The sequence below is a fragment of the Lepisosteus platostomus genome, chromosome 9 (assembly GCF_059453375.1).
Source record: "Lepisosteus platostomus isolate fLepPlt1 chromosome 9, fLepPlt1.hap1, whole genome shotgun sequence".
NCBI classification, from domain to species: Eukaryota; Metazoa; Chordata; class Actinopteri; order Semionotiformes; family Lepisosteidae; genus Lepisosteus; species Lepisosteus platostomus.
The window spans coordinates 46492149-46549846 of record NC_142619.1 but is presented as its reverse complement, the minus strand read 5'-3'; the positions used below and the strand labels follow the sequence as shown (position 1 = coordinate 46549846).

At 38.6% G+C, this 57698-nt stretch overlaps 4 protein-coding genes and 1 non-coding gene across 6 annotated transcripts; 2 read left to right on the top strand and 3 right to left on the bottom strand.

Annotated features, from left to right (window-relative positions):
- Positions 1 to 6438: 6438 nt before the first annotated feature.
- Positions 6439 to 19176, top strand: hal (histidine ammonia-lyase). The gene is made up of 20 exons (XM_088645273.1): positions 6439 to 6765; positions 7103 to 7163; positions 7283 to 7310; positions 7425 to 7499; positions 7801 to 7873; positions 7977 to 8043; positions 9114 to 9151; positions 9271 to 9396; positions 10469 to 10608; positions 11149 to 11196; positions 11428 to 11575; positions 11905 to 12000; positions 12088 to 12146; positions 12288 to 12368; positions 13317 to 13382; positions 13809 to 13974; positions 14808 to 14942; positions 17102 to 17210; positions 17316 to 17385; positions 17886 to 19176. The coding sequence occupies exons 1-20, from the start codon at positions 6519 to 6521 to the stop codon at positions 18024 to 18026; spliced, it is 1974 nt and encodes a 657-aa protein (XP_088501399.1). The 5' UTR covers positions 6439 to 6518; the 3' UTR covers positions 18027 to 19176.
- A 1918-nt stretch (positions 19177 to 21094) lies between these two features.
- Positions 21095 to 30108, bottom strand: amdhd1 (amidohydrolase domain containing 1). The gene is made up of 9 exons (XM_088645276.1): positions 29803 to 30108; positions 28727 to 28833; positions 28507 to 28571; positions 26799 to 27076; positions 25389 to 25614; positions 24864 to 24988; positions 22894 to 22987; positions 22342 to 22502; positions 21095 to 21261 (listed from the first exon to the last, which is right to left on the bottom strand). Exons 1-9 carry the CDS (start codon positions 29937 to 29939, stop codon positions 21156 to 21158), a joined length of 1299 nt encoding a protein of 432 aa, XP_088501402.1. The 5' UTR covers positions 29940 to 30108; the 3' UTR covers positions 21095 to 21155.
- A 297-nt stretch (positions 30109 to 30405) lies between these two features.
- Positions 30406 to 40235, top strand: LOC148655106 (cilia- and flagella-associated protein 100-like). 2 transcript variants are annotated; one of them, XM_088645274.1, is made up of 16 exons: positions 30407 to 30530; positions 30849 to 30929; positions 31024 to 31101; positions 31466 to 31560; positions 32241 to 32409; positions 33187 to 33254; positions 33568 to 33731; positions 33809 to 33889; positions 35408 to 35595; positions 36151 to 36244; positions 36596 to 36668; positions 37338 to 37489; positions 37820 to 37955; positions 38085 to 38287; positions 38902 to 38995; positions 39988 to 40235. In XM_088645274.1, exons 2-16 carry the CDS (start codon positions 30869 to 30871, stop codon positions 40096 to 40098), a joined length of 1767 nt encoding a protein of 588 aa, XP_088501400.1. In that variant the 5' UTR covers positions 30407 to 30530; positions 30849 to 30868; the 3' UTR covers positions 40099 to 40235. The 2 variants fall into 2 exon arrangements, with proteins under 2 accessions (XP_088501401.1, XP_088501400.1); XM_088645275.1 differs by lacking the exons at positions 32241 to 32409; positions 33187 to 33254 and having other exon boundaries at positions 30406 to 30530.
- trnay-gua (transfer RNA tyrosine (anticodon GUA)) lies at positions 34044 to 34136 on the bottom strand. The gene is made up of 2 exons: positions 34100 to 34136; positions 34044 to 34079 (listed from the first exon to the last, which is right to left on the bottom strand). It is a non-coding gene; the product is annotated as a tRNA-Tyr (tRNA).
- Positions 40236 to 40806: 571 nt separating the features above from the next.
- snrpf (small nuclear ribonucleoprotein polypeptide F) lies at positions 40807 to 43820 on the bottom strand. Its single transcript, XM_088645277.1, has 4 exons — positions 43685 to 43820; positions 42149 to 42274; positions 41701 to 41765; positions 40807 to 41138 (listed from the first exon to the last, which is right to left on the bottom strand). The coding sequence occupies exons 1-4, from the start codon at positions 43685 to 43687 to the stop codon at positions 41072 to 41074; spliced, it is 261 nt and encodes an 86-aa protein (XP_088501403.1). The 5' UTR covers positions 43688 to 43820; the 3' UTR covers positions 40807 to 41071.
- Between the last annotated feature and the right edge of the window lie 13878 nt (positions 43821 to 57698).

The following is a 57698-nucleotide window of genomic DNA, read 5'->3' as shown; positions in this document are numbered from 1 at the left end:
CATTTTCAATGCACTTTATACAGCTATACTATATTCCGGGGGTTTTCAGAATTCTTTAAACCTAAAAATTCCTTACCACGCTAACAGCCAGGCGAGAGAAATCCTGCATCCTAACAAAAGGGTCCTACCCTGGACTAAGTCTCCCTCTCTAAAATGTGGATTCCAACAAGTGAATGGGAACCAACTTCTCTTCCATAGAAATACATCACTAAAACAGGAGATACATTTGTAGCCTGAGGATTCCTCAATATAGGAAATCAGAACTTCCTAAAATAAGACGGCAAGCTCTCTTGTAGTAATGCTCAGTATTGGGTACTCTTTATAGTGCTGAAATTACTGGAACACAACTTGGTTCTAAAATTGATTGGACACAGGAGCTCTCCTAAGTATTTTGATTATCTAAATCTTGTGCTGGGTAGGCAAACATGTTGGAACCAAAAGTCTTTTGACCAGAGTTTTATTGCTTGAGTTGGCTGTTCACAAAGAAAATTTAAAATGTTCATATGGAAAAAGTGAGGTGCTGCAAATCATAGCAAAGAGAGGTTACAGAGCAGTATGATGCTTATGTACATGCAGGAACAAGAAGCTATTTTATACTTCTAAAAAAATCCGAAATAATATTGACAAAGCCATTGTAAATACTGTATTATTATTAGATTACATTTCAAAATTATGTCTGTTGTCCTTGAGTTTCATGGTCTTCATATTTTTTATATCTTATTTGAGACGTTCTACAGTATTTGCATTGTATTTCTTAAACTTTAGGTGATTTATTCTCTCTATGTTCTGCATCGATGTCTTGGCAGGAAAGAAAAATGCATTATTCCAACCCCTCTTAGAATAAATTTTCTCTCTAAAATGTTACACTGTTTCTGCTATAACAGTGGAAATTCTGTTTGCCTTCTTTGAAACTAAACTGTTGCGGTAGTTAGTATTACATAACTTCAACAGGCACTACACAACTGAAGGTACGCAGTAGTTTTCATCCTACTGTAGCTTCAATTAATTTTTGTAGCACAGCGGCCTTATTTCCTGCAGGGCTACAAGCACAGACCCCAAGGAAGTCGGGCACTTTGTGATCGACAAGTGGCTCACACTCCGTGTATCAGTATCACTCACAATAAAATTGTATTGCACCCGTTATGCGTTATTAGTGACGGCAAAATTCACTTTGTTGGCCGACATCCACACAGACAAATAGTTAAAGGAATAGATGGTCTGCTTAATAAGTGAATTTCACCAGCTTTTATAGAAAAATACTGTATCATTCCATCCGTGTTCTAACTGCTACATCAAAGTGAACGGGGCGGGGTACATCCCGGGCAGGACACCAGTCCACTGCAGGGCACACACAGATACAGACACTGCACACTCACATCAGGGCCAATTTTCCCAGAAGCCAATTAACCTAGCAGTATATCTTTGGACTGTGGGAGGAAACCAGAGCAGCCAGAGGAAAGCCACACAAACACAGGGAGGGCATGCAAACTCCACAAGGCAGCAAGACTAATTACTGCACCCCTAAATTCGATGAAGAGGTTAGTAAATGGGGGTGGAAGACCTGTTCCTAATGTTTGGTGAATTTGGCTTCAATCACAGAGGGTTCTTACACAATAAGGTACAGTACACTGTTTCCAAGCCGGTGGACAAGGATTACTCTATCAAATTAGAATATTGTGTGAATGAGGTTGATTATTTCTTGCAAAAAACATAATGCTGTTTTTTTTTCTCTGTCAACCAAATCCTATGTAGATTAACATAATAGGGCAGTGAAATTAACAGCAAGACACAAATCAGAGGGCATGTGGAAGTGCATTCAAAACCAGAAACAGATACTTCTTTATCCAAAGGGTTGTGGGAGTAAGGACCAAGCTACCTAGCTGTATTGTTGAAGCCGATACCCTGGTTTCTTTCAAGAAATGGCCGGATATGATCCTTGGATCAATTAACTACGACCAGATGAGTAGTCAGTTCTTCCAAGTATCTTCTAGTCTGTAACCTTTCCTCCTGTTTTCTTATATTGTCATTTTTAGTGCTTTCCAAGGAGCAACATCTGGATCAAAATGGACATAAAAATGAAATCAACGTATAACATCACCTTCATGAAGCAGTTTCACATGATCAAAAACGATCTTCCAATTGGCTTTTTCCTAATCTTTTAACTGTATTTTGCCACTAGAGGGCACCCACACCCCTTTAATAAGTGAATGATGAGCGAATGTGTTCTCTGCCTATGTAAGTTGCAAGTCTAAAGGAACTTCACTTTCAGTAGTAGAACAGGAAGGCTTCTCTAATATGAATGAAGAGCAGAGTATTAGATTAATAGTACTATAAGTACTATAATATTAATTGGGTATCCCAGAGTATTATAGTGATTGAAGGTGTCTAGGCTAGGCTTCCTCAATCTCTCACACCTAAATGTTTTTTTTTTATATATTGCAAGGTCTAGATATCCCTGTGGACTTCTAGACTGCTAGGGCTGCTCATCCCTGGTGAGGCTCTCAAACCCTATCCCAGCAGCACCCAGGATGCAGGGCAGGGCTACACAATGGGATGGGATACTAACCAGCATTTCTTTGGAAGCTGGAAGGAAACTAAAGCTCAGTGTGGACCAGTTTAGAGAAAAAGATTTCCTGGTTTTAATGAATATTTTTCTGTATGAGATACATTAAAGCAGACAAATAACCTTTAGCCTCAATACATTTTAAAGATAGCTAATACTACAGAATGTTGCTATGCAACCTTTTATTGCTTATCTCTCTTCAGAAACATTTCATAGTTTTTGCACCTAAAGATTCATAAGAAGCATGGATCACTTTACAGTGCAGTACAGTATGACTACAATCCATCCCTGATTTTTTCATACCGCCGATGAAACAAACAAATATGGGATACAATAAAATGAGTTATGGACTGAACCAAATTTTGGTCCCTAAACGATTCTAAAATTTTAATAGCATTGCTCAGAGCAGAGTCAAGGGCAACATAAACATAAGTGAAGGCAAACATTAATTTAACAGTAGGAGATCTCCAATACAAACTGGCATCTTCAGCATACAAAATGCTGAAAGCTGCCATTCAACATTGCTTGCATTAATCTGACGAACTGGCAAAGAAAAACCTCCTCTAAACAGCAAACTATAATTAAAAAGTTGCTCAAATTTGACTTGAACTTCATCTGAATGACAATTGCAACCTTGTCTTATGGTTAGATGAAATGAAATGTGAGCTTTTTGGACATCATCAAGTATTACGTTTGGGGTAAAAAGGGCAGGGCTCATGTTAAGAAAACGGTCATGCCCACTGTGAAATCTTTCATGAATTTATCATGCTCTGGTTTTGTATTGAATCTACAGTTCCTGGAACACTTGGTGAGATAGATGAAGTCAGGAACGCCAACATGGAACATGTCATCCTGGCTGGTCACCTGGTTCCCTCTGTCAGAAAACTCAAGCTGATCCTAAAATGCACATCCTAGCATAATCCAAAACAAATTAACAAAGAATGAGTCAACTGCATACAAAATAATTGTTCTCCATTGGCCATCGCATACCATGCATCTCTATACATCAATCCAATCAGACATTAGTGCTTTGAACTCCAGATGACAGCTCATAAACAGAAGCCAAAGAGTCAAAGAGTCTAGGCAGTGATTCTGCCTAGAGGAACGGTCACATATCTTCTCCTCCGAAGCGTTCAAACGTGATGACACACTACAGGAGGTGTCATGTCAGTGTAATCCCTGCTGGCGGAGGAGTTGCCAAATACTACCTTCAGAGGTAGAGAGGGTAGGTAAAAGAGTTTACTGCTACATGTCCATATACATTGGAATTCGTATTTGCGCTATTCTTTAAGGATAAGCACAGCGCAGTGCAACAGACAACACCATAGTACATAATAAATAGTGATAGAATGTACAGTCAATAAACAACCAGAACAGGAAATATATGGTAGTGAACATAAATACATGGCAGTTCAAGTCAAAAGTGCATAGTGTAGAGACGCATTGAGTTCTGAGGCTTGGGCAGTTACAGTATCTGTTTATGATGCGCACCATACAGTACTGTATGTGACTCCATTCTAACTGAGGAGATCATCTTGTTGTGCCAGCTCTTGAAACAGAGAACAAGAACATATTTTGTTGGCCACAACCATTCTGAACTTCAGTGCTGATTGCCCTTCCTTTGCTAGTCCGGATGTTGCCTCTGAACAACCAAAGAGTGCTAATTCAGGATCAGAGGGAATATTCATCCTCAACACTTTCGGGCACCACCGGACTATTTCTATCCACAAGGCATACAATTTAAGACGTAGTCAGATGAGATGTGTGAGTGTACCACCAGAGACCCTGCACCTGTCCCTTACAGGAGACACTGAAGGGATGTATCGTGTTCAGTTTAGTTTTAGAGTGATGAAGTCAATGCAAGACCTTGTATTGTATGACTTGATGTCTAGCATTATAATCGAGCACCCGTGAGAGCATTGCTTAAGCCCTTCACCCAACCTGCATTCAAAAATTCTATACGGAGCTCCTTGCACTGAGCATATTTCAGGTGACAAATAGACAGTTTAATGTGCTTGGGAAAAAAAACACCAGCTGTGAGTTAGAAGCTCATTGCACGAGATCAAAGAACAGACTAGCTGTAGGCAAACTGAGGCACATTTTGCTTAACAAAGTGTCTAAAATGTAAAAGATTTAAAAAGTACGTTTGTGTAAGGCTTAATTAATATCTTAACTGACAAAATATACACGATATAGTTAAGGTGGGTAGCTGCGTCAGCATGCGTAGGCTGCAAAGGAACAAGTAATAGGTGTCACACCTGAAGAAGGCTCCACGGACGAAATGTTGTGTTTTTTCTCTCTTCTTTTTCTCAGCATGGAATAAACCTATTACTTGTTCCTATACACTATATATACTAATACACAATGTAAAGTTGTATAACCTACTGTATAAGATAACTTTAGTGGCCCTCTACAATTTCTTGCATGAGGAATTCATCTTTTTGCATACCCCAGCTTGCTCTCCATAAGACATGGACACAGAGAGAAGTTAGGGGTCAGAGTGCAGGGTCAGCCATTGTATAGCACCCCTGGAGCAGCTGGGGTTAAGGGCCTTGCTCAGGGGCCAGATGGAGTAGGATTCCTCTGCCTGCTGCAGGACTTGAACTGGCAACCTTCCAGACACCACTGCACCCCAAAGTTTTAAAAGTAATCAGTCTTCTTCCTTACATTTTGTAATCACTTCATAATTTTGTGAAGGAGTACAGGCAATTTTGAAAAACATTGAAGCACAACCTGATGTTTTGGGTATTGTGTCCAAATTTGTAATCTGATTTAGTACTCTCAGGGTGTTCCTCAGAATAATACTTGTCCCTGTCATCTTATTGAGAGATTACAATTTAGAAAAGGGCTCAGCTGGGAGAGAGGTTTTGGTGTTGACTAATGCTTCCATATGTAACCACACAGGAGTATTTGTGTTCTTTACTAGATTTTCAGGGAATGCCATTTTGCCTGTATGCCAAGACCCTTGTGTTTGCTGCTGTCAGTCTTATAGTTCTAGACGAATGGTGTAATTATTGGATCTCACTTCCTGACAAATAAGGAAGTAAGGAACACAGGAAATTTCTGGAAAAGACGCAGGAAACCATCTTCATGGCAAACCCCTCCAACTACAGTGTCAACAAGTTACACAATTCTTCAATATGCAGATTAGATTTAAGGATGGTGATATTCTATGTAAAATATAACTGCTGCAGTACATTTGGCTATGAGCCTGTGCGTTTTATTACTTAATTTACTCGTGCATAGCGTGCATAGCTGTGACGTATTTACACAATTATAATGTAATCACTTGAGTACAATGTTTTAAATTGCTTACCTTGTGAAATAAAAACTTCCTAATGAAATAGCAGTGCCACAATTATTAGAGGATACTAGTGTATATTTCTTATTATTACAAATGCGTTTACATTTTAAGCAAATATCATTGGGAATTTAACTACATTGAGAGAATAATACCAATGTTTAAAGGTATATTTATATATAACGATATATTTTAATACATATTAGTTCTACTACATATACTACTGTATATACAGTACTGTCTATTGTTTGCTGTTAATTAGTAGAGAGTCAAATGTGCCGAATAACCTCATCTTGCTTGCAAACTTCTTAAAAAACTCTACTTCAACACCACAATAAGTAATTGGCTTATCCCATAAAGTAGAAATACAGTAGATTACTGAATAGTTGGATATCAAAGGCAGTGGACGCATTTTTGCTTCACGTGAAAAGTGTGGACATATAATAGTATGTGCGGTTTCTACTGTAAGCTTTTCAAATATGAGAGGCCAACAAACAAAACGCACGTCCATTTAACTTTGAATCAGGAGGTGTTTCTCCAGCTACATGTGATTGGTGCCGCCCCTGCCATGGGCGGGCAGGTACGAGCAGGTACAGGGAGCTATGAACAGCGAAGTAGGAGAGTTAGTCCAGGGTATCCCCCGCCAGCAGCGCGATGCCTCGTTTCACGGTGCACGTCAGGGACGAGTGGCTGACCGTGCCCTGCAAGGACGTGTCTAACACGGTGCAGTGGCTGGGCGTCGAGGCGCTCCGACGGTACACGAAGAACAAGCCCGACAATGGGGGCATCAGCTCGGTGAAAGATGTGCGTTTCTATGTGAGGCGATGTCAGGGACACGGGCTGCTGGACGCGGACGATGTGATAGAAGACGTTTTGGAAGACAACGATTTCGTTGAAATCGGTAATTTTTAAAGAACGGGTTGTTGTGTTTTTTTTTACATATTTGCGTTATTATTTATTTAATTTTTCGTTTTTAATTGTAAATATAATTAAACCGTTTGGCTTATACTTTCTAACGTTAATAATATTTAGATTGGGTTAACCGACTCACAAATTCCATTCACAGCACATATTTCCGTAAATTGTTTCTCATTTCTTTTATCTAAGTGATTAAGTTTATTCGTTTTTATTAGTGGTTGGACCCTAAGATAAAATAAAAAAAAGTTTACGTGAAATTGCTTTACTCACATAAGCTCAGTTCTTTAACATGTCTATTAAAATATATCTTTACATTTCAGTTATCGAAGGAGACACAAAATCTCCGGATTTTATTCCGTCCCAGCCGGGAGAGCCTCACCTGTATCCTTTTTTTTTAAAAAAAAGAGAGGGGATAGTATTTGGTGGTGTGGGAGGTGTAAACTCTCGTGAGTTGATGAATTGGTTTTGATGCACTGGCTTCTTTAACCGCTCATCTCCAGCAATACTACATACCGAGAGCCTGATGAAGTGAGTATGTTTGAAATGATAACCATCTGTTCTCTTTGCTACTGTTACTGTAAAAGTTGTAATAACATTATTGATAGACCCGTCAGTGTCTTGTGTTGTCTTACTTTTTCATAGTACATTCTTTTGGATGGCAACAGTCTAACAACCACAGATCTGGTCAAGTTAGGAAAAGGACTCTACAGGATTAAGGTAAAGATTATTAACAAGATAATCAAAATAATTTGCTGTTTTAGTTATTTTTAATATAACATTATTTTATATAGTACCCCTTTAGGACACATCGTCTCAAGATTCTTTACACTAAAACGATGAAAAGCAAAGACTCTAGAAGCACCTTAACATTAAATTGAACAGTATTTAAAAGCCGTATAAAATTAAGATTAAGATTAAGACACTGAACTACATGCACAAATTTGGATTGATAGAGCAGAAACTATGGTCTCCCAGAGTACGAAGTTTTGGAAAATGAGAGAAGTTTTTATTTTTTTAGCTTACCCCAGAAGCAGAAGACAGAGTTGGACATTCAAGAGAACTCCTCGAAAACATTGTAAAGGAAAATAAAGGTAGTTTTGAAAAATACATGTGTTTACAATTTAAAAATCTAACACAAAGATATATGACCTAAAGCTGTCCAAAACTGGTACAATAACCTTTGTTTTCTTCTAGTTGTTTATGGAATCACAACGGGTTTTGGAAAATTTGCTCGAACAGTTATACCAAAGAGTAAGCTGAAGTAAGTTTTTCTGAAGTTTCTCTTATATTCCATGAGGTATTTTGGAATTTTTCAGCTATCAAGTTGACATTTCTTAAAGAATGAAAGTGTTAAAAAAGAAGGTTTAACCCATTTACTTTATAAAGGTTCAATAGTGTCATTAGTATGCGGTTGCCTCTCACCTCTTAGGCCCTGGGTTCGACTCAGGAGTGGTGTTGCTTCTTATTTGAGTTTGGATGTTCTTCTCATTCATACTGGGATTTCACCCACCTGGTGCTACTAAATAGTGTGTATCCATGCCTTCTGATAGGCTGACGTCCTGTCCAGGGTGTAGTGCTTCCGACATGAGCTCTGAATTCTCATGACCTTTACAAGGAATAAGTGACTTTCAGATAAGAGATGGAACTGGTTTTTCTATGTCCCAATTAGACCTTTTAGAAACTGTTTTATCATTAGTTTTCAGTATTAGTATTTATATATGAAAATCATAAACTCTGGACCTGTTATCGTTAAATTAAAATGAAATATGCTCTAATTACATAGAGATTTGAGGTTCTTATTACAATTTTCCACCAAGGAACACTTACTTCTGACCAGAGAAGCAAAGAGGCTGTTTATGTTTTACTAATATCTGACTATGATAGCCATCATATAGATAGAATACAATGAAAACTGATTATTGTACTCTAATAAACTTCTTAGTCCAAATTGCCAAAAAGTTCAAATTTAGCTGTTTATTCTGTGGGAATGCAGTTATAATTCTGATTAAATCTATAACTTTTATGGGCACTTTTAATTTAATGCATTTATATCCAGTGAATACTGGAAGTTAAGGGGACAAAGATTTGTAATGAATTGTGTTTTTTAGACAAGCCTATAGAATCCCCGGGTAAATTAATTCAAAACGCTACTAGGTTTCATGTTGTATTTCTTGAAAGAAATGAGAATTTGAGATTCTGTTTATATTGAATTAGTGCTAAAACTTAGTGGAGGTCTTCACCCAGCCATAATGTAGGATTTATGGAATACATCACGTGAGATACTGAAACCAATATGCTTTTTGTTTTGCTTTTCTTCTTTTTTGGCTTTAGGGAATTGCAAGAAAACCTGGTTCGGTCTCACTCAGCTGGTGAGTCCCAGATTCCTTCAGCATCCGAGCAGTGCAGAGGAGGAGCCTGAAAGTGAATCAGTATCAGGTTATTGAATTTGTTTGCTGGTGGCTCACGTTTGTTTGTTTTTCGCTTGTAGGTCTAGGCAAGCCATTGAGTCCTGAACGCTCACGAATGCTACTGGCTCTTAGGATCAATGTCCTGGCCAAAGGGTACAGTGGCATCTCTCTGGACACCCTCCATCAGATGATAGAGGCCTTCAATGGTAACCTTGAGCTTGTTTTATAGGAATCAGTGGTGTGCAATAAGTAGCGACCCATTTGTTCCATGACTTGCACAATTAAGTACTAGTAAAGGTTTAGAAATATATTCATAAAAAACGTGGTGAAGGAATCCAACCCTGTTATCCATTCTGGATGTCCTCAGCAGGGTGCAAAGCTAGGGACCTGCCTGTCAGCTAGTACTAAAAAACTCCTTGTCTCTGTTTTAACCAATACTTAACACTGCAGTTACAAAACAGAGGCCCTACACGCAGAATCTTCTATTCTTACAGTAACATTCTCACAGTGAGCCAAAACTGGGACCTGTTAATGTACAACTAGTGCTTTTATGTGTGTAGTTTCTGCATTGCTTGTGTATATTATGATTGGTCTGGAGCAGCAACTTAGGTGTGACTCTTTCTTGATAGTAACTTTGTTTTTTTTAAAGAAAATTTAAAATTTTTCATTTATTTTTAATGTAGAGGTTTTTTTCTATTTTAAATGTAAAGGTCTCCCAGTGTTTCATTAATTTCTTTTGGTAATGCATTATCATCTGTTTTGGAATACATCCGGCATTTAATTATATTGTTCTTTTTTTTTTAAATCTACATGGGTCGGCCTCTGCGCCATCACATAGCATAAGAAATAAGAAAAGAACGGAAACTGTGGCAATTAAATGTGAGGTCCGGGAAATCAGCAGTAGGGGGTCAATCATGTGGCAGGGTCAGGCGAGGACTAGTCCAAAATGCATTACAAATGTTTAATTTAATTGACCTGTTCCATTGTAATTGCTGTTTTATTATTATTAGTAGTAGTATTTCTATTATTAGGGGTGATGTTTATAATAATATGTTCGTGTGTAAACCGACCGCATATTTACACGAGCGAGGCCAAGCGCGTGAACCTTATTTTAAAAAAAGATACATTCTAACAAAAACGGTTGCACCGTGGTGAACCGCAGAAACACAAGCCGTTATTCTTTGTAAATGTACTTAAACCCGAAATAAACGTGTTTCATATGCATGGATACTTCATTTCATTCTCGGACTGCAACGTGTGCGACGGGTGTCTCTGCAGCCTCCTGCCTGTCTTATGTCCCAGAGAAGGGGACGGTCGGGGCCAGCGGAGACCTCGCGCCCCTGGCTCACCTGGCGCTGGGGCTCACGGGAGAGGGCAAGATGTGGTCGCCGAAGAGCGGCTGGGCCGACGCCAAATACGTGAGCGTTCATTTATTACGTTCCCCGTAGTATACATCCCTATAAAACATCCCTTCAGAGGGAGCGATGGCAGACGGTCACTGATTTAAAATGCATTGGAAGTCCATCGAAAATGTGGGCAACCCTAAGTAACTAGCACTGTCAAGAGCACTGGGATCTGTTTATTTTATAAGTGAGAGAGTGCCTTTTTATAGCACTTGTTTAATATATGTTATTATATAAGTTATGTTATTAGATATCCTAACATCTTACAGCAAAAAACAGCTCAACTTTCATTCTAATAATGTTCTAACTTTGAATACCAGCCTTTAACAGTTAATAACAACATGAATTTGTTGTTAATAGATTGTTTATAGCTGCTTATCGTAGAGCCCTAAGGTGTGACCAAAATGAGTATGTCATTGTATAATTTCAATTAAATTTGCATAAAATGCAAAAACGAAGCCCTTCAGCATGAATAGTTTGGTATTTGCCTTTGATGGGCTTTTAATAAAAACTTTTGATTGCTTCTGTTCCTATCCCCTCAACCCCATTGCACAGGTGCTGGAGGCCCATGGTCTGACTCCCATATCCCTGAAGCCAAAGGAGGTACTGTTTCTAAATGTATTCAGGGCACATATACTACAAATATATAGTACAAAAGGAATGATCAGTAGCTTATACAAGTTTTCTGATGACATAAACCTTGAAGTACGAATTATAATGAAAAGTTATGGCTGAATTCTTACTTGCCAGTGTGTTTGCTACCATATAAAGTACGGGTGAAACCCACCTGACTTGCTTGGTGGATGTCAATGGCTCCGTGTGTTTGGCCCCCAGGGGCTGGCCCTCATCAATGGGACCCAGATGATCACGTCTCTGGGTGCAGAGGCAGTGGAGAGGGCTCAGGCCATTGCCAGGCAGGCTGACATCATCGCCGCGTTAACCCTGGAGGTGCTCAAGGGAACCACAAGGGCCTTTGACAGTGGTGAGATAGACGCTGGAAGCAGGGAGCAGTGGGCTGGATGTTTTTAACGTGTTTAAAGTTAATAGGAAAATATTAGAAAAAAAATGTTAGACAGAACACAAGATACATCATTATTCTTGTTTACTGTCTGCATGTTTCTTTAGCATTTTAAAAATTCTTACTCTTTACCCATTTATATTTGACAGAGGAGGGTTGTTAAATCTTTACTGTTAAGGGCTGTTAATCTTACCGGATCGGATTTTACCCTGGTTGCTGTAGTGGTGAAGTCTGCCTAGAAGTCAAGGCAAGAATGTAGAAATCATGTCGCCACACTTCCCCCTGTCCCCTAGGTATCCATGAGCTGCGTCCTCACCCTGGACAGAAGGAAGTGGCCTTCAGGTTTCGATCTCTGCTGGATTCTGATCATCATCCTTCGGAAATAGCAGGTGCAGATCCATTTCAGCCAGCACTTCGTTTCTTTCCAGATTTTGCTCTGCCTGATGTCTGTTTCTGATTCTAAATCTGTCTGACAGAAAGCCACAGGTTTTGCGACCGAGTTCAAGATGCGTACACCCTGCGCTGCTGTCCTCAGGTATGTTAAACTGGTGGTGTTTGAGTTTCCTATGTTAAATTCAGTCTGTTAGTTTACTATTTACCATTTTACCACGGTAAATGTGTAAGGGGTTTCGTTGGTTAATCAGATTTGTTAACTGCAATTCATTTCGATATCCAGGTGCATGGAGTGGTGAATGACACTATTGAGTTTGTCAAGAACATCATCAACACAGAAATCAACAGCGCCACAGACAACCCTGTATCCTTTCTCACTTCCACCTAGTCTGAAAACAGTTAAGCCACCTTTTTTTTTTCCAATTAATCAAGTGCTTGGATTTGCATTGCAAACTCAGAAGGTAATTTCTTTTTAAAAGAAACAATTGCTGAAGATTTTCTTTGTAGGGAAATACCTCAAATACCTCATTTTCAGTTGCCTGTGAGGGGTGGATTCTGAGGATTTTTTTTTATTCCTAGCTGCTTCCCTGGTAACATTGGTAATTGGTCATATTTATTTTCAAATAACACTGAAAGTTTTTTTAAAATATCTGGGCATTTTGGACATGGCTATCCATTAAGGGAGATAAGCATGATAATATATAGTTTGTGAACAATAAAAAAGTCACATTTCTATTTAAATAATAATAATAATAATAATAATTGCTTACACTTATATAGCGCTTTTTCTGGACACTCCACTCAAAGCGCTTTACAGGTAATGGGGACTCCCCTCCACCACCACCAATGTGCAGCATCCACCTGGATGATGCGACGGCAGCCATAGTGCGCCAGAACGCTCACCACACATCAGCTATCAGTGGGGAGGAGAGCAGAGTAATGTAGCCAATTTATAGAAGGGGATTATTAGGAGGCCATGATTGGTAAGGGCCAATTGGAAATTTGGCCAGGACACCGGGGTTACACCCCTACTCTTTTCGAGAAACGCCCTGGGATTTTTAATGACCACAGAGAGTCAGGACCTCGGTTTTACGTCTCATCCGAAGGACGGATGAGACGAAATGGTACTTAGTGAATTAAAAGAAGGCTATAGGCAAACCTCCAAACAGCCCGAATTATTTTCTGCTGCAGAAAATTTAAGCGCCCCTGAGAGAATGGATGTCTCTGTCACAGTCTAATTTTTTTTTACTATCACACCTGTTACATGTGTTTCGTGTTGTTTACGGCAGTTTGAACTTAACAGACATTAAAGATGGTCTTTGCTGAAAGGGGAGAGACCATTTCTGGTGGGAATTTTCATGGTGAATACCCTGCTAAAGTAAGTGAATGGAAAAACCTGTATAGATTTGTTGCAAACATGATGTTAGGCTGTAATAAATAACCAAGTACAAGTAATAAATAAGGAACAATTGTAGATGTGAAGAACTTGAACTCACACCCGAAGGAGGCTTACTAGGCAAAAAAAAAGTATTTTCTTTTTTTTCTACTTTTGTGAAGTGTTACCTGTGCTTTGTTATAAATTAATGTGCATCTTTCATGTTCCCTAAATTGAACAAGACTAAATTTCCCTTGCTATTTGAATGGATTGTTTTTCTACACTGTAAATATGAGTGAGAAGATGTGTAGCAAGACCAGATTCAGAGTAATAACAGCATAGAATGAATAATCGCAAAATGCCCACAGTTTCATCTCGGAAATATCAAGCGTTTGATTATAAAGTCGCTCGTATGTTCTGTAATTCCAGGCTCTGGACTACTTAGCCATCGGTGTGCACGAGCTGGCCTCCATCAGTGAGAGGAGGATTGAGCGGCTGTGTAACCCCTCTCTGAGCGAGCTGCCCGCGTTCCTGGTCAGCGAAGGGGGCCTGAACTCCGGGTTCATGATAGCCCACTGCACTGCCGCTGCTCTGGGTGAGTAAGTGGCACCAGTGGTGGACGTGGCACTGGAGAGTGGTGACATGTTGTACGTTGCTCCTCGTCTGTACATCTCTGTTTCACGATGTGGGCTTTTTGTATCCAGTCTGTCTTTTCAGCAATTATTTATGATCGACAGGTGCTTGTGGACATTGGATCGAGAATTTTTTATGAGCATTTCATTGCACTTCAGTGCATATGACTAATAAACTGAACTGAACTAAGTGGTTACATGTACTACCAAGAGGGCTGGTACCAATACCTGAAACCCAGCGGAATAAGAACAGCCATTTTTGGCTGTAGGCGAATACAGAAGAAAGTGTGAAAAAAACATATTAAGAAAGCCTAGATTTCTGTAAAGGTTGTTGTAGTTTCTGAAAAAAATACTTTGTATTTCATTTTGTGTGCCTAAGCTGCATACACTGAGGAAAAAAATAAAAAATTATTATCCCACCAAATCTGTTAGTTAGTCACAGAATTTTTATTTCTTCATTGCTAGTTCTAAAATCTGTAAAACACCAGAAGACCTGTAGTTTGGTGAATAATGGACACAATGTATGGAATATGTATGTGGTATGATGAGGCTACTGTTTGTGGCATGATAACCACAGTCTATGTAGCATCATGAGGACATTGTCTAGTATGTTACACTAAGAGGACACTACAAGTGGTATGATGATTACAGTGTATGGTGCATGATGAGGACACTGTATGTACCATGATAGGGACACTGTATATTATAATGTGAGGACACTAAGTACCCTGATGAGGACACTGTATATGATAATGTGAGGACAGACTCCTTTAATAGCACTGTCCTGTCCCTGCAGTGTCAGAGAATAAAGTGCTGTGTCACCCGTCCTCTGTGGACTCCCTGTCCACCAGCGCTGCCACTGAGGACCACGTGTCAATGGGCGGCTGGGCAGCCAGGAAGGCCCTCCGCGTGGTGGAGCATGTGGAACAAGGTACGGCACAGGAGGACGTGATGGAAGAGATCGAATTGAGGGGGTACTGTGAGACACAGGCTCTGCAGACCCTGTTTGTATCCCTTTGAATTACTACACTGTTCTCCGCCAAATGTAGTTTTACTACAGGACAAATAGCATCTCTTTCATCAACTGTTGCACATGTGATCATCCTCTCACACCCCAAAAAATGAACACGTAATTATTTTTTCACATTATAAGACTTTGTTTCTCTCTTATAGTTTAGGAAGAATTAATATATGTCAGCTGGGCGATGGTGCATTTAATTTAGAATGTAAAAGTTATAAAACAGTGTCTTTTCAATAATATAGTCTTTTCTTTGTACCTCCTAGTTATCTTATTTAAACAGATAACCAATCCTGTATGTGACCTGTTTCTGGTCACCTAACCAAAAAACAAATTGACTTATCTTTGAAAATCATTTACTTTCAGCTATTTATAAACTGAAAGACTTCAAGCGATGGGCTAACATGGGATAATATTTAACTCAGTGTGACACAAGGGCTTGACTGTGGATCATCACTTGGAAATTCACTACATTGTAGACATGTAGCTGCTATTAAAACGTAAATGGAAACTCACACATTCATTTAAGTCTTTCATTAAATGTCTGCTGCTGAAGATGGATTTTGTTCTACACTGTAAAAATCATGAAATTGTTAGTGTATTAATGCACAACACTCCCTGTATAACAGCTGAAAAAAATCTGTAAGAAACCTCTGGCAGCTGGGAAACCTCTGGGATCCCTTCTCCCTGTGCAATGAGTTCCGTGGGTTTTGCTTATGCATTCCTAAAAGTCCTTCAGGATTCCAGAAGGTTTTTGTCTCCAAGGTATTTTGCATACAGATGTGTTCAACTTGATATGTCAAAAATGAGAAAGATTAGCGATGGGGGGGAAAAAAAGTGATCCAATTAGGTGGAGTTAACAAAAAGGACATCAAAGGTTGCAGTTTTTACTTGCAACCTGCACAGTTCTATAATGGCTTTTCCAGGCAGTACCTTAAAAGCATGTGTGAGGCTAGCCCTGTGTCTGTGATTCACAAGGTCACATTGCACAATTTAGGAGCTGATTACATCACCATTGGTATTCTTGCAATTAGAGAGGGGGTCAGTATCCCGTGTTTATTCACCCACTTTGCTTCAGCAATCTTGGGCCCCCAGTCTAATCAGTCCCCCGGGGGTCTGATAAGACCAGGCCATGATCCCTCTGGTATTGAGCACTGCTCTTCAGAAAGGCTCACAGGCCCAGCAGAAGTGGAGCAACAGTGCAGTTGAAATCTACACTATTGTCAGATTTTCCGTTAAGTATTACGGAACAAAACAAATTTACTGCTTAACACACAGTATTACAAGCGAGAATGGTTTTTGCTTTTGAATAAAAACGGGGCTGATCCCACTGGCTGCTCAGAAGCGACTGGGCTTCTGAAAAAGGCTGCAAAGATTGTCATGGAGAAGCAGCCAATGGGACAAAAGAACTTGAATTGAACCAAACTGAGAATTCCACAATAAAACAACCGAAGAAAAATAAATGAATATAGAATGACGGAATTAAACCTCAGTGGCATGATTTTGTCTGTTCTCCCTGTGCTGATGTGGGTTTCCTCCAGGTGTTCTGGTTCCCTCCATCAGTTCAAAGACATGCTGGTAGAGTAATTGGTGTGAGAGTGCGTGTTTGTATCTGTCATGTGTCCATTGTGTGCCCTGCGATGGACTGGCATCCCATCCAGGGTGTACCCTGCCTTGTGCCTCTTGTTTGCTGGGATAGGCTCATGACCCTGTATTGGATAAAGCGGTTTGAAAATGTATAAAAGGAATGAATCTGTTGTCTCTGAAAAAAGTAGAATGTTTGAAGCAGTAATAAATCTAGGGAGAGCACCTATCTCTAATTCTGTTAAACCCTATCACACCTTCCTAGACTGTCCTAACTCTGCCCTGTAGATATAAGGGGAAATTAATAGTTTTACAATTCTAAGAAAATCCAAAGAAATAGCAAAGCAGAATCGACCGGACAGAAAAAATAAAATGAGGTGTGTTAATTCAGTGAAAACGAAGAATTAAGCCCTGACTTTATTAGGTGGGTGTTTATCAAGAAGAGAAATGTGAACTGGGAACATTAACAGGTGTGCTTTCCTTCTCAGTTCTGTCCATAGAGCTGCTCGCAGCCTGCCAGGGGATCGAGTTTTTACGCCCCCTGAGAACTACCACTCCATTGGAGAAAGTCTATGACCTTGTTCGTGCATCTGTCAAGTAAGTTAAACACAAAATCATATATTTACACAGGTTTGTCTATTTAAAAAAATGCAGAATAGACTGGTTAATATTTGGCTAATGTACTGCATGTCTTTCTTTCAGGCCATGGATTAAGGATCGCTTCATGGCTCCAGATATCGAGGCTGTTCACAGGCTACTTTTGGACCAAAAGGCAAGTGTTACAACTGGGTTGCTTTTTGCAAGAAAAAGAACAAATGCAGCACATTGCGTTTTCCCTAGAGCTTTCAGGAAATTTCTTTGGATTTTTTTTTAAAGACAATTCAAAATACCACAGTGAGGACAATACCATTGAAGGGTACTGTAGTTTTAATTAAGCTGTTGTGAAAATGGAAAACACACATTATTTGACACTATGTTTATACTAGTAAAACTTTATTCATAGCCTTAATTAAGTATAGCTTAAATATTCTATTTAAAGAAAAGCACTAACTGTGATGGACTTTTGTCTTGTCCAGGGTATACCCTGCCTTGCACTTGTTGCTCGCTGGGATAGGCTCCAGCCCCCCCTGCAACCCAGAACTGAATAAAGCAGTTAGAAAATGGATGGAAAAGCACTGAAATTATTTTTAAAATGACATAAAAACGGCAGCTTTCTTCTAGAAAATGAGTCTTTGTCTTCCCTACAACTTTTGATTTTCTTCTCTCATACAGGTGTGGCAGGTAGCATATCCTTACATAGAAAAATACAAGCTGGAGCACATACCTGAATCACGGCCTACCTCACCAACAGCCTTTGCGCTCGACTCTCCGTCGTCACCAAGGAAACGTGTGTGCCATGAATACGATCATTGAGACAGACGGGGCAGACACATTAACTAAGCCATTATTTGTTATCTTAGTTAATAATTTTAACGTAAATCTAAGAATTCCTTACAAATCTTAATAAAATAAGGGGAAATGTGTTTAATTTTTTGTAAGGGACAGTATAGATCAGGAGTGAATAGTTCTATTTCCTGAGTTCCTAAAGGTTTTCCACTTGCCTTTCATCTGTGTTGTAACTTTACTGTGATAATTATTACCCTTGTTACTTGTTACCCAGATAAATCAAGTGAACATAGTTCTATATCTGAAATACCTGATACTTTATTCCTGTATAACTGTGTGTGGCAACTGGACAGTTGCATTTAAGGGCTGGCGCTGTTACTACTGGTAAAGCTGTACAATGTATTCGGTTTGCTCAAATATTTTTGTTTATAAATGATTAAGTTGGTCATTACTGATTGTCTTTTTTCTACCTCACATACGTATGGTCAGTTAAAAGCTGATGTCTGAGTTAAATGGATCAGTAACATGTACAGTCCCCAAAAAATAATTTCTGTAATAATCCAGTACCAAGGAAATATTTTTAAATGCCAAGATAAGATTTGTTTTTGCAATTATTTTCTCCTTACTGCTTGACTCCAATTAAATTTATTAGAAAACATGTGAGCTTTGATGTTTGCAACATTGTTATCCATACCCCAAAATATTAAATAAATCTAAATATCTACAGTAATAACAAAACATGCCTAATAACTCTTAACAACTATTAAAGTGATATTTACAGTGTTATCTCTGGCATGCATGAAATTGCAGAAATTCTTTATGCAAGTTTAGTAAAATGAATGTCTTAATCCATTTCAACATTTACATAATTATTATTTGGACACAATATATTAATGGTTATATATTGTCATTTTCTTTATAACATTTCAGTATATAGGTAATACCCCTGTTTCAGATTCAGTTTAAAAATAAAACAATATGAACGAATCCCTTATATCTGTTCTGTATCCTGTACTCATCTTTATTATTTTGTGTGTAAAATACACTAGTTTATGTATTGGGTTTTCACAAAGCTATTTGTTGGAGAGCATAATGTACTGCATATCACTAGCTGTATTTTTATTCTATTGGAAACAGAACAGATCATTTTCTTAGAAATAAATTAGTATTTAAGGTTTCTCTGTACTTTATTCTTCACCGGAATGCCATTCATTCTTAATCAAATATTTTCAGACTACTTGCTAAAAATACATTCTAAGGAATGACAGTTGAAAACCAACTATAACTTTGTTATATCAAAAGTATGTGATTGGCACAGATTTATGATACATTTCTTTAAACTTTTAATTTCTTAATTGATACTCTGTTTTGTGTAAAATGGTTTCTTGACACAGAAGACAATGAGAAGAAAAAAGCAAAAAAAAAATTTTTAGGTTTTCAAATATATAGTCATTTAAAATAATTGAGTCATTCCTAACATTGATTCAAGACTAAACTATAAATCATTTAAAGCAGTTAAGAGTATATATAATCCAGTGACCAAAACCATTTTGTTGAACTTTACAACTTGGTTACACATCTTTCAATGACAAGTTTGCTTTTTAATATTTTAAGTAATGTAGAATTAGCTTTGATCTCTGTCTATACTTGTACTAGATGGTACTTGAGTACAAAGTGTCAACTGTAAATGCAGACTCAATAGGCTGTGTCAATAGTACTGTGTGCCGACAGCACAGATGAAGATGAAACGGCAAAGGAAAAAATGAAGGAGAAAGACAGAAATGTGACATGATGCTTGTAAAACAACACTCTACACCGGTCTTTTGTTTTACAATGTTTATATAATAATACATGCAGCTCTCAACTGATATCCTACTGAAGCTCAGCAGGGTTGAGCCTGGTCAGTACCTGGATGGGAGACCTCCAGGTCTCCGTGGGACCAGTGGGGGGTGCCCACGCTGTAGTCTGTGTGGGTTCTAATGCCCCAGTATAGAGGCGGGGACACTATACTATAGTGTGCGCCATCGTTCAGATGAGATGTTAAGCCGAGGTCTTGACTCTCAGAGGGCATTTCTCGATAAGAATAGGAAGCTATCCCGGTGTCCGGGCCAAATTTCTACCCTCGGCCGTTACCGTAGCCTCCAAATTGTCCCCATGTATGACTGGCTTGCAGTTGCGCTGCGATGGACTGGCACCCTGTCCAGGGTGTACCCTGCCTTGCGCTCATTGCTTGCCGGGTAGGCTCCGGCTTCCAGTGACAACATATGGTATTAAGCGGTTTGGAAAGTGACATGACATAATTCACTAGTTATGTTCATTATATACTATAGGTAAACATCTGAGTACTTTGCTCAAACACAAGAGCTGTACTAGCTCACTGAGTCTTTAAGCCTGCAACCTCTTAGTTATATCAGCAATTTCACACTCTTCTTCCTCTGGAGAAACCTATAAGACTGGTTTCCCAATAAGACTGCTAAATAGCCAACCTGCAGCTCCTTTAGCAAATCACCTGTAATGGCTACATGGACAGTTTTCACTGTATTCAGCATATCCGCACTACTTGTATATATTGCATACACCATGGACACATAGCAGCTCTACTCATATTGAGTTTCATTCAATTTCTATTACATCTATTATTATGTAACCTTATTTTTGTAACCTTGATTTTGTGATTTTGTGATTTTGTGATTTTTGTGATTTTTGTGATTATGTGATTATGTGATTATGTGATTATGTGATTCTTGTGATTTTTGTGACCTCGCAGAAAAGACATTTCATTGCCAGCAACTACTCCTGCACACTGTATTGTTGTACATTTGATAAATAAACTGATTTGATTTGATTTAATTAAAAAGCTGTACATGTTTTTTTTATGAGTGCACATTCAAGCATTCCCTTTGATTCATGTGAAGATTTGACTGGCGGCATTGTAATTTCCATTCAAAGCAGAAAACAAATGTTCTCTAAAAAGACTAGAAACCTTCTCGTGACTCATGATGAATAGTAAAACCTGATGAGAAATAATATGGAAATATGGAAACAGCTGGTAACGTTTTATTAAGGAGTTGAAGATAAAAGATCAGGTAATTCAATTAGTTGATAGGCATTTATTTTTTTCAAAATGCATTAATTTACACAACCCCTGGAAAACATTCAGTAGTCCATGGTTTTGTCATTATCATAAACCACCATTCCTTTAATGATGACGTATCTGATAAGCTCCTGATGTCCTCCAAACTGATAAATCAGATGCTCCCACCTAGAAAATATATATAATGCAATTATTTTATGTCATATTGAAGTTAAGTCAGTAAATACATCCATCCATTTTCTAACTGCTTCATCCAGTTTAGGGTCTCAGATGAGCTGGAGCCTGTCCCAGCGGCAGGATACACCTTGGACGGGACGCCAGTCCATCACAGGACACACACAGACATACTGTAGATACACACACTCTTGCCAGGGTCAGTTTTCCCAGCCTCAAATTAACCTACCAGCATGTTTTTGGTAGGCTGCAGTAGGAAACCCATGCAATCACATACAAACTTCATGCAGATAAAACCCCAGTAATTGAACCCAGGGCCCAAGTACTGTGAGGAGGCAATACTAACCACTGTGCCACCCTCAGTAAATACAACCGGCATTAAATAAATCCAATTAACTGAACATTTTCTTTGCATCTTACACTGCATAATATATATTTTTTATACATAGCCACTACGTCTTAGTCATTGCTGCAAATTCCATAAAAAGAATAAAATTTTAAATCTGGGAAATTGGGAACTTCTGCTCAAGATTGTGTGCTATTCATAGTGTAGGCTATCAATTAATTTGTTTATTGCAGCACTGGACACATCTACAGAGTCGTCTCATGGGGAAGTTTCAAAAATGTCAAAAGTTGCAGTGCAGTCCACATAATTCAGCCCAAAACAAACAAAAAAAACATGCCAGTCAACATGCAAATGTACAGTAGCATGCCATGAAGCCTGAAAATCTAGTCCTAGAATCTAGTCTAGTCACCAATAATATCGATTCCAACAACGAGGCTTGATCATGGTGGCACCTTTTGTGACCGGGAGCACGTCTTTGTGTGCTGTTTGCTTTGCTTCACATGTCCATCATGGTAGTCCTAAAACAAGGGTGCTGTCAGAAAGAATCCGACATGGCTAATGGCCTGATGAGTAGTGTTAAATGCCTTTGTCTTAGTTGCGCTCTAAATCCAGAAGACCTTAAAAAGGTGTTCCACATGCGCACAAATGTATATGCTCGGCTGTGTGGCGCTTTCACCACTCAGTAAAATGAAACCAAATGTCCGAATGTGATGTGAGCGAAGCTGTACCGTGCAGAATTCAGGATGATGAGGTCTCCCTGTTTGTCGACCTCTAGAGAGCCGTGGAGGTGAGACTTCCCCAGGGCGTAGGCTGCATTGATGGTAGCCGCAGCTAATGCCTCATTCATCGACATCTTCATGTTCACACAGCCCAGATGCATCACTATAGGCTGGGAAGAAAGCGAAAGTCAACAGCCAGCTTTCATCTGCTCATCCCATACCTTTACACGGCAAATCAACTGATAAGCAAATCACAAAGCGCAAATTAACCAAAAGGAAAACAATAAATCAGATCATGATGTTTGAGGTCCCAGTTTGCTTAGGATAGGAGAAGGAAGATAATGCAGTTTGATGGGATTCTGGATTTCACAAATGTTTCTGCGGGTTAAAGATTAGACCTTGACAATTAAACTTCCCATAGGTACACAAAACCCACTTAAACTGAGTGGTTTACTTAGATAACCTCCAGTTAGAGATTTATGTTGCAGGAGTAACAGTTAATTAAGAGCTGAAAATAAAACCTCTGTCTCTGTACATTCGGTATCATAATCAGACACCTACCATAGAGCAACAGTAGGCGTTGGGGTTGAAGTCACTGCCCAGAGCTACGATGACACCTGCATCAAGCATATCTCTTGCTCTGGGTTGCTTCAATCTACAGAACAAGCAGACTGGTGGCATAAACCTCCTTTTCCAAAACAATGTTTATCAACCATCAGAATGAAAAATAAATGAAAGGGGAACAAAGAAAGTCATGTTTTGTGACACAAATAAAAGGGAATCATTCAGCCCAAGTGAGATAGTGGCAGAAAACCCCTCCTTCTGGGTGCCTGGTTTACACCTGAGAGATGAAGATGAGATGATTTTTATTTATCTTCACTCCCTGTTTTCTGTACCAGTGCTGTAGGTCCTTGCCCCAGCAGGTACTGTATTCGCCTTCTCAGCAGAGTCCAGCTTGCTGACTGCTACTCTTTTTCATGTGCGTTTTATTAATTAACAGACCAAGCAGAAATCACTCAGCTGGCTTTTTAGACATGAGCAGTTAGGATCCGCAAAGCATTTGCTTTACTCCTGTTTAGTGGAAATTGGAGATCAATTCAATTTGTTTTCTGTGTCTCGGCACACAGATTGGTTTAGAGTGCAAACTTATATCAATATATCTAAAGACTTTCTGACGCTGACTAGAACTAATATTAAATCAAGAGATATCACACCGCAATGGGTATACCTTCTGATGATTGTGGCACAGCTACTGTATATCTTTCATTTAATCCAGCACCCTGGTCAGATGTGCTGAAATGCATCACAGCACCAAATACACTGTACAAACTTCTCAGCTGTGTGCGGCTAATTAATTGCACCTTCCGCCTACTCATTCATGATTTCTTTCTTTTGTCCTTCCTATCCCAGCTCTTTGACTCTTGTTCCTGCACCCTGATGAGCATCCCCAACAAAAACATACTTTTTTATCTTTTTAAATTTCAGCATGGAATTAACCTCTACTTGTTCCAGTTCTAATGAGGCTTATTCAATTGCATCTAGCTCAACGTGCCCCCCTCCCCAGAACATCAGTAAAGACCTACTGTAAATCCCAGTCTAGGTAATGAATAACAGGTAACTAGAAAGGTCAGCATGTTTAGAAGATTTAGCACTATAGCTATGTTGTCTTGGATATTAAAGCATGCGTTACATTTTAGTTGACCTAGACGATAATGGAGTGTTTGACTCCAGGGAAATTAAGGGGAACCTGTTTTTTATATAAACAAAAGAAGTTCAATCAACTGGTGTTATTAACGGACCGCAGTATAAACACTACAGCACAGTTTTGTTAAAAATCTAACCACTGATTAAAAAGCAGGAAGCAAAAAGTGACACATAATGCATACAAACAAATGACAAATAATAACAGAAACCATAAGGAAATGGCTTCTTGCCATCCTTTTGAATCCTATATACCCTGGCTGTGAACACATTCTCTCAGCACTTTGGCTATAGAGTTTTAAAATCAAACCAATATAGTATTATATTTTCTTTTTAAAAAGCTTCCTGAAAAAAAGCTTTCCATGGAGAGTTACACGGCACCTCAGCTTGCATTTGATAAATGCACCATGAACAGATTGTACCGTATAGAAACGTACTCATGTCACAGCACTGAAACACGAACTAGAAGACACAAGTCAAAACTGAGTGGAAGTTCATTTAAAAGCAAGAACAGCAGGCAGCTTTTCTACCCAAAGGGTTGTGGGAGCATGGAATAAGCTACCCAGCCATAATGTTAAAGCAGATATTTTGGCTTTCTTCAAGAACTTATATCAATTTACAGTATCCAAACCTTATCAAATAACTACTAAAAGGGCCTCCTCTCGTAGAAAACTGTCTTACATTCCGTATGATATACTCAATGTATTCTCTGGCAGTACAATAGAGTATGAATATACCGTATTTTACTCAATGGCTTGTCTTACTGTAAAATACAGTATGTACTAAATGTGATATACCTGTACTGTATTTTACTCAATGGCTTGTCTTACCTTAAAATATAGGCAGTTGTTGGTAACAGAACAGCTGACGTTTTGGATTTGGCCATGGCTGCTATCCCCTCGTCAGACACTTCCTCCAGATGACTAACGGCCAGAGCGCTCAGTTCAGCCCCAAGCTGAGCAACAAGACAATATGGAGGTCAGTCTCAAGGCTAGCAAGATCATTCAACATTTTTGAAGGTCTTATGTGATTCACAATTTAAAATTTAAAAGTATTAAAACACAAATCAAGATTCGCTACCTACAAACCAAAAGGGGGCGTCATACTGCATTGTACCCCCAGGACTTAATAACTGCTGAGAAAAAAAACTGATACTGAATATTCTTTAAAAAAAATAGTATTTTACATGAATAAATATCTGGGCTATTGAACTATCATTCTTATCCACCTCTTTTTTATACCTGTGCAAAGATAATTGTCCCCTTTCAACTGTTTTATATTCTGTACATTTCACTTCTAAATAGGACTTAACATACGTATAAAACAAAAAATAGTTGAAATAATGAAGAGGACACCTCAGCAGAGTTGGTTGGATGAAGTTCGTCACCATGGAAATTAATCTGTAGGCCTATGTCTTGTCCTGCCTTCAAGATGGCTCTGGTGCAATTGGGGTCAAACACTCCTTTCTCACAGAACACATCTATATTATCAATACTGAGCTCTCCTTTGGACATCTTGTCTTTCAGTTTAGGGAGGTGAACTTTAATGATCTCATCAGTTGCCTGGGATGCTGTCTTCCCCCTGCAAAGTAAAATCTCGAACTTTTTAAGACGTCCTCCTGAAAAGAACATTTTTACTCCCTTTAAGATTTAAACAAATAATAAAATATTTTTCTTCATATAAACAGGTGGCTCATTTCAGGAACTGTGAATGCTCAAGTCTGCATTAATATTTAGTGATACAAGTTCACAAAACCCCAAGCATCACCTTAATTATGAAACTGAACCTCAGCAGGGGAAGACCAGAAGAACCTTCACAGATTCACAGGGAACCTTACAGACAAAATACACCACTGAGGTAGTAAAGAAAACCTCTTTAGGCTTCTGTGATGCTACAAAAAACACGAGGTATCAATTCAGAAAAAAAGCAAAGTAATTCATAAAGCTTTAACTACTGTGGGATATTTTTAAATAATATATAAAACATACTGCAAAATGGAAGATGGTGTAGTGGTTAGCATTGTTGCCTTGCAGTGCATGGCCCCTGGGTTCAATTCCTGGGCTGCTACCTGCATGGATCTTCTATGTTCTCCTCACATTTGCAGGTTTTTTTTCCAGGAGCTCAAGTTTCCTCCTGTAGTCCAAAGATATACTAGCAGGTTAATTGGCGTCTGGGAAATTTGCCCCTGGAGTGAGTGTGTGTGAGTTTGTCAGTGTCTGTCCTGCAATGGACTGGTGTCCCATCCAGGGTGTACCCTGCCTTGAGCCCGTTGTGTGCCTGGACAGGCTCTGGCTCCCCTATGACCTTATACTGGATAAAATAGTTCGAAAATCGATAGATGGATAGAGTTGAAAACATGTTGTGAAATATGCATCTCTGTGAAAAAAACATCTGTTGTAGAATAGACAATGTGTGTACATTCCACTTACTCTTGTAGAGAATTGAGGCAACCCCGAGGCTTTTCTGGCAGAATAAGCTTCAAGACAGGACTACACCAAGGATGGGATGATGGGATGATGTGATGCCCATCACTGGGCCCACACACGCGCAGACACAGGCACAATTTAGAGACACCAATTAAACCCAGTCTTTGGAGGGCAGGAGGAAAGCAGAGTACAGGAGTAAAAGCAATGTGAATACGGGGAGAACATACAAGGTCCACGCAGAAGGTCGCTGGTGTGAACTCCACATCAAACCAATAAAAGCTATGAGGCAGCAGCACTAGCGACCAGGCCCCCTGAATCTGCGGTACTGATGGGATTAACCTGGGCACTGCGTGAGCCCCGCAGTAGGTGGACGAGATGCCGATGGGAAGCTCCCGGCGAGCCTGCTCGATGACGCTCAGCATTTTGACCTCGGCGTCCAGCTCCAGGCCGTATCCGCTCTTGCACTCCGCCAGCGTGGTGCCGGCCCTCAGCATCCTCAGCAGCCTCGGCCGAAGGCCGGCCAGCAGCTGCTCCGGGGAGGCCCTGCTGGTGTGCTCCACCGTGTAGTGGATCCCTCCGCCGGCCTGGTGCAGCTCCATGTACGTGGCCCCTGCCAGCTGGGCAGAGCAAGCGTGGGCTCAGACTTCCCCTGCACCACTCTCGGAGCGCATGTTCTTACTGTGTTCTAATTACCTCTGGCTTGCGCACCCCTAACGCAGCGCCTTTCTTGCCCCTCATTGGTTTGAGTTCTTACACTGTTTAGTTAAGCCAATGAGCTAGCATACGGGGTAGTGTGGTGGCGCTGTGCCTGTGGCTGGAAGGTTGCCGGTTCAAATCCCATTGCTGGCAGAGGAATCCTACTCTGTTGGGCCCCTAAGCAAGGCCCTTAACCCCAGCTGCTTCAGGGGTGCTGTATAAATGACTGACCCTGAGCTTCTCTCCCTTGTCTCTGTGCCTGTGTGTCTCATGGAGAGCAAGCTGGGGTATGTGAAAAGACAAATTTGTAATGTAAAAAATTGTATACGGCTAATAAAGTGATCTTATTACTATTTGTACCTAAAAGTGACATTGAGACTATTATTGCCAACACCTCACTATTGATGGAATCCGGATTCCTTCAAATAAAGGGGAACCGCAGTCTAAATTTCTCAGACAGATTATTAAATCTCAGTAACAAAATGAATTCATTGACGGTAAAGAAAAAATGAATTGCGACAACATGGCGACTTACATGTGGTGCTTAATTCATTTTTTCTCGCTAGTACATCACAGTACATTAATCATTACTGGGACTAGTGAGCGGAAAGGGGCGCATCATGCCACAAGTGAAAGACCGAGAGGTCGCGGGAATTGAGACATGATGCGGCCCTTTCCACTCACTAGTCCCAGTAATGATTAATGAACTGTGATGTACTAGCGCATAAGTACAGGTTGTGCAGCAGGTATTTCACCACAGAAATATCACTGGACATTCTGTTGCCTCGTTCTGAATCTCAGAATATATCATTGCGCATACCTGGAAATTTTGTCTATTTTGTGGTGTAAATTGGAGATTTTACAAGTTACTGTGTACTGTGTTACTTTTATTGTGGCTTGAAATGCACTCATCAATGCTAATTCTTTCTAACCCCGGAATATAAAAAAGCCTTGCAGTTCACTTTTAAATAGCTTCTAAAAATGAATCAGATTGGTTTTGGTTTTGTTTAAAGTCCTCTCATGTTCAAAGGAGAAAATTTTGATTAATCTCCTTTAAGGAAGATATTATCTTACAATGATTTCATCTTGATTTACATTTAATGTAACAATAATACTGATTTGTTGCATTTGTGAAGCCTCTCAGTCCAGTATTGATTTTGTATGGTGCCCTACGGCAGTGTGTTAAGCTTTTATGAAGGGATATTTCAGAGGCAAACATAGCAGTGTCAGAGCTATAAATCACAAAAATGATAATAGTAAGACATCAAATTAAATGTAGATAGTTAATTTCTCGACAAAACCTGTTGCATTATACATAGGTAGATGGATGATAGATAAGAGACATAGATACCTTCATTGCAAATTCATGGACTCTGTCACCTGCCCAGACAGGATGAGTATGGGCATCTATCAAACCTGAAACAAATGTTAGTTATTATAAATTATTTAATTATATATCATTTCATTTTACAAAACATGAAACTGTTGAATACAAAGGGAGTATAGTTTTCTTCAAATCTATGGGGTTACATTTTAAGCATGTGTACACTTACTGTACACTCAATACACACCTGGGATGACGCACATGCCCGAGGCATCAATTACATTTTCAAATGATGCTTCCTTGTACTGAGAATCGATTAAGCCAGCAGGCCCCACAGCCTTCACAAGGCCATCCCTGAAAAGAACAGACACATAATAGTCACAAAGAACCAGACTTCGTTAGCAGAACCTGTACATGTATTAGGCACAGCCCTGCCAAAGTTCGATAACTCGGGATTGAACTCTCCCTAATCCCATGTCCTTTCTTTGTCTTGCCTGTGAATAGAGACGTGAACAATGTTTCCAAAGGGATTCTTCAAGGAATCTTGGAGAGTATTTTCAGGAGGCACTTTGGATTTCTGAACCATTTTACATTTTATTCACTTTAAAAGCACCAAAATGAAAAACAAAATCAGAGTATTCACCACTGTAATAAAGTGGTCTAAATTCTGCAATAATTTTATTAATCAAGTATTTTAGAGCGTGCTAATACCCCCCTTCTACACAAACAACTACACAAGGAACTTAAAATGCCAAAAGGAAATAAAATGGTATTAAATAAAATATAAGCTTGGTAAAAATCTGAAGAATACTGCATAGCTGCTTTGAGTACTAATAATACTGTGCGATTATGGACTACTACTGTATAAATAAAAAAATATTGCACAAGGACGAGACAACAGGATAGCCAAAATAGAAACTGGAAAAAAGTGACACCTTGTGGTAGATATAGTTGAAAGAAAATAGGTTTTTGGTATTTAAAAAAGTACCTTCCTTTAAAGAGAATGTATAGCGTATTCTGTTGTAAAGAAAACTTCGTCGAAATTGTCGAAACTTCCTATAAACATCGTCGAAAATTCCTATAAACGTACATCACCACTACAGGAATACGGTTAAAATACAATATGAGAAATGTTATATAACACCACAGAAGCGTTATTATAAATAATTTCTTTGTACGGTACATTTTGTTAGTGTTTATGATCCGCCAACCTTCCGTGCCTCCGAAATAGAATACCTATTCTAAGAACAGTTTTTCATGTATTACACATTATAATGTAGCGATGACAGTATAGCACCATTGCAACAACAAAACATAACTTACTTCCCCACAACCAAACTGGCATTCTCCATCAGTGCGAGTTTTTTCATTCCGTCTTTGGTCAGGTATCTTTCGCCATTATTACAAACTAAAACTATTTGTTTCGCGTTTTTGACTAGCAGCCTTAAATCGTTAGACATTTCTGATGTAAATATGTGAGAAAACGTTTGTATGTATAAATATTTCCAGAAAAAAAGGTCATCCGTTTTAATTCACCGAATGACAGAGGACTAAGACGGCAAAGGTTTAAAAAATCTGACAGGTGGGGGCGGGGATTAGTACTAGTACCCGAAGGTCTGAGAGCATTTTGATGAGAGAAGTAGCACAGCGAGTAAAACTCATCAACTACTTGTTTTGTGTTTATATTTCATGTATAGTAAAAGTAGACTAACGTTAGTTAACCTTCACCTTTTTTGGTAGGCTTTTGTGCCCTTAAAGAGACAAACACTAATTACAGACGTACATTTTATATTTTATTTGTTCACGTATTTTGTGTAAGGGAATCTTTAGGTGATCTACAAATTCCATCTTACATTATGCTGTATAGAAATCCGAATTATCGATTAACTAGTCTTCCTGTAAATGTGTTTTGATTTGAAATGTCTCTCGGCTCAGTTAGTGTGGTCGTCGAACTGCACCGAGTCGCCATATCCTAACGAACCGATCAGAAAAGCTGCTGTGAGTGTGTAAAATTGCGGGAAAAAACTTGAGTGTTAGTCGAAATAAACCGTGTAAGTATAACAAACACGTATAAATGGGGTGTGTGATAAGTGTGAATTAATGGCAATAACGCAGTAGGATAATACTTTTTAAGGGTCAAAGGTTATGCGCTGAGTCTAAATAAATATGGTTGTGTGGAATCACTCCGTTAAAGATCAACATTGGGTAAACGATTCTGTTCAAGGGCAGTGAAACCAAAATAGCACATGCTGAATGGACGTTTCTCATCTTTCGATCTCTTACCATAGCACATTATTATTTATCAACCCAAAATAATAGTGTACGGCTAGTATTAAATGATTACTCCTGTCGGGATTTGTATGTTACAGTGCTCCTGAAAACAACGAGTATGGCGGCCCGTTCTGCACTGCCCAAAACAGCCTCTTGGAAAGTTCCACATGTTAATACAGGTGAGGTTTATTTTCGCAGAACTAATGAAACGCTTTCCAAATACAAGAAAAACACGAGTATGTTGGACAAATGTATCGATCGTTTCTCTTACAGTTCACATCGATGACCCAAGGATAAAACAACCCCTCTCATTCCAAAGACTAAACCTGCCCCGAAAGAATGCTTTAACAGGTACTTTTATCTAAACAATATTATTTAGCCGTGACATACATATTTAACTATAAAGCTAATTCAGCTGTGGAAGAAGTATCCTGCTCAACACTGCAGCACCTGTGTTTCTATTTTGGTAATTCGAACCTGTTTATCCATTTCCATCAAGAGGTGCAAATTTAACCTCGAAAACAGAACTTCCAACAGAAAACCCACATGGTTAAGAAGGAACATGCAAATTTCACATTCCCAAATTAATGCAAGAGCTTCGGTGGTATATCGTGGAACTAGTCTCTCTATATTAGTGTTGCTAATGAATGTGACAATATGCATTTACTAAAAACGTTCACGATAAAATTACATTTTATATTATTATTTTTCACAGGGGAAGATGATATGACTTCAAGTAACCCTTTTGTAATTCCTTTAAACCTGGATATATTCACACTGAGTGAACAGACTCTTAAAAAACAAGAACAAGTAAGCATATTGTGTTTTACAAGACATTGAAACCTTTCATATTAGAACAGTGGGAACTGTACTGCTGCTTAAAAGTACAAATTACACACTTTGGCTTTTGGATGGGTATATTAATTGATTTGATTATTTTTACACAGTTAGCAGATATGTTTAAATTGTACATACAGGGTCAGCCATTGGAAAATGAAGACTGTTGTGGGAACAACAGGACACAGTCAGTTTTATTGAGCCTCAATACGTACAGTAACACGTGCTGGGTCTGCTCCACAGAACAGATCCTGTACACTGCAAGGGGTTCCCAACTCTTACAAAGGATCGGAAATAAGTTTGCTTCACGATCTCAGTGCTTGTCCCTTTGATATGTAATTACGTCTTGTCTGTTCCTGTGATATGTAACGGGGTTTGTTTTGTCTTGTTGCCCAAGTCTCTTTGAGGACTTTTCCTGTTTTATATGTTGGTGGGTTTTTTGCCCTGTCCTTTGATATGCGACAAAAGTTGGATTTGTTTGTCCAGTTTCTTGCTATGCGCTTGTGTGTGTTATTCATGGGTAAGAAATCAGTTGCCTTAGCTGTTACTTGAATACCATCCGCAGTGGTGTTATGTAGTAATTGTGAGGAGCTGGATATGTGCAATATTTGTATGGCCCACTTCCAACACGGTGAGTTATTCTGCTTTCTTAGGAAAGAAGGATATGGAGACACCTGCCTGTGGATCTGAAAAGCACCTACCTGTCAAGAATAAGGGCGCGTTCAGCTGCAGTCCAGAGTGCAGCTGCGGAGTTTGTGAACACAAATGAGAAACGTGAAAAACCCCCAGGCCATGCCACATGGGCCACAGTGATCACTAGAGGTATCAGATTGTGAACCTTGTGCACGAACAATGAGTAGGATGCAAGGCAAGCGTCATGTTAACACATCCTTGAAATGTCTGGTGTGAGTTATGATTGAGAAAATCATTTTAAGTGGTTTTGAGTATTTCCTACATTCATTCCAGTTAATATTCTGTTGCCTTATAGGTATACTTTCTGGATTGATACTGATCCTAGTATTAGCATTATGGAAAAAATCAGTATTGGACAACGGTAAATTGGAAAGAATAAGCAATGGATGTGTACGTACTCGGAATTTACTCTACTGCAAAATAAGGCATCATCTTAGATCATGGATATCAGCTAAAACCTATTTAAGAGTGTTTTTGCATTTAATTTTGTTGGCGCAACGCTAATACATATTTAAGACCCTCTTGTGTGTATTTATGAATTGTACCCAAGTTTATTTTGTACGCTTTTACTATGTACTTGTTTCAATTTTGTAAGTTAAAGCTGACTGAAAGTTTTCAAACTGTGTTACACGTGGCTTAGGGGAGTATTTTAACCTCTTCTGAGGTGCTCACGCATGATTTTGTACTTTTTGTTAAACCAGCAAACGGCTTTCTAATCAGGCTGACTAGTGCCACCTGTTGACAATCACGAGAACTGCAATCGGCTGCACAGGGGGAAAAAAAACATTTTTAACATGGTGGGAAATAAACTGTAGTAATTTGTGGAATAAATGCCACCCTTATAAGAATAGTGTTTCCTTCAAAGATGCGTTGAAAAAACGCGTTATTTGTATTATCAACACATAGGTCGCCATCGTGAAAAAGAGAGCAGAAGGGACTACATGGAAAAGCAACGAGAAATGTTTCTCGTTCAGGTATTATTGTTGTTGTTGTTGTTGTTGTTGAAATTCATTTATATATTATTGTGGGGAGTTTTTAAAATGTATTAAATGTATATTTAATAAGTATCAAAACTAAAATATAAGTCGTTCTAAATAGTCTTATCGTTTCTAATTGGGAAAAAAACTACATACTGTATTTACCCAAATAGCCAAAGTCTTTGTTTTATTTATTTTTATTATGATACGTTTATGGACAGCACAATATGAAGACGAATATGGATATGAAAGTTATGAAGGTGCAAAGTTAGGTTACTTTACTTAGATAATCCGATAACTTTTTTAACAGTATGCGCTGTCAGTGAAGAAAGACGCTATGAAGAGGATGGAGGAGGATTCGGCGAAGGAAGAGCAAAGATTAAGACTCGCCGAGAAGCAGTTAGAGGAAGACACTATTGCTTTTGATAGATTCATAAAGGAAAATGATCAGAATTCAGTGGAAGCTGTCAAAATGTATGTATAATGATGATACTTTTTGTAAGAATTTCTCGTTTCCTCGTTTTTTAAACCTAAACCGCTTTCTGTTTTAGCGCAGAGAACGAAACTATGATTAAGATGGAAAAGACTTCCAAAATAAAGAAGGCAACAGCTAAAATGATGACGATTAAGAGGTATGTGTTTAGCTGGGTGCTATCCCTTACCGTAGATCAGTTTGTGTTTCGTTGCATCTTTTCCAGTCTAAGTTTATAAATGTTATTTAAAAAAAATAAGACCCTACATTTCTTAAATGGCCAAGATAAAAGTAAAATATTTTTAAAACAGATATCCTTCGAGCCGGAATCGAACCAGCGACCTAAGGATTGCTACTCGGAAATGTTCCCCTACAGTCCTCCGCTCTACCAGCTGAGCTATCGAAGGATCGCTGAATTCTTAGTTCCACAACACTTCATTTATACTTATCACTACTGCCTCATAGTTTTTGCTTCTTAGATTCGATTCCTGCCCAGGACGTCAACCACATGGAGTTGGTGTAAATTCCCCAGATTATTACCTACAATCAAACCACATACTGCCAATGTAAAGTAGCGTCTCTCTGTGGGTCTCTGTTCATTCTTGGAGCCTTGGCCAATTAAAGCGCGCATCGCTACCAAGAATTTACCAAGGATTGTCCAATCGGAGTGTCTTTCCTCATCTTTGGTAATTGTAACCCAATCAGAATATGTGTTGTAATTCTTGGTCAATTTCGACCAATCACAGCTCTTCCTGCAACCAGGAGTCTGGCCGGGGTTTTAGCCAATCGCGTTAGTTGCTACGATTGAAAAGCAGTAAACTGGGTATGGTCTTGTGTTTAATACGATGCTTACTATTCTAGGGTGATACCAATGGTAAAATTTGGTTCACAGCTCAGTAATAAAAAAAGTTTTCAATTGCACTGAACCCAGAGTAACAACTGCTGCCTTCGAGAGTGGACTAAATTACTAAGAAATTTACAGTCGTGCCTTACTAAGCGGAACACCTCATAGATAACTTGTTCTGTAACGTTTCTTCATTTATTTTCATTATTTCTCTACTCATTGGTTTGCTACAGTAGCTCAGCTGCGCATATTTCATAATTAAGAGCCACATAAGTGACGAAAATGATTCAAAATGACCCCACGTGCACTCTTCATCATTTCTCTGTTTCAAGCTCTGGAAGCACCGCTGATAATTATTATATGCAAATATGGAGCCACCAGCCTAATTACTGGATATTTCAAAATAAACAGCTCTTTTTCAAGACTGTTCTCTCCCAATCGATAGTTGTACCAAATCCTTTAGCTATAGAATCTTTTTTTTTTAATAGTCATCATTACCAAATCAAATATAGATTTTCCATGAGGCTAATGAATTCATGTTTTGTGATTTGTTTTTTCAAACTGAACGGCATTTCTATCGGTTCATACATTTAGTATGAAATCATGATGGCTATTAGTACCTGCTAATTATATCCTCATTAATAATATCATGAAAGTTAAAGGTTCAAGTTTTACAACTTTTCTGATTTGTCCAGTTTTAATTGAATGGTGCAAATCAAACTTAATATTCATTTTAAACAAATATTGCAAAAAATGTATTACCAAACATGAACTTTTGGAAACTGGGCAGTTTCCAGACCAAGGGAAAGTAACAATGCCTGGGCTTTCTTACAGTGACATATCAAAGAATGAGGAAATTCTGAGTGAGTATTTGCTTTATAAGAAGTTTTTGACCGACGTGGCTCCCCCAGAGTGGAGAGCCGAACAGGTCAGAAAGAGAGAACTCAGAAGACTGGCTCGAAAAAAGGAAGAAGGCAAGACCAGGAGCAAGAAGGTGTTTTTTCAACCTTCGCCACCGAAAGGTAGGCCGGCACGCTGAACAGTATTTTAGGAAAAAAACATCCATCCATATTCTAAACACTTGCAGAGGAGACAGAGCCTGTCCTGGCATGCAGTAGGCACAAGGCTGGAAACAACTGGATGGCACACCACTGATTCACAGGGCACACACAGACACACACTCACACCAGGGCCGGTTTTCCCAGAAGCCAATTAACTTACCAGTACGTCCTTGGAATGTGGGAGGAAACCCATTGCGAACACGGGGAGAACATGCAAACTCCACGCAGACAGTACCCCAGGTCTGGAATTAAAACACAGAACTCCAGCCCTGCGAGACATTACTAACCACAGCACCAGCATTTTTTGCTTTTCAAAACAGGTAATTGGTAAGTTTCAGAAACCACAAGTAATCTGGGCTGCTTGAAACATTGAAGTGCAAACTGGATCAAGTGCACCAGTTTGGATGCTGTGATTACAAAGCTCAGTTTCCTGCCCAGCTCTTCCAAACAGAAGATTCATCATCTGTTCCATAAACTGTCTGGTTCGATAATGTCTTCAATTTGGTTTTCATGAAGGAGAAGGGAAGCCACCCCCTGCTTTCTCCAGAAGAGAGTCAAAAGTTGGTAAAGTTTCAACGCTGAGGCGTCTCAGCAGAACCTTGGAGAAAAGGTCAGCAACAAGACCACTCTTTCACTTTTTAAATAATTGAGGTATATTGATATTTGTCCTCAGAGGCATAATTGTTATTTTTCAATATGCAATAGAAAAGGTCAAATGTTTAAGATATCAACATTCCAGTATGTTTATAAGACATTTATGTTCTGTTACTTTGATATTGTTCCTAAATGGCACAAAGATAAAGGATCCCTTGAGTTCAAATACCAGTTGACAGTAGGTGTGCTAGTGTAAGTATGATTATCACTGTTTTGTTCACGTTTAGAGAAAGTGATCTGTGGCTGTTCTGTGCATTCTTGCATACTCTTCCTATGGTCATTGACCTTATATAACGTCCTATTTTAGTACGAAACCTGCATTGGATAACTTAACTGATACCAAGGAATCTGTCAAGGAAGATATTTGTGATGATGACGAGGTAAGCGTGCAGAAATAATTCAATGACTTATAACAGCTATTTAGAAAGACTGAATACCTGAATATGTTGATTTGTCTTTCGTAGGAGAATATATATTTTGAATATATTGAAAGAGGTTTCTTGATGATGCAATACAATGGACATGTATAAATAATATACAAAATTAATTCATAATACTAATTTGGGAATTGTCTTTAGTTAGGGCTTTGATAAAACCAAAGATCTTGTGTCCAACTTTCAAGACTGAGACATGGTTTTAAACCGAAATTAGAGAAACAGAATTATTTATTCTTTTCCTCAATTTAGTGTTTTCAAAATAATGTGTACAGCTACACTTTGAAATCCTTTGTAATGCCTTTTAAATCAAAATAAACAAAAATATTTTAAAATGTGGCAATCAAACAAAACCTTCTAAAAAAAGGAAAAGCTTAGAAAAATCATAACCATGCCACACTAAAAAAATATAAACATTGAGCATATGCCAGAATTTTTATTTCATATCACGTATTAATTATCACTTTATTTCAAGGAGAAACATTAATTCAGCCTACAATTTATTTTCGATTCAATAAATAAATTACAAGTGCCATAGCTCGACACTTTCATCTTTACATTATCAGGGTTGACGGTGGCTACTAAGTAGTTTTCATTTTGTCTTTGCAATGAAAGGAGGCTGAGATCTATTTCACAGATCCAAAACAGATGCTGCACATTTTATCAGAACTTGAAGAACAGAATCTGTCCTACATCCAAAACTTTCAAGAAACAGAAGAGGCTATGGATGAAATTCGCAAAAGAGTAAAGTTGACACAGGATAAAATGTATGGGTGAAGTATTATTAACCTAGTGTATAAAAAATAATTTATATTAGTTTTAGTACTTTTGTTTATTTGAAGAATTTGGTCCTAAAAGTTATTTTTGTCCCATTTGATAGTGAAGTTAATATCTTATTACCTTTATGTTCTCATAGACGTTGGTACACATTAATGATACTTTTTGGCATGGGAATATTATTGTTATCCTTGATTGTTAGCCTTTATATAGACAGCTAAGCAACACTGGTAAAATTTCACTACTGAAAACTGTGATAACGGTTATTGCTTGATAAAATTGAAAAAAACCTGACAGCTTTGTTTTTGAACCTTTTAAAGGGAGCATGAGACAAACATTTTGACACAGCAGATCGAGATATTAAAAGCAGCTATCCAGAGAGAAGAAGAGAAAACTTCTGAACTGGAGCTGAAGTCAAGGATATTTTCCTTTGGAGAATTTAATGCAGAAAAACAGGTTGATTGTATCCTATATTCTAGAAAACCACATCTGGAAAACTAACTTTATAATGATTTAGTTTCATGTACTGTAAGTGAAATAATTTCTACATCTGAAGGTTTTTTTGTACAAATCATACCCTTTTAGGACAGAATGCTCAGCTTGCTAAACAAACAAGTAAATGAAGTTTATCAAACCTGCATTGGAGATGTCGGAGCTAATATCAGCACTTTGCAAATGCTGACGAACATAGAGAATAAAATGGAGGAAGTGATTGAGTGTCTGGAAACACTGCCACGAGAAAAAGTGGAAGTCGTCGAAGCCAACAGGGAGAAGGAAATGCGAATAAGGTGAAACATAGATATACAATTTGTCTGGTAATAATATATACAAGGAGGTTGTAGACCAAGAAATGTTAGAATTCAGGAGGTATTAATACCTGTAAAAGTCAACAGAAGTGTAAGTCAAGTTAAAGGCTCTGGGTTCCATGTAGATCCAGACTCTCTGTGTTGAGGGTGCAGGCTTAGTCACTACCTAACCAGAGTCAGAGGTATTTTTATCACACACAGCCTCTTGAAAAATGGTCCAGGTCTAATACCCGAGTTAATGGGAACTATTCTTTCTTAATGGGCTCAAATTAATTAAAAATGTTCAGAGGGAACGAGAGAATAACAAGAGAAAAAAAATAGTTGATGTCATGTAAAATTCAGGAATATATTTCTTAACCACTAATCATCTTTAATCATTGTATTAATCGCATAACCAGCCACAAACAGCCTACCTTACTGTATGTTGTCTGAAACTCTTACAGCTGTGTTGTGATCTGTCAAAAAAATCCATAATGTAGCATCAACAAATTAACATGTTGTCCGAATGGAGAATCCGCTCAGCGATGTCCTTCTCGACAGCAGGGGGCGAGCAGCAGGCTCCAGGGGTTTTAACCCAGCTCTTGTGCTCACTGCAGACTGCGTGAAGAGAAGCTCCTCCTGAAGAAGAAGCACCAGGAGGAGAGACTGAGGCTGGCAGTGGAGAGGGCGAACGCCGACACAAGGAAAAGGGTTGGTATCCAAATATTGATCCTCCGACGTTTTCAGTGTTTTGTGAGAAAAAGCTCTCCTGCAATCGAGAAAGAATTGAGAAAGATTCCTGCTTTCCACAAGCCAAAGCTGCAGGGCCCATCCAGAAGGGAAACGTTTCACCCACACGTTCATGTGTAAAAAGCAACACGCCCCTCACACAGTGGAACTGCTGACAACACTTAAACTGGGTCTCTTCACCTGAATTTCAGCTTTTAATTTATTTTTATAAATGGTAGAATAACCGCAATGCTCTTTTAACATTTTGGGGGTTAGAAAGAATTGGTGTTGTTGAGTGCATTTCAAATCACAATAAAAGTAAAATGTACAGTAACTTGAAGAACCTCCAATTTATATCACAAAATAGACACTTTTGCAGCTTCATATATTGTGATTCAGAATGAGGCAACAAAACTTCAGGTGACATGTTGTGGCCCTACTTCATTGTAAATAAGCAGGCCTGTGAATACATGTATTTTAATCCAATAGAAGTATTTCTCTCAACTTTAAAACGGTTTTGCTTACAAACTACATGTCAATTCTGCATGCAGATCACTTTGGAACATTTTCTCTTGCAGAACCTGTACTTATTCACTCGTACATCGCATTACTCATGGCAGTGACTAGCGAGCAGTGAGTGCAAATGGGACTTTTCTACAACATGGTGACTTTCACACAGTTCACAATTTTGTGCTTAATTCAAAATTCATATATTGTTTTCTATACTGTCAATTAAAAAAAATATATTTTTACCAAGATTTTATAACCAGTCTGAGAAATTGGGATTGCAGTTCCCCTTTAATGATTATACAATCCAATTGAAATGAGTGAAGATGTAGGCATTCTTACTGAGAATGATTTCAAGATGGTCCACCGGGCTAAAAAGGGTGAGAGCCCCTCAAGGATAATGCATTACAAAACTGGAACATACCTCATACACACTCAGATGAAATTACTATACTTTTTTCCCTTAGACCGGCAGAAAACTGATGATGCGCTCAGAGCCACCAGCAGTCATAAAAAAGGACAAAAGGCCTGTGACCAGTTCCAAAGAACATGACGAAATGCTGTATTTTTTTAAATGAAAAGAATTTGGTTAATACACACTTCAAGGTAACCTTTTCATATCAAAACAAATGTATTTCAATATAGTGGTCTTGATATCATAACAGGAATGCTGTTAACGTCTTCTTTATAAAATGTTTGCATTTACAAAAACGTATCACACATTTTCAGTAACTGGTGTTGCAGAACTATGTTTGAGAAAACCCCTTAACTGACTTAAGGTATTAAGTATGAAAATATAAAAAGGACATGGGGAGAAGTGATGGGGAAAAAAGCAGGCCATTAAATAGAAAAAACCTTTTCCCCCTTAAATGTTAAACTACTAACAATTCTTAACAGATCTTGCTATTAGAAATGCTGGACAAAGGCAGAAAGTCACAGAATTAAAACCTTTGGATTACCTTTGTCTAAAATCAGACAATTCATCAAACATCAGACATAAGGCCTGATGTTAAGATTGTCAAGGATAACCCAATGTTTTAATATGATTGGCAGAATTAAGACTAAAATACTTCTCCAGATTGCTCAATCCAATTTTATCCTTTTTGGGACACCTACAAATGAACTCCATCAGTGATATACATGCCTTTGTAACAGGATTATTAATGTCGCTGATATCTTCACTTAGCAAGGCAAAAACGAATTTGCCCAAATGATCCTGCTCCATTCCCATCCAGAAAACACTCTAACCATTCCTTATGGTTCATTAAAAAATACCCAATCACAAATTTTAAGAAAGTGCAATATGCACAATTTTATTACATCCGTGCTGCTCCTGAAGCACAATGTTAGACAACCACGTTAACTTCTCGATACATAAACAAAAACAGCTTTTTCTTCTTTGGTAGGAAATTACAGGCTCGGTTTCAAGCTTCCTGCCTACCAAAGAATCTATTACAGATCACAGGCTTTTTATATGGCATAAAAAAAATGACATTTCTAATTACTATGTAAAAATCAGTGACCCAGAATCAAGAATTTCTTCACAATGTTTTATTCTCTCATTTCTCCATCTTCTTCTTCTTCCTCAACACCTCTGATGTATAGGACGTTATTGCACCTGTACAAGACAAGAACATTTCTGCTCATCAGGAAATCCTAAAAAACATTTTCATAAGCAAAAAAGGTCACAAATTCCCCAACTACTCCAATACAAAATTGATGCATTGTAACGTATTCTGAGATGCTTTAGCCAATTATAATACAGCAGACACAGAATTCACTGAAATCTTCCTTCCTTGAATCAAAACACAAAAGAGTGGTACATGTTGTTAAATGGCATGACAACACATTTGGGATCAAACAATTAGTGTGATTCCATAGCCAATTCTTTAATTCTCAACTACAATTATTTTGGAAGACTTACTATACACCATGAAATTCAAAAGACCATGCATTATCAATTTAATTTGATTTCATCATCATCATGCTTCAATGATTTTAACAATATCCAGTCGAATAAAGCTTTATTTAACCACATATGTCAACTCAAAACATTCCCATTTACACTGTTTGGAAGACAGGCTAATTACTATAAATACCTATGAATTTAGCACTTCTCAGGTTTTGTTTTTTTTTTTAAGTTAAAAACTAGCACTCTTGTGCTCTGCTTAGTTGCCTACCTCACAAGCACTTCTCCTAAATGACCGGCCAGTGCTCCGTCAACATACTCTTCAGTGTTGGCAAGCTGTGAAAAGAAATAGGAGCACAAACATGACTTATCAATCTCTACAAATGAGTTTCCTACGAAGTTAACATTTACAGGATGGACAAAAGTAATGTTTAAAACTCACTACACCCAGAACACATACTGTATAAAGGATAATTAAGGATCACATATAATCATTCAACATGGTCATTTGTTCCCCCCCGCCAATCTAAATTAGAAAAGTAACCATAAGGACAAACTCAACCCTGTGCTTTCGATCATCAGTTTCATTGGCATGAATGTTTAAGAAACTCTCCAGTGTTGGTCTGCCAAAAATGTAGTCAAATGTAAAAAATGAAATCCTAATCCCCATCATAGACATGTGAGCAGTCATGTTCCACCACACATCCATGTTTACATACCTGCATATTCATGTACCCATCGACTGAGACCAGATATCCTTTGTACTCCATCCCCCACTTGAGCCTCACCATCACTGGTTTGCCTGTCAGGCCATTGAGGAAGGGCTTGGGGTTCAGAGGCAAACTCTGCAAAGACAGCAAGCACCATTAACCCTTACCAAGTGAAGGAAGATAAAACAAATATACCCTTTTCTCACAGACAATTGGACAACATCTTGCCTTTGTCTTAAAAAAAATACAGCTACAAAAAAAAGTAAACGAAGTATCCAGTGAATGATAATGAAACTGTATGTACGCCCTCACTAAAAACAAATTAGCCTTTTCAGACATGTCTTTATGGCCTGAATTTTCAGTGAAAAAAAAAACGATAAATGCAATATTTATCTCTATTCAATATTCTGTTATTGTTAAATGACAAGTTGTGTGTGCACTTCAATATTAGGTATAGAAAAATCAGTTTAATATTTTTTTCAAGGATAATGAGTAAGATACATTTCTAGAATTATTATTCCAATACAATGACTCAGGAGTTCAAAAAATGATTTATGTGTGGTGAAACTGAAGATTTTTTTTCCAATTTTTTAGTGGGACACAATTCACATCAGGTTCTGGGGGAGACGAATTCTGGTCAGTGTCCATCTCGATTCTGCAGTCTAATGTCTTTTGGCATTACTCTGCAGTCCAGCCTGACCAGAAATCCAGATTCAGAGATCATGTTGTTTTGGCTTGTCGGACTATCAAATCCCAACAAGGTCATTAGAGAGCACAACCTGCAGTGAGTGGTTACGAGAGAGGGACAGTATTACATGCATTTCCTCCACATGATAGCCTGTCCTGGTCTACCTGGGTGATGTTATAATAATAAATCTTTAAGAACACAAGTCAATTGAGAATGAATCCTCCTGCGCACTGGCGACTCGAACCTAACCCATTTATAGGTTAGGACCGGTTTTGGAATAATCTGAGTGAAAGAACTTGCTTTAAAGTACAACAGCCACACTTAATATTTGAATCCCAGGACCTGGTCTGGAGTCAGAAGCCTAAACCATTTCTACAACTCCACACATACATAGCTGTATTTAATTGCACAAGAAAATAGTAATTCTGATTAGATTAAAAGCATCCTTCAAAATATACTCTGGATTTGGGCGGTCGTACTTGTTTTAAAAAAGTTCCACGCTTTCTGAACTTTCTCCTATTAAGAATTGCACGAAGACTGTATTTTCACGTCTTGTCTTCTGCCCGGAATACTCGGAAGATCATCTATTCTGTTTCTCAATTTTGTTAGTACCTTCACTGCCTAAACATATCGTACATCTTATGCAAAATCAATATCGAAAACGTAGAACTGTCAGAGAACTGATTTCTCAACGCATTTAAAAGTACTTTCCGATCCAGTACCGAGGCCTAGTAATTCATCAGAACAAATGAAAGGAAATATTTAAGTAGCCAGCGCTAACATATCAGATTGAAACCATACATCAAGCGCAACCTCTCACATCACAATTAAAATCGAGATCTCTCAAACATACTCACCATTTTTATCGTTCAATAATAAAACCTTTGTCTTGTTAGTCTCATACAAAACACCACACGCCGCACCGTCCAAAGTAGGAAGTACTTCCTTACCCCGACCTCTCACCTTTGAACCCGAGAAGGAAGTGTACTTTTATTGGATACATTCTAGACCTTTTAATTTGATTGGCTACGAGGTGTATTGCGCTTCTCAGTGCGGGAAAATAGCTGTGTGAAGAGGTTGATACATGAACAGTATTATGGTTGTCTCCAATAATGTTTTAGAAATGCACGATAGTATCCATGATCATTGTCTAACTTACATTAACGTTAATTAACATGCAAGCATTGTGGTCCTAGAAGGCCGCACGGTAAAATTATTGAGGTTAAACAAGTGCGTAAACGAGGTATCATGCTTACATCAAATATGTAATATATTGTCTCATGCCCGAACACTGACTGCATATGCTGTTTCCCATTATCAGGAGTAAAACGTCCGTCCCGAAATCTCACAGAGCCGCATCCCCGCAATATACACGACTGTAATATTGTAGCAAGCGGGTTTGCTAGTGCAGCAACCATAAACCGTCACTACCGACAGAAACCTCGGCGAAACGGAAAAAAGACTGTACCGCCGGTCTAAATTGAGTGATATGAAACGCATCATACAAATATGTGTTATATACGTATGACAGAAGAGAACATTTTAGATATTGTAATTGACGATTAGGGTACTTCGTGGTTAAGCTCTGTGTCGTTGGTAACAATTGGCTGGCAGCAAAAAGGGAACTTCCTGTGAGAACCTACTGAGCGTTTCGAAATAAAAGTTCAAAACATAAAGAATCAAATTGGAGTATATATGTTATTTTATTGTAAAAATAAATTTCTGTAACTCTGATTCAACGGCTCATCCCAATGAGGGCACCTCCATAGCGCCCTCTATCTCCATAGAGTACTGAAGGGAATTGCTTTAGAAGTTTTGGTCGAAATAGAAGAGTTGCCGCGTAATGTATTGTAATAATCTGGGGTTCACGTGGGTATGCGCCCTCGCCGCTGCCGCCTCAGGTCGGCCCCCCACCAGGAGGGTCCTGGCCTGGCCGGAGAGCCTGCCCCGATGGAGGTCCTTGGCCCACACGGAGAGGCTAGAGGAGGAGCCCACGGAGCAGCCTGGAGGGGCGGTTTGGAGTCGGCGGGACACTCGACTCTTCAGTTGGGGGGCAATGTAGCGCCACGCAGGGCGCTTTAGCCATGTGCACGCAAGGTGGGTGTGTTAGTGAAGGTGCAGCGCTGTAACCCCTGTCCCTGTGTGTGTACCTTTCCCCGGTTTGAGTTAATAAATGTGTTGTTCAACCCCATTCCCCGAGTCCCATGCCTGCTCCATTCCTTGCCGAACCCGAATCCATTACAATATATGTTTCATTAGAATAATATTTGGTAATTATGGCCATGCACATGCTTTGCTTGAAGATTGTGACCGGATATTTTATGTCGACCTTATGACTACAGCCTTCTTTCATTTTGTAATGTATATTCAGACTACGAGAGGGACAGTAAAAGATGCAGAAAGTTACAGAAACATAAAAGCTTTTACTAAAAAGTAAAACAACGCCAAACCAAAAGTCCCCAAAAAGCTTGTTGTCGAAAAAGTATAATATAAGTTGTTTTAGAAATTTAGTTTCGAAATTTAATTTTCTTTAGGAAATGTTTGTGCTCTAGAAAAAAAATCTAATGATTAATTTATACTATAAAATGTTTTTTTTCAAGAATCTTCTATTTTATGTCATATTAAGACAACATATTCTGTCTTTTTACAACAATTTGTATAAAATTAGACGTATTTGTTGCTTGGCTTTAAAAACACGTTTTTTAATGGGGGATTCGGGTTTAATTAGAACTGTCAAAATAATCCCAAACTTGCTGCTATCATAAATTACACAATGATCTCGTCCTCTCCCCAAAACATTCTTGTTCTTTCTTGCTTCTCTGTTTTTCTTTTCTAATTTCTCGTTTAGCAACACAGTTAAATATAAATTTATTACCTATATTGGATGTTTTTAGAACACTTGCTTTAATTTCATAATGCTGTTTTGAAACCGTTTTCACTTTGACAATGTGGTGTAAATATTTTTAGAACATATCACAGAATGCCTTTATTCGAAAGCTCAAATAAAGCGACTATTACATTTTTAGGTGTGAAATTTAAATATTCTCAATAATTAGTCATGACCACTTTAAGGTTATCCGTAAATGAGAAGTAGCCATAAAATATTATTCACTGGCTAACCCTCGGGGGTCGAGGATAATTGTCTTCAATGAACGATAAAGCCTTTGCTGGCCGGCCGAGCAGGATGTCTCGGGAGATAATCAGGGCACGTATCGCGCATAATCATGAGGATAGAAAACATCGTCTGTAATGAATAAAGTGTAGATGCTTTCAGTAAGTGACCAGATGGTGGCACTATCTACTAGCCTTCACACTTTGTAGCTCTGCTCATCCAAAGAGTTGAATTAACGACGTGTTCTTCTGGAGAACCTCCACGTTTCCACTGGTTTTACAGGAGCGTTTCAGTTACCAACTGATTAAAACCCTAAAAGCAGGCGATTCAACTTCTTATCCGAAGAATTATTTAGTTAAAATCCGTGATGGAATTAAAACCACAGGGCTCTATGTCCAAGGACTGAAGCTGTCAGTCTAGAAAGTCAAGAATAATATCGGCTGTATAACCCAAGAGCTCACCCAACTGTTTCTTGAAGAATCTCAAGGTACTGACTTCAAGAACATGAACTGCCAGCTTTGTGCAAGGAGTTGCCCCCAGTTCTCCGTGCTAAAACACACTTCTGCATAACTTTAAAATGTTCCTTAGGGTCAGAGTTGCGGTGCTGAGCATAAAGTAATTATATTAGGCTCACCCTGCCCATACCTTTGAAGATTTTTAATGGTGATGTGCAGTTCTCTAATCATTTCTGTTAATCACTGTTCAAGACTGAAGAGAAAAGTTACAGCTCAAAATCATTTTTCTGCTGTGGTAAGAAATGTTTCCCTTGTGATAGACTGGCATCCTGTCCAGGGTGTATCCCACCCAGACTGGCATCCTGTCCAGCTGTATCCCACCTTGCGCCTGTTGCTTGCCAGGATCAGCTCCGGCTCCCCCACAACCCTAAAATGGATACAGCTGTTCGAAAATGGATGGTGGATAAAAAAATATTTTTTTTATCCATCCATTATTTATCCACACACCTGAAGAAGGCTCCATGGCTGAAACATTGTGTTTTCTTTCTTCTCTTTTCAGCATACAATAAACCTATTGCTTGTTCCTAAAAAAAAAATATTTTACTCCAGGTAGGTTAATTGAGTTCATGTGCACTATATAAAGCAGGAAATTCAAATGTAACACGAACCCCATCAGAGATGTATGTTTTTGGCCCCTACCCCCACAGTACAGCTCTGAAATTTGTAAAAATATTTATCAACCAACTGTACATCTGGAGATTTTCTTACAGACATTACTTTTCTTTTTAGAGGAAATGGCACATGAGAACAGATGCTACAACTCAGCTAACTACCTCCTTGATAAGTAAGGAAAGCATCTATGTAAAAAATGCACTGTGACGAAAAAGAATGGTACCTCTCTGGCGTCCGTAGCAAAAAAACAGCTTCGTTTGGCTGTAGTCTAAAGTTTATATAAATCTAACAGGGTATAAAAGGAGCACTCATTTTTTCTCAGATGATAAGTTTTACGCAGTCTTATAAGGAAGGATGAATAGGTTTAGTTAGACTATCATCATCAGTAAGATTTCCAGGCACATCTGGCAGAGCCAGAGGAACTGTAACTACTGTAGACACGGACCTGATTTTAGCCACCCAGTTTGGAACAGCCAATTCCATCTTTGCTCACACAGGCTCTTCCAGCCTGCCCACGCATTACACCATTCATCTTTGAGCACGCTGCAGTGAGGAGCAGGAGGCCCAGTGCTCATGGGAGGAATGGCTGGCCTTGATGATGTCAGAGAGCTGGCAGACCTCAGTGTCACGGGAGCCGGGCCAGACTCCCGTGAAATGCGTTGTTAAAGACCCTATGCGTGACGGAATACTCCGGAGTTCATTGATCCAAGGGTGTCACCCAGCTGTTTCTTGAAACAAGCCAGGGTTTCAGCTTTAACAGCATGACTGGTTAGCTTGTTCCAGTCTCCCACAGCTCTTTGGGTAAAGACGTGCCTCCTGTTCTACCTTTTAAGTGCACTTTTTCTTGTTTTCCATGTGTGCCCTCCACCTCGCATTTAATCGTTCATCGTTCGCTATGGAAACGTTGCCGACAAGGAAGGGCAAAAGACAAAGCTGTCAAAGACAGAGGCACAGAGGAATCTGTGAGGAGACGCTGCGGCCTGCGTGAAAATGTATTCCTTCTGGAAAAAGAGGTCGGTGGAGCTGGTACCAGAGAGGTGTGGTAACAAGATTGTGGCGGAAGATTGTGTGAAATATTCTGTCTGGTCGGGTGCAGCCTCCTGTTCAGTTCCAATGAAGGGCATGATTCTGCTTGTGCGTGTCTGGCACTGGCAGACTGGCAGCTGGCAGACTGGCAGCTGGCATGCGAAGTAGCAGTTTCCTCATGTTCCAGTATAACGCACGGGCAGCCTCCCCACTATGGGAGCCAGTGAACCATAGTGAGGTGATCGTGGAGTAATAATTTAAGTGGGTGTGGAGAGTTCAGTGTCCTACATATCTCCCTGCTTAGCTCAGCAAAGAGTGGGATTGAACGTGAAATATTTGGTCAAATTATAGAAAAAATAATAATTAAACAGCCCACAAATATTTAATCAGCTGGTCTTGTAGCACATCGCTGCATCCTGATTTATTATCAGAAAGGAATCTTGAAACCCAGGATTTTTTTTAGAACTTGTGTCAAGGTATTTTTCCAGTATGTTTCTCATTAAGCTCATGGGTTGTTTCATTTGTTTTCAGTAAAACGGGCTTTCCTATTTGTTATTTTTACCTACATGATTTAAGGGGGTCCAGTTAAATTTGATAACTCGCTGTCAGATACTTTCAGAGCAATCATGATAGAAATGCTCAAAACAGCTCAAATGTAATATTTTAAATAACTCTGGTTGAAGCTGAAAAAACAGACAACCATGCCACTTTCATGTTTTAAACATGTTGTTTCCAGTAAAAAAATACTCCTCTTTAATCTTTATTATCGGACAAATGGTCCTTGCACTTGTAATTTGGTTTGTTTTTAATTGTCCTTCCTCTTTTTCAAGCAATGTTCCGTCTAAGGGTGAAATATCTTTGCAAAAATAGTTTTTAGTTATTATTTTATTTTCAGGACCATCTGTGGTATTTGTCAAAGAAACATAAACTTACATGCTTTTGGTGTTATACATAAACAGCTAAGACTTCAGAGATGGCCTTGTTAATTTTCAAAACAAGAAATGTAAACTATAAACCTGTTATCCTGAGTATGTTTCTGCAATAAATACAACAAGATTTGATGTAAATATTTATCAACATAAAACACTTCAAAGAGTACAAGAGTACATTTAAAAATAATTTAAGAAATGAAAGCATTATTCAGCATTACGTAGCAAATTGTTGCTGTTGGTTGGAAACAGCCTGTGTGATTAAAATCGCAAACTCTTTGTTCCACAATTGCACTAATAAATTATACTTCACTGCAGTTTAAAATTGAAGCGATATTCTTGGCACCTTGGCGCAGTTTAATCGTCAGATGACATAATTAGTTTCTAATTACTTTTCATGCACAAAACAGTTCAGAGATGTAATCCTGGACAATACAAAGGTTCTTTGAAGTGATTCATGTACATTGAAATGATTTATGATAGAAGACAAGAGCTCTTGCCCAAACGTGATACTGACAACATTTAAACAGTATACAATATGACTTTTGTAAATTATATGATGAAAAGTTAATGGGAACAATTGAGGAAGAGTTTCCTAAGTCAAGAATGTGCATGTATTTGATTTGTTACAACACACCAAAACTTTAGGTATTATATTAGATAGCATAAGTATTAGATTAATGTTTTGGCCATTATACATATTATGATCTTCTTTAAGGGAATGTGCATTGATACCTATATGAATTCCTTTTTATTTATGTTAGCAGGAATTGAGGATTTTGACTCAAGGTACAGTATGGTTTGGTGATCAAATAGCATAAATATACAGTACACAGTATCGACTTGAAAAAAAGCCTTTTATAGACATACTTCCAAAAACTCCATAGCTTCATAATTCCGTGGAATTACATTTTGCTAACAACTTGGCATGTTGCTAAAGAAAATATGTTGTAAGAACTGTTGTTATGAAACATTTTTTCAAGTTGTAAATCCCCTTTGTCAAGATCACCTAGCCTAAGGGAAGTAACTCCTGTGGGCAAGAATTCTTTTTTTTTTTAAGAGGCGTTGCTGAATAATTTTGTCTTTCACTAAGAAATTCAGAAATTTCATTATGAAATACTTTTTGACTCCAAGTGAGTTTTATTTAGAGCACCGTTATCAAATGTTACGGGCTGTGTGATAAGTGGATGATGGGATATGGACTTCCAGGGGGGCTGCACCAGCATAGCTGGAGACCACTGTCAGGCCCTGCGGTCCTGCTAGAACACTGAGGTCTGGATTCTCAGACTGCCAGGCAATGCCAACACTGAGGGGTCACAAGTTTTAGACCCAGCTCTTCTCTGTGCTGCCCCCTGGTGGTGGAACCTCTGAGCTGCAACGGTCAGAAACACACATTCACCAGTCTATAAGATCATTTTATTGACAATATACAATTTCTTGTATTAGGAATTTGTCATTTTGCATACCCCAACTTGCTCTCCATGAGACACACACAGACAGGGAGAGAAGCTTGGGGTCAGAGTGCGGGGTCAGCCCTTTATACAGCGCTCCTGGAGCAGTTGGAGTTAAGGGCTTTGCTCAGGGGCTCAACGGAGTAGGATTCCTCTGCCAGCCGCAGGATACGAACTGGCAACCGTCCAACCATAGGTGCAGATTCTTAGCCACAGAGCCACCGCACCGCCCCTCCAGAACATTGAATATTGCTCAAGACACACATAACCGCAGACAACCAGGATGATCATCAATTACTGATTCTGCCCTTATGTTACTGCTTCATGACTGTCAAGCAGAACTGGAACTCCTTAGTACAGTGTAGCATCCACACACTAAATTAACACTGGGGGCACTGTGGTTTGTGGTTTTAATGTCATTTTATGCTGATGTTCTTTGCACCCTCTTGCCTCTTGACTGAATGCTGGGAACTCCTGCGGTAAAATATAACTGCACATCTTATCTTGTCTTTACTGTAACGTACGCTGGGAGGAGCCATGTATGATATGATCTTGTGTAACAGGGCTCACGCAGAGACCTAATGACAGAAGTGGCATTACTTTCTTCTGGCTGTGGCGGAGGACCTGCTCCTGTGGCACAGTGGATTTCTCTGCCGCCTGTTCTGGGACTACGGGCAACGGTGGCCAGGTCCCGGAAGGGGCAAAGCAGAGCCACATGAGTCCCTGGCGTAGTGCGTAGTTTCTCCTGTGATAGAGGACCTGGTCATCTGGCAGGTTCGGAATTATCCGTTGACTAGGGAGTGGTGCTTTGTGTGCTCGGAGATTGAAAGTAGCCAGCAACGAATCTTGGCAGGATTCCAACGGCACTGAACATGAAGAACCACCATCATGTGAAGAGCATTGGTAGTGCATCTCTGTCATGCATTGTAGTATTGCTGTGCCACACTAGTGAGGACACCTTCTATGGTGCTGCGGTAAAAGTTCATGAGATACTGCCTCCCCATACCACATTTCTTTAAACACTCTATAGGTTGTCATCTGAATATGTGCACAACTGACTCAGCCTCATCAAACAAAGAATTAAATAAAAAAATAACAAAGAACTAGGTTTCCTTTGTGCCAGACAGGTGAACTTTTGTAGGTTGAGGCAATGCCCAGTATGAAGAATAAGCACCAGCATCTGAAGAACCAGTAAGAGAGATATTCAGTGTCTTTGTTTTTTATTGCCTTCTCCAGATCTATGCCTTTGTTCAGCTTTATGCCTGAGTTGATTTGAAAGCTCCTTGATCTCCACGGTTGATTCTTTGCTTGAGATTCTCTACATGACCGAGGGACCTTACAGAGAAAAGGTGTAATTTTTCTGAAATCATGTGAACAATTGTTCTTGCACATAGACAGAGGTCATTCAACTGCTTGGATGACTTCTCAAAGTAATTTTGAGCATTTTCAACAAATTTTGTTTTGACATAGGAAAAGGGAGCAATCAACTTATTTAAGTCTGGAGTTTTCTTTGTAGTTTAGCTGATTGTAAACTTCTTTTCATCCATAAAAGTGTTCAGTTTGAGCATTGGAGTTTTGATTAAAATATTCACTTTAACTAATTTTTATAAATAATTTGTAATTAAACAAAATGGTACATTGTTAGTGATGGATAAATACGTTCACAAGCACTTGTGTGGCATGCAATTTCTAGTAAGGCCTAGTGATAAGAATCATTTATTGTATTATTTATTAAGCAATTATGATGTATTGGAGATTATCTTCACATCTATTCTCTTTTGACACTGGAATGTGTCTACTCAATATGCCCAAAGTTATTTTGAAAAAGTCACTTTCTGGTGTTATTTCTTTGGGAATGAAGAAGGGGGTTGTTTTAGCAAAGATCAAGGAGGCGGTTTTCTGAAAAATGTTGAATATAATTCAGTATGATGGACTGATTATTCTCCATGGCAAAAACAAAACATAGTTGCATAAACTGCAAAACAATGAAAATCCAGTGCAACTAGTTTTCCATCACATTCAAAGATAATAGGAGTAACTTAACATTAAAGTGTAATATTTAAATAATTTAAATATACCGTAGCTTCTTTACAAGCTTGCATTGCATAATGATACTGTGGACTGTTAACCTATGGGATCCCCAGAGGTTTCTTTTTCCCTAGGGGGAGTTTTTGTTTTGCTCTTCTGTGTGCCCACATGATCAACTGTTGATATATTTTAAACATTTATATCATATATAAACTGGTAAAGTGCTCTGTGGAAAACTGTTGCAAAGGGTGATATAGCAAATAAAAAGACTAAATGATTCAGTATGCACTTCAGTATTCATACAATTATATATTTTTTTTCTACAAACAACAATTACAAAATTATCCATTTGAAGCCAATTTATTCAAAGGTTCTAAGTTATTCAAAGATCAATCGTTTCAAAAATATTATATGAATAGCTACTGTATAATGAGAACTATACCACGATCTAGGAAATAAATGTTAATAAAATGAATTTTTGGTTTCATGAAACTGAATTAAACTACTGCACACGAGCGTTTTGCTGATTTTGGCACAACAGTTTATAATTGAGTTGTATATTGACACCAGAACAAGTACGACATTAACAGATGTGTGCTGAAGGGATGTGGGAGTATGGAAAAAAACTATCCAGACATGTTGTTGAAGCCAGAACCCTGGCTTCTCCCAGGAAGCATCTGGATCAGATCCTCACATCAATTAATTACTGTCTTAATTACTGACCAAATGGGTTAGATGAGAATGGCTGAATGACCTCCTCTTGTTTGTAACCCTTCATATGTATTTATGCCTGACGGCAAGTATTTTCTCATACAAGTGAATATTATACACTACATTGAAAAACCTGATAAGTGAGCTCTGCATGCATATTTCCTCTGACAATCAGAAGCACATTATTATGACTCCTGCCTGGTAGACTCTTATTAATTTTGCTGATGCTTTTATCAAAATACACATACCGATTTCTACAGCTTGGCATTTTACTGAAGCAATCTGATTGAAGTATCTTGCACAGGGATTCAGCAGTAGTGCCCCATCTGAGATCTGATCCCACACACATGCGGTTCTGAGCCCAGGACCCTAAGCACATGGCACCAAGCGATCTGTTTCAAAGCCCATTGAAGTGCTATTCTTTGATCCTTTCCTTGTCATTGAATACCGAAATGTCGACTGGATATCAGGTTACCACAGAACCATCCAATGTCTGGCAGAAAACAGGCAGAGAATGACAGAAATGATTGTACAGGCGCATACCGACGTTTTCCATTCCCTGAAATTAGAGACATTTCGTTTTTGACTTTGTATTTTTCTGTTGTTGTCATGCCCATTGCCAAAGTGGACCTTTCTTTATTCCAAGCAAACTGTCTGCTTTCAGATATCCAAAAACAAATAATTGTATGTAGATTCACCATTACATTTGTCCAGGTTTAGCCTTTCTGTGTGTAAAGCATTGACAGGGACTGACCATACAATTCCTCCTGGTTTGTGATTAGACTAGGGGCTTTGTTAATACACATTCCTGTTCAGTGCACAAAGTATTTTGTACGATAGAATAATAAATGCCACAAAGTAGTTTTCCACTCATAAATGGATAGTCACCAACATCTGGCATTGCAAGCACTGCTCAGATGCATTGCAGACAATTGGTCTCTCAGCCTTGTGTAGTTTCAGCAAAGTGCTGGGATATTTTTTAATCACTGTAGTCTCATTGTGCATTCATAAATCAGAGCCAGAAAGTACAAAGCAGGTATTAACTCTGTTTATCTTCAGAGATGGGAAAAATAACATTCCTCCTGCACCTGTTGCCTCTGGAAAGCAAGGGACTAGAGCAAGTATTGACATGGGAGCCATTTGTACTGCTGCTCCCAGTGCCAGCATTCCATTTTTGACCTTTCACCCCTGTGTCAGTGCCGAAGTGCTAATTATTCTAAGGGAAGGCATTCCAGTTGCCCACACTTCCCAGAATGCTCTGTCTGCTTGGCCATTGTTCTATTGTAGCACATAAACACAGATTCATTAATGAAGAGCCTCAATGCGTGTAGGAAATATTATCTTTTAAAGGCTTTTGTCTTTAATGTGCTGAAATAAGAATATTCCAAGTTATGATTGTAGTCTCATATGATACTATGTGATTCCTCTCACACACAGTGGATTTTATCTTTGATGTGGTTGCAGTGTAAAGATAAGAATCTGAACTATTCCCATTCCAGAGGTATTAAATACGTGCAATAACATTTTTTTCCAGGGAAAATATCAGTCCGTCTGTCAAAACACATTGCTCCGGTGCAAACGAGCTCTTGTACGTTTTGATAGAAGAAAAGGCTCACTGATGTTATGAAAGTTAACTTGCACCACCCAAAATGCCCAAGTAGCAACCTGCTCTCACGCACAGTTTGTTTACAGTATATTAGTTTTACTTCAGTTTGTGTGAGTTAGGTGTTAGAGACTTGTGTGAATAAAGGTTTTAACAAAAGAAATAAAACTTTCAAAAATTTTTTGGAAAGAGTACTTTGATCATGAAGACGATGGTATCAAGGAATAATAAAAGATTACCCTACTACAGGATACATATATAATGAATATTCTGCATATAGTAATTTAATTTGATATCTTCAATATCCTTTGGACAATATCCTTATGCTATAAGTTTTTCAGGAGGCAAAGAAAAATGTAAATGTCACAACAATAATGTTTTCTACTCTACTGCACACCAATCTAATTTTTAGTTGGTTTTTAAGATTTAACCTGTAGGACTGCATTTGTACACATCATGGGCACTTCCAAAAAGTAAACAAAAACATCAGTATGATACATATCTAAACAAAAATGAGCTTAAATGAGTCTGTGATAGCCTGTAATTTCTGTAGAAATTGATGTTTGTGAGGGTAGCAATGGTGTATGTGTTACACTGTGTTACAAAACAGCTTCACATGATCGACTAGCTAGAACGTAAACAGCTGGAAGACGTCTTAAGTAACTTGCCCAAATTATGTGTAACAGGTTCTTTTGATACCAGGGTATTCAAAATGGTCCAGACTCACTTTTTCTTTTTAAATCACATTTGGTTTCAGTGTGAAGCCTTACTATAGCCCTGGGAAACTACCCTCACCCACCTACTCCAAACAGTTTAAAATATTCAGTTACTAGGCAACAGTTTCTTTACTGGCCTGGGGAGAGCAAACAGAAGTGTATTCTAAAATAATTTATTTTGTCCTTTATTATTATATGTGGGACATGGCTCAGCAAAGGTAACTGCTGATCTGGATGGCAAGAGGTCAAAGAATGAACACAAAAATGTTTAGGCCCTAGCCTCCTCTGTCCCCCTCTACCAGGTGCTGATGGGAAGGGCTGATGTACAGAGATTGTATATGGCCAATATAGTGATCTTATCTTATACAGATGGGTGCCAGTTGTATGGGAGTAGCTGATATCTCTGTCTGTGCACAACACTGATGGTTGGATTCTGGTGTCTTTTGGATTGCAGTGTCATCAAAGCTCGCTGAGATACCTGTCTGAAACAAAAACTGGGCATTACAGTACTTAAAATATGCATTCCTAATCTAAACAGATTTATCTGGATAATGATTTGCACATACTCTTCAGGCTGAGTCCTGAAAATAAAAGTTGACACTGTTTCATTGGACAATCGCATTAAGTATGTTTCTTTCAGGTGAAAGACACACGATTCATCTGTCTAATCTTGCTGCAGAGTAATAAAAACTGAGTCTGTCTCCTTTTGTAACATGCAGCACTTTGTAATAGAGTATGAAAGTGCTTTTTCAGAGCTTAAAATACAGGAAAAGTATTGCTTGGATTTTATTAAATTCAAGGTAAGAGAAATGTGCTCCATTGGCTAAGATAATAAGAAAAGTGGAATATTCTGTGATACACAAAAATGAATTATTACAAAGTTATGCTAAAGTGAAAATATCATGCTTAGAAAGATTGCTTACATGTTACCTTCATGGAACACAGATATCTGAGTAACATAAAATGTAAATAAAAGAAACATCTAAGGCCAGGCTTATGCTTCATTTTCAAAATAAAAACATTACATTCCCTTTCTGTCCTGACTAAGTGGTGTTTAAAATACTTGTAGTGGCCGGACATAAGGGCATCTTAGTGGAGCTCTTGTTCAGTGTAAGTGATCTGTTCATTAGTTTCTCTTCAGATGTTTATGTAATAATACACAAATCTTCACAGATTAAAGTAGCCTATGGCTCAAATAGTAACAGTGAGCCCTCTCACGCACAGCACACATAAATCTCTCTCCTGATGATATGCAGGTCTGGAAAAATGCCCACGCCTGATCCACTTTTATACCTTGTTACTGGAGCACAAACTGGGCTGTCCTCAGCCTGCTCAGATAGATCTGATTTGCAAAGGTGTTCACTGTCTAATACATTTGTTTTTCCCTGCAAAATTCCTTGGACAGCTAGAAAATTAATGACTTGTTCTTACATGATATTAGAAAAAGGTAGACAAACCAGATATTTTCTTTCGGGGGTTTTTTGTGGTCTTTGAACATTGAAACAAATATCTACGTCCGCCTGACATAAAGTGTCAGGGGGTAGTGTAGAGTATCGGGGGGGATTTTTTAAAATTTATATTTTTTGCTGCACATAGACCACTGAAGATTAAAATCAGACAGATTGAAGGTTAACGTATTTATCATTTACAAATGCGCATAATTAAAGGGCATTTGTATTATGAATGTAAAGCATTATGCAAAACATCATCTCTCCATTACAGTACTACAAATATGCATCCCTAATCTAAACAGAATTATTTGGATAAATATTGCTTCGGCAATCAATTATTTGCATGTACTCTTCAGGCTTTTGTTTCATGGACAATTGCATTAAGAATCTTCCTTTCATGTGTAGCCAATCCAAACTGCATTGTTGGTATATAATATGAAAGAAAACACCAAATGGAATCATTATATTGTCTTTGTGGAATACCCTCCTCTGCAGTATGACATAGTATAAATGTGTAACAGCTGCCATTGCACATGATTATAAACACTATAAAAGATCAACTCAGATAAAGATCACCTCGCTGTTAGCATACTGCAGCAGTATTTCCTATGGTCAAAGACACAAAAGATAGACAGCGGTTATAAACAGGGAGAGTCCAGATGAAGAAAACAATGTAAGAATGAATTGCAAGTCAGTCAAGTGAGATACTATGAACAT

Excerpts from the sequence above, each read along its gene's own strand:
- amdhd1 (XM_088645276.1), bottom strand. The coding sequence starts at position 29,939 with ATGTCTAACGATTTAAGGCTGCTAGTCAAAAACGCGAAACAAATAGTT. Across the intron at positions 27,077-28,506 it reads TCCATGAATTTGCAATGAAG|CTGGCAGGGGCCACGTACAT; the intron begins GTATCTATGTCT and ends TGCTCTGCCCAG. Across the intron at positions 25,615-26,798 it reads GGGGCTCACGCAGTGCCCAG|GGGGAAGACAGCATCCCAGG; the intron begins GTTAATCCCATC and ends TTTACTTTGCAG.
- LOC148655106 (XM_088645274.1), top strand. The coding sequence starts at position 30,869 with ATGGCGGCCCGTTCTGCACTGCCCAAAACAGCCTCTTGGAAAGTTCCA. Across the intron at positions 32,410-33,186 it reads GGCCACAGTGATCACTAGAG|GTCGCCATCGTGAAAAAGAG; the intron begins GTATCAGATTGT and ends ATCAACACATAG. Across the intron at positions 37,490-37,819 it reads AAGTTGACACAGGATAAAAT|GGAGCATGAGACAAACATTT; the intron begins GTATGGGTGAAG and ends AACCTTTTAAAG.
- hal (XM_088645273.1), top strand. The coding sequence starts at position 6,519 with ATGCCTCGTTTCACGGTGCACGTCAGGGACGAGTGGCTGACCGTGCCC. Across the intron at positions 8,044-9,113 it reads ATACCAAAGAGTAAGCTGAA|GGAATTGCAAGAAAACCTGG; the intron begins GTAAGTTTTTCT and ends TTTTGGCTTTAG. Across the intron at positions 9,397-10,468 it reads GATGATAGAGGCCTTCAATG|CCTCCTGCCTGTCTTATGTC; the intron begins GTAACCTTGAGC and ends GTGTCTCTGCAG.
- snrpf (XM_088645277.1), bottom strand. Across the intron at positions 41,766-42,148 it reads ATGGGTACATGAATATGCAG|CTTGCCAACACTGAAGAGTA; the intron begins GTATGTAAACAT and ends TTCTTTTCACAG. Across the intron at positions 41,139-41,700 it reads TTAGGAGAAGTGCTTGTGAG|GTGCAATAACGTCCTATACA; the intron begins GTAGGCAACTAA and ends TGTCTTGTACAG.